Here is a 71,328-nt window from a genome sequence, read left to right as displayed (position 1 = left end):
ATTCCAATATGCTTCTACACGCTTTTTTTGGGTAGCTCCTGCCTGTATAGAATTATAGACACATGTGACAGGGTCAGGCCAGATGGCTACAAAAGCGTGCTAGAAGGTAGATATATTAGCCCCAGGTAAAGTAGGTCCCTTTTCCCTGGGTAAGGTAACAGGGAAGGTTCCAGAACAATCAGGAACTTTCTGGAAAGAATTAAGGCAGACGGGCTGATTAGAACACCTACAGTCAATCAAGAAGCTGCCAGAATCAATTAAGACAGGCAGGCTAATCGGGGCACCTGGGTTTTTAAAAAAGGCGCTCACTTCACTGTGTGGTGTGCGTGCAAGGAGCTGTGAGCAAGAGGCGCAGGAAGCTGAGAGTGAGAAGGCGTACTGCTGGAAGACTGAGAAGTACAAGCATTATCAGACATCAGGAGGAAGGTTCTGTGGTAAGAATAAAGAAGGTGTTGGGAGGAGGCCATGGGGAAGTAGGAGTTGTAGCTGTCGCACAGCTGTTACAGGAGCCACTGTAGACAGCTGCAGTCCACAGGGCCCTGGGCTGGGACCCGGAGTAGAGGGTGGGCCCGGGTTCCCCCCACCCTACCCAACTCCCTACTTGATACCGGAGGAGTTGACCTGGACTGTGGGTTCCACCAGAGGGGAAGGTCTCTGGCCTGTTCCCCCATCCAGTAGGTGGATCAGCAGAGACTGCGGGGATTGTTCTTCTTCCTTTTCCCCATGCTGGCCAGTGATGAGGCTAACTGAGTGAATGGCACATTTGAGCCACGAAAGTGGCCAAACTGAGGGCTGCTGTGAACCTCTGAGGTGAGCAAATCCACCAATAAGCGCAGGACCCACCAAGGCAGAGGAGGAACTTTGTCACACACAGAATAGATAAATATAGATATAGCATAGAAGAGTCCCATAGAATTTAATGGAGACTGTCACCTTTCTACAGTCTTCCTGTCGACCACCCTGCCGAATTCTACAGCAAGGATAAAATTTTCTAGCAAACTTTATAAGGAGTTCCTGATGAACGCCCTTACATTTCTACAGAATCTTCTTGGTGGTGCTGTTATGAGATTCTACAAGGCTTTTCCATAAGACTTCACGGTACTTCACCCAAACAGTTTATGGGCAAGGGCGGACCCCCTCGCAGCAGACTTCAACTCCAGCTGCCAGCTCAGATCCTGAACAGGGAGGGTGGCTCAGATTTGGTGTTCTGCGTTGGGCCTATTGAAGTGACATGCAGTTCTACAGGAGATGGTAATATCTACTGCTCTAGATTCGGGTCCATCTCCGTCATGAGTCAGGCAAGGGAGACGTAATGATCACAGGAGCTGAGTGGGTGGAGAATTTTTGAACAAGGTTTTTCTTTTAGCAAACGCTGATTCTTCAAAATGGAAACTTTTCACAGAAGCATCTTGGCTTCAACAAAACATTCTCAGGTCCAGGCTAGAATTTCTCAGGTGAGGGGGAAAGGCAGGGACAGAGTAGCCAAGAGCTCAGTGGTTAGGGAACTCCCCTAGTTGGAATCAGGCACAGTACAGATTTGCACCTGAATCTCCCACATCCCAAGTGAGGGCAGCAGAGTGAAAGCAACTGTCAACCCCCCTCATTTTTCACAAAATGGAATTCTTGCTTTCCAGACAGCCCTACGCAGGCGTGACTCTGTTAAATCACACCAGCTCCATGAGCGTAAAATTGTGTGATCAGAGGAACAAGCTGATGGCTCTGGCTCTAAAAGATTTTGCCCGTTTCCTGGGCTCACCATCCGTCTCCGATAGACGGCAATCACAATAGCTAACCTCACCCTGAAACTCTCGACCAACTCTCGGTACAAGGTACAGCTAGTCGGAGAAGTAGCAAGGTCCCATGAATGGGGCATAGGACTAAGAGACATGGGTGCTGTTCCCACATCTGCCACTGACTTTGTGTGAAACCCCTGGGCACGTTGCTTCTTTAGTCAGTACCTCAGTTTCCCTAGCTGTAAAATGGCAACCTGCCTTTGTGAAGCCCCTGATAGGGCTGTTCTTCCAATAGAAAACTGGCATTTCAATGCACAGACTGTTTCCCACGGACGGTGTTGGCTTTGGGTAGAAAATGTTGACTTTTCATTAAAAAAAAAAAACAGGTTTTAGCCTGAAAATTTCAGTTTTTCAATGAAAAGGGCAAAATTTTCCATGGGGGGGGGAAAAACCCATTTTCTGATTAGCTGCTCTCCTTGACATTTTGCAAGACATGTTTGGAGCTGTGCCATGGTTTTTTCCTCCACCGTCATGGGATTCTGCTGCTTCTGCGTTAGTCACCTACAGATTCTTTTGCTGGAAAGGAGAGGGGAAAAAAACAAAGCAATAAAAATCGAATTGCTTCATTCAACTCTTAATTTATATTCTAATTAGCACCGGTGTCCTTAGTCACAAAAATGCAAGATCCTCATCTATCCCCCTGGAACAAAACCCACACCTTGCCTCAACCCCAGGCTGTGCCTGAACCGAGACAAGGAAGCCAGAGTTTGTGCTGTGCACTCTGTCACATTGTCATTTCTTGTAAGGCTTGTGGGTAACCTTTTAGTGAACCAATTCTTCAAATCCCACTTGTTTCACTTCAGCTCTTTCTGCATACATACAGTTCCACCATACATAGAGTTTAGTAAATAAACCGATGAAGGGGACCGTGGGGGATGGGGGAATCGCCCCAGGAGGCCATACATTTGGAGGAAAGACATTCCCTGCACTGCAAATGCAGCCTTAAGGCCATAGCATCTTCTACCTGAGGGGACTGACCAATGACTTTGCACAGCAGGTGAAATTCCCGCTGTGCAGAAGGATAGAACTTGTACTATGTGCCACTAGTTTGAAAGGCCTTTTCCTGGCTCTCGGCACAGGACTGAATTTCACCTGCTATACATAACCCTCTGTCCAGCCCCAGGAATCCTTCCCCGTGCCAGAACTCCTGGATACCCCACATCCCTAGCTTGCCCGGTGCGAAAAGCTTCTTTGCATGGCTTCTCCGCATCCTTCCCCTAGGGTGTGCATAAAAATGAATATGTAAGGGACTGAACTCAGCTCTTCACTGATGGAAGGGAGGTGGAGTCTGTCTCTCTCCCCTCTTGTGCAATTGACAAGTCTGCTAGAAAACTGACTGAGCCTGTTGGAGTCTACTTGGCCATTCCAGGGAGAGTGCTACCGGGAGTTTCCAGGGTAGCTACTTTACTTTATGTCCTCCACTTTTACAGTAGATATGTGCTCAGAGCTTTCAGATCCCTTTTTATGGTGTCCCATGTCCACCCCCAAAAATTATTGCTAGCCGCTTTTGAGAATATAGGCCAGGACTTCTTGCTTAAGGAGCCATTTAAAACAAAGGGAATTTTGCCATTGACGTCTATGGGTTGCAGTGTTTATAAGATATATAAAAGGGGATAGCACAATGTGCCATAATAATGACAGGTAGGTGCAAATATGTTCCAGGAGGCAAGCAGTCATAATTCAAGGACAGTTGGCAACAGCTGTAAAGCCGATCCCTGGAAATGCTTCTTTGGCTTCTCCCACTCTTTGCAATGTTGTGTTAATTTCAATGGAATACGTGGGCCAATGGAACGAACAGAGTAAACATACTCCTGCCATTGCGCAAGGTTTGGGATTTACAGTACAGAGACTGCAGGCTGCTTAGTGCCAAGGCAAACACGCTAGAAAATCCATGCCAACGTTTGGAAATGCATTGATGAGGATACATGGAAGAAAATGAATCCAAAACGAAATCTAAAGCCTTTTCAAAAGGAAACGGAGTGGCTATGGAAAACCATCTTAATGAAAACCTATTCAAGCTCCATTTCTCAGAGAGAGAGAGAGAGAGAGAGAGAGAGAGGATATTTGACTACGGCCTCTTGTTCTGACAAGCAGTCCTTTCTAACTGGGATGAAAGGGCTAGTTCTGTGGTTGAATTCTGACCTAGCCTTTGACAAAAACAAACCAACACCAGGAGGAAAAGAAACAGGATAGGGAAGCTGGGGGGAGCATGGGTTTTTGTAGATGTTTTCTGGACATAAGGTGACTGGTCAGGCACAGATGGATGTTCTCTACCTGTCCCCTTGATTTTCCTCCTCTGTTTTTATTTTCTCCTTCCTCCAATTGCCTCCTCCTTCTCACCTCTCTTTTGACACCTCCATATTTTCCCTCTTGGATCTCCAATTAGTTCCCCGGCAGCTTTGTTATGCCCAATCCCTGAATATACATAGATCATTTTCCCTGGCTGGAAAAAGACACCATCATGATGATAAAAAGGGGAGTGCTACTGGAAGAGATCCAAGACCCCAGAACTTTGTCTGAAGTAGCCCAGATTTCATTACTTCCCAGGCACGCTGCAAAAAGACACCTGTTTATGGAAGGGGTTGGGGTATGCTTCCTAGATGAAGGAGGTAGGTGGTTGGCTGGCTGACTTTCTGTTGAACTGCTGATTTTAATGTTGCTGAGGTTTAATTTGCATCAAACCCATTATATAATTAATTATGTTAAGGTGCCTAGAGCCTGGGCTAAGCCTCTCTCTCATTTTAAAATTAAATAAATGAGTGGCACACTTGGGCATGTGTATGAGGTGTATTCAAAACAGGATACATCCCAGAGCTAGTTTTGATCTAGCTACCTCAGAAATCCATACCAGCGTGGGCTGCACACGCTCACATGGGACCCTGGGTACTTGCTCAGATGACTTCCCCTTGCTGAAATCGGTGCTGCTGGAGACTCACTACTAGTGTTATCTGAGCTCCCTAGGGTGTATCTACACCTCAGATTGCCATGTAGACAGAGCCTTTGTCTTCTTGGCTAGATGCACATCGCAACCCGTACAGATAACCCTCTTTGGAGCAACATCTTGAGACCTTTTTGCCTCCATATTACTCTCTCTCTCTCTCTCTCTCTGTGCCGCCTTCTGTCACTCAGTGCTAGGCAACATCACCAACCAGATGCAGGACAAAACGACCACCCATCCCCAAAGGAGCCCAGGGGCACCACAATCAACAGGCCCCAAAAACCTCTGGCGGGATTGTCAGGCCAGACCCACTTGCAAAAGAGATCTCATGCCAAGGATTCATGGGGTGGGAACATGCCACCACTAGCTGAGCAGAGCTGCCCTTTGAAATCAACGGGACGTAGCGTTGAAAAACTGGACAGACCAACATGGCCCCAGATTAAATTGCCTGCAAACTCATTCCACCTATCTAATCTCTCATGCCTGTCTCATTGCAGGCTGGAGTGAGGGTTCAAGTTACAACACCTCCTCTCTATTATAATCAGTGATTATTGTTATTATATTAAAATTGCAGCAGCACCCAGAAGGTGCAAGGTACTTTGCAAGCACCAAGTGACGCATAAAGTCCCTGGCTTGAAGATCCCGCAGTGGCAGGCAGGAATTCCTTCCCATACTAAAAGCCAACCCACGACCCACGCAAGGCTTAAGTCCAATTTAAGGCTTTAGAAGCAGATCCTTAGCCACAGTAAAGAGATGGAGCTGTGACAATTTATGCCACCTGAGGTTCTGCCCTTTAGGGATTCATTGGGATTTTGGTGGTTTATGGGTCTTATGCTGCACAGGTGTGAATTTCCAGAGAAGCACTTACCTGCAAGTTTAATTTAAAGCAGGTGAGTAACCACATGCTTTACATTAAGCGCACACTGAAGTGCTTTGCTAGAGCAGGGCCTAAATGAGTTAAGTGAAGTGGGGGAAAAAAAAATCAGACATTCCCAGAAAGAGAGAAATAGCAGATTGAATGCAAAGTGTTTTTAAATGCAGCTCTTTGTAGCCGACACGACTTCTGCTTTCTGTAGGACGGCATTACTTTTAATTCGTTTCTAGGAGGCTTGCTTGGGGCTTTGGATCAGGCCCTTACAAGTCAAAGTATTCTAGCAGAGTCGGTCGCCTCGCAGCTCCTTGGAATGTTAACGTTTGGTGCTGCTCCTGTTTCAAGCTGGACCCGATCCCCCAAGGTGGCAAAGACTAGATTGTTAAAGGGATTTAGACACCTCAAGGAGCTGCTAGAGGACTCGTGGGATTTTCAGAAGAGCCTGGGCACCTCACTCCTGAGCGCCTTCACTCAGGTTTCTACTCAGGCCAAACTATCCCTGGGGTTCCAGTGGAGAGGTGGGTAGAGCCGGTTGGGAACATTTTGACGGGTTGAAAAATTCCTGACAAGCGCAAACAATTCCTAACCCGAACAGCAAACCTTTCTGACTTTTCTCTCCCACTGCGGCATTACAGACCAAGGGGCTTCTGCTGGTTTGGTTCACGCTATGCTTGATGCAGATCTGCAGTGCAAGGACTCCAGGCTGTTGCAGGTAATCTCATGAGAATGAAGTGATTATTAACCTGCCCTACTTGAATGCATGTTGCACAGCTCCCATTCCAATAGGCTTGTGCCTTGCTGTTGGGCATCTCTCCGATTGTACCAGAACACCGGGCATGTAATCACCTGTTACACCCAAAACCTCTCCCAAGCCGCTCTTCTGCCATTGCAATTGGAAATGAGATTACTGAACAGATACATCTGACTCCGTGCACTTGGAAGATACCACAGCGTGGGTTTCAGAGTAGCAGCCGCGTTAGTCTGTATTCGCAAAAAGAACAGGAGGACTTGGGGCACCTTAGAGACTAACCCATTTATTTGAGCATGAGCTTTCGTGAACTACATTAACATTCTTGTTAAACCCTGGATTTGTGCTGGAAATGGCCCACCTTGACTATCATACACATTGTAAGGAGAATGATCCCTTTAGATAAGCTATTACCAGCAGGACAGTGGGGTGGGAGGAGGTATTGTTCTATGATCTCTGTGTGTATATAAAGTCTGCTGCAGTTTCCACGGCATGCATCCGATGAAGTGAGCTGTAGCTCACGAAAGCTCATGCTCAAATAAATTGGTTAGTCTCTAAGGTGCCACAAGTCCTCCTTTTCTTCTCATAGCGTGGGTGCTGTTTGGAGTACCACAGAGACCTGATTCTCCCCTCCACTCACGTGCAGGTGTGTAGATCAGGAATAACTCCACAACGCAGGTAGAATTATACTTGGGTGAATCAGGAGTAACCCCATGCAATCAAGCCAGTGTAAAACTGGTGTAAATGAGAGGGGAATCAGGTCCTAAAATAAGAGAGAAGAAGATGGCCATTCTCTCTATCTCCCTTGCCATATTCTGGGAGCAAAGGAGCTTTGGACGTAACCAAGACCCCTCTCCTTTAGACTCCTTGAACCTGCCACCTCTGGCTTTATTTCAGTGAGACACATCCTTGACTGTCCCATGCACACTTGTGTCTTGGCTCCATATACGTTCCACCAGGAAGATGCCTTAGTAGGAGGTACAGTACAGCCAGGTCCTCTGGCAACAAAATAGCTTTGAAGAGTTACCACTGAAAACCTTCTGACAGAAGAAGCGAGCAGGTAAGAAAGGGGGGCTCTGGTAGACCTTCGGGGCCTGATTCTGATCTGATACACATGGGTGTAAATCTGCAGCGACTCCAGTTAAACCGATGGTCTGACACTACAGGAAATCTAGTGTAAGAGAGATCAGAATTGGGGGACTTCCCGCCCAGAATCAGAATACTTCTCACCCAGCTTTACCCAGCATGCCCTAGTCGTAAGCTAGGGGAAGTATATAGAGCTGCCCTCCTCCATCCCATCCTTCCTGTAACTAGTCTGGGACTCTGATGCATCTTCCCTTTGCTGTAGATTGATTCAGCACCCTCGCCTCTCGCTCATTCGCATTCCACACCTGTTGGCAAGTACCATAGGCAGCAAGGTTCTCACACTACAAAGTACATCTGTGAAAGACAACAGAGCACTCCGCTGACTCACCGGGCTCCGCCTGGCTCAGCCCTGCAGAGATTTTGTTGACGGGTTGTCATCAGATGTGTAGTCAGGGACATAGCAGTTCTCTAGCACGTAGGGAAGGGAAAATAAGAACGGCCATACTGGGTCAGACCAAAGGTCCATCTAGCCCAGAATCCTGTCTTCTGACAGTGGCCAATGGCAGGTGCCCCAGAGGGAATGAACAGAGCAGGGACTCATCACGTGATCCACCCCCTGTTGCCCATTCCCAGCTTCTGGCAAAAGAGATGGAGCTAGTCACAGAAACAGGAGGTTTTTCCCTCTGTGGAAAATTTAAATGGGAAAAAAACAAAAACACATTTCAGTTTCTTTGAAATTTCCAATGGAAAAAACTTTTGCATCATGCCTACTGCACCCCTTCTGTGCATATAAAGGTTTTACTAACACAGAAAGCGTCACTGGGTTCAGTGGTATTTACGCACCAGCACATAGATTACTCATGAGTACTGGGCTGCAGGATTCAACCCGTCGAGCCTGAATCTCCACTGCCCTGTGACTTGTGTTGCCCTTTACAGCAGTGTAACATAAGTGTAAAACACTTCACGGTTGAAGCGAGAGCATGCTGCGCTGGTGTAAATGACTGCCCAGGGGAGCAGGAATCAAGCCCTTTCGGACAGATCCTTGGTGTCAAATCAGCACACCTCCGCTGATTTCAGTGGAACCTTGCCCATTTACAGCCGCTGAGGATCCAGGCCTCTCTCTTAAGTGGAGCAGGGTCTTGAAGCAAGATCTCCTATATCCCAGGTGAGTGCCCGAAGCGCTGGGGGCCAAAGACTATTGGGTTATTCCTACAAAGGGGAACAGCATCAGTGGGAGAAATAGGGAGAGACCCAGGCCACAACATCCCATCATACAGTGGTTAGGGCACTCTCCTGAGATGTGGATTCCAGTCTCTGGTCCACAACTGGCAGAGGGCAGACGTGAACCTAAGTCACCCACATCTTGGCTGAGTGCCCTAACCTCCAGGCTAGAGATTGAGGAGGAGGTGGCCCGCATTTTGGAGGTGGGGTAGGAGAGAGAGGGCTTAGATATCTAATTTCAGGAGAGGATTCACAACTGTGAATCACAAGGGGAGTTAGGCTTCTCCCTCCAACCCAGATTTAGGCACCTAACTCCCTTTGGCATTTAGGCTCCACCTCTTGCCCCAACGTTTCCTATTGGCTAGTTGAGGCAGCCCTCCCCACCCACCCCCCTTTGGTGAATCCTATTCTTGGGCACCTAACTCTCCCCATGCATCCCACAGGGAGCCTGGACCTCTAACTCAGGGTTGCGAATTCCATTGGGCTGCAGTATCACAGTGCCTAAGTCCTCTTTGTGGATCTAGCTCTCCATCTCAAGGTGGACTCTCTGCAGGAGTTAGAGAGGACTATCAGACTTCTATGGGGACTGAACTTCTCAGTGATGCTCCTCAGTATCCCCTTGGTAGCTACATAATAGGCCTGTTTCAACACTGGACTGTAAATTAGCCCAATAGAAATTATTCTTCCTCCATGGGCAGAAGAATCCAGAAAGTCCTAGGATACCATGGTGATGGGCACGATCTAAAAACCTAGAAAGAGTCGGACAGAGGACCCACTTGGGCTGAATTTAGAACCCATTTGAAAAGGGTGGATTCTAGATTTGGGACAGAGTTTAAGATGAGATCTTTAGAAAGCCATTATGTTTCAAAGCATACTCCCAGAGAAGTTAGGTACAAACATAAATACTCTTGCTGGAAAGTTGCAACATAACACTCCTTTATTACTTAGAATTCAGACCACCATCGCAAGAACCCAGAAACAGGGAGAGACAAAGCAGGCTGCTCCCAAAAGCAGAGCGGTACAACTCACCACACCTTGCTCTAGACTGGCTAACAGCAGACTGACTGCTGGTAGGCCCAGATTGCATGCTTCCCTATAGAGTCCCCTGGCCTGCAAGCAGGACCAGGAAAAAACCCTGTAATTTAAAGTGGCAGCTTACAATTTTAAAAACACTTTTCAATACACCACAAAAGCATGTTTTAATAGCTATCATGTTTTAACTCCCAACACCGAGTCTTTTAAGCACAGGAAGGACATGGCTGTGGTGAAGGCTCAGACTTGAGAGTCAAGGTTTTTGTAAAGGGAAATCATGTCTCACCAATCTATTAGAATTCTTTGAAGGGGTCAACAAGCATGTGGACAAGGGTGGTGATCCAGTGGAGATAGTTTTCTGATATAGATTTTCAGAAAGCCTTTGACAAGTTCACTCACCAAAGGCTCTTAAACAAAGTAAACTGTTATGGGATTAGAGGAAGGATCCTCTGATGGATCAGTAACTGGTTAAAACAGTGGTGGGCAACCTGCGGCCCGCATGCAGCCCATCAGGGTAATCTGATTTCAGGCCGCGAGACATTTTACTGACGTTGACCATTTGCAAGCACGGCCCCCCAACAGCTCCCAGTGGCCGTAGTTCACCATTCCCGGCCAATGGGAGCTGCGGGAAGCAGCAACCAGCACGTCCGGGTCACCGCTTCCCGCAGCTCCCATTGGCTGGGAACAGCGAACTGCAGCAGCTGGGAACAGCGAACTGCAGCCACTGGGAGCTGCGGGGGGCTGTGCTTGCGGATGGTCAACATCAGCAAAATGTCTTGCGGTCCGCAATTAGATTAGCCTGATGGGCCGCCTGCAGTCTGCAGGCCGCTGGTTGCCCACCACTGGATTAAAAGATAGGAAACAAAGGGTAGGAATAAATGGTCAGTTTTCAGAATGGAGAGAAGTAAATAGCGGTGTCCCCCAGGGGTCTGTACTGGGACCAGTCCTATTCAACATATTCATAAATGATCTGGAAAAAGGGGTAAACAGCAAGGTGGCAAAATTTGCAGATGATACAAAACTACCCAAGATAGTTAAGTCCAAAGCAGACTGCAAAAAGTTACAAAGGGATCTCACAAATCTGGGTAACTGGGCAACAAAATGGCAGATGAAATTCAGTGCTGATAATGCAAAGTAATGCACATTGGAAAACATAATCCCATCTATACATATGAAATGATGGGGTCTAAATTAGCTGTTACCACTCAAGAAAGAGATCTTGGAGTCATTGTGGATAGTTCTCTGAAAACATCCACTCAATGTGCAGCGGCAGTCAAAAAAGCGAACAGAATGTTGGGAATCATTAAGAAAGGGATAGATAATAAGACAGAGAATATCCTGTTGCCTCTATATACATCCATCTTGAATACTGCATGCAGATGTGGTCACTCCATCTCAAAAAAGATTTACTGGAATTGGAAAAGGTTCAGAAAAAGGGAAACAAAAATTATTAGGGGCATGGAACAGCTTCCATATTGGGAAAGATTAAATACACTTGGCCTTTTCAGCTTGGAAAAGAGGCTACTAAGGGGGGGATATGATAGAGGTCTATAAAATCATGACTGGTGTGGAGAAAGAGAACAGCAAAGTGTTATTTACTCCTTCTCATAACACAAGAGCTAGGGGTCACCAAATGAAATTAATAGGCAGCAGGTTTAAAACAAATAAAAGGATGTATTTTTTCACACAGTCAACCTGTGGAACTCCTTGCCAAAGAATGTTGTGAAGGCCAGAAGACTGTAACAGGGTTCAAAAAAGAACTAGATATATTCATGGAGGGTAGGTCCATCAATGGCTATTAGCCAGGATGGGCAGGGATGTTGTCCCTAGCCTCTGTCTGCCAGAAGCTGGGAATGGGTGCCAGGGGATGGATCACTTGATGATGACCTGTTCTGTTCATTCCCTCTGGGGCACCTGGCATAGGCCATTGTCAGAAGACAGTATACTGGGCTAGATGGACCTTTGGCCTAACCCAATAGGGTCATTCTTATATTCTGAGAGATCTGGGTTTTGTCTACCGTCCCCTGTGAGATTTTGGGCAAGTCCCATCACTGCTTAGTGCCTCAGTTCCCCCATCTGTAAAATGAAGCTAGGCACTGTGCAAACACAGAATAAAAAGATGGTCCTTGCCCCAAAGGCCAACAAATCTAAGCCTCTTGGCAAGTGGGGAGCATCATCGTGACAATTAGCATTGGGCTTTTCAAAGAATTTAGGCACCTGAATCCCAGAGTTACTGTAGTTAGGCTCCTCTGAAAAGCCCTGCCTAAATTATGAACATTTGGGGGATGCTCAGAGACTAGTGTAATACCACCACAATAAAATGGGTCAGAGCAAGCCCGGGCTGCCCAGTTGACTAATGAAAATACTGCAAGGCTATAGTCACAAAGAGGAGAAACCAAGAAGCTATTTTCGAAGAAAATAGAACACTGTCCCATCAGGACAGGAGCCACGAAGTTGCAATTTACTACGTTGGCAAATTGCAGGGTTGGAACAAGAGTTAACAACCATGAGGCAGAAATATGAAGGTGGAGCCTAAGCAGCAATGAAAGAAGACTATTAAAGAAAATTGCAGGCACACCTAGGCCAGTCATTGTTACAGCTTCCAGAGAACAAAGGAACTCCTGGGCTTGCAATGAAGGTTTTTCTTAATGAACTAAACTACTTCGTTAACATGTAGCTTACAGGCAACACCTTCCCTGTGGGAACTGGTGTCACTCGTGGCCCTCTATAAATACTTAATAAATAATCATAAAAGATTATACACCTTTGCCTGATTGTGCATTAGCATTAACCTCCCTACGTGTCTAGTATTTTCCGACTACAGGAAATCAGCATCTCTAGTCCTCTAGAAGATTTAAGGCCTGTTTCTCATCTGCTTTGCATTTTGCAGCATCGTTTAGTCATAGCTTTGAAAGCCAGAAGTGACCGCTCCCATCTAGGGCTCGTCCACGAAGAGCAGTAACGCATGCGATGGGGGATGCGATTTGCTGTGCATTGATTGGTCCACGTAGACCCTCCTGCAGCCTATGCTGTTTGAAACTGTACTACATTAAAGTGCTTTAGGGAACTTTTGGGGCACATCAGGAAGGTCTACAGGGACCAATTAATGCACAACACGTAGGTGCCCTTTGGAAATCACACCCCTGGTAGTGTGCATTACTGCTCCGCATAGACAAGCCCTTTCTCTGATCTGCGGCACATCGAAACGTCATACTGCTCTGTCCAATCAGAATGGCAGCATTTTACACTCTTTCACAGCTGGACAGGAACCAGATTTTCCATTTCATGGGAAATGCCGCAGTTTTTACATTTTTTCCACTGTGAAATAGAACAAACGTAAAGAGTTTTGAAACAGCCTGCAAACCAAAATTCACTTCGGCTCGATCAAAACATCACATTTCAAGCAAATCAAAACATTTTGTTCCGATTTTAACCTCTTACAAAACTTTTTAATGTAGATAATAAAACTACATCAGTGAGTTTTATTCTGCAGTGCCATTGCAAAATAAAAAAAAAAGTCTGTTCCAAAAGTGTCAAAACAGGACATTTTGCCATTAGCAAAATGTTTCTTTTGGGTGCCCTCCCAGTGCAAGTTAGTCTTAATTGACATTTTGATTTTTATGAAAGTGGCATTTTTTGCCAAAAAATCTTTTAGATGAAAAGAATTCTAACCAGCTCTGCATTCTTTGCAGAAGCATCAGTGACAACTCAAGATGCGAGGGAATGGTGGAATCAAGCCACTAACCTAGAAAGGAGGCTAAGCTGAAAAACTATAGATCTAAGTTTAGTTGGGGATTTCAAACTCCAGTAACCAAAATTAAAGAGATAGTGGCTGTATAAATTTGGGTCCTGGTTCAACACATTCTAGAGCCAGGGCCAAATTCTGCTCTGATAGCTTGTGTAAATCCAGAATAACTCCACTGAAATCATTGGCGCGCCTCCATATTTACACTGGCGTAACTGAACAGAAGTTGCCCCATTGCAAAAGATTAAACTCATTGCGGTACCAGTGGGCTCCAGACCACTCAGGTCTGGCTTCAGCCCCACGTGAAGGGCCTGGGGTGAATTTCATCCAAAATTCACATTTGTTTCCAGCCTCAGCTTCTGAAACTCAGCCTCCCTTCTGAAAATCTGGGTGGCTCAGATTTGTGATCCAATTGAGGCCTGTCTCAAATTTCTACCAAGACGTTAACATGGGATCATCTGGAACTGCAGCAAACCTGAGAATCATAGAATACCAGGGTTGAAAGGGACCTCAGGAGGTCATCTAGTCCAAACCCCTGCTCAAATCAGGGCCAATCCCCAATTTTTGCCCCAGATCCCTAAATGGCCCCCTCAAGGATTGAATTCACAACCCTGGGTTTAGCAGGCTAATGCTCAAACCACTGAGCTATCCCTCCGCCCCAGTTACACCAGGGCCCAAAAGATTGGTTTCACTTTTTTGTTGCTGTTTAATTGGTCTCTCTCTCTCCCTCTCTGCACATTCCAATTTCCATCTCATGCTGGAGATACCACAGCACTAAAGGCTACAAGTGAACATGTTTCTGGAATGGCCAAACCAGCAAATGCTGGAGAACTTGCAAGATTGTCCAAACTTGAGTTATTTCCAGGCCAAAAGCCAGATAAGCATGGCATGCACATTTAGTAGGCCTGTCCCAAGGTTCATAATATTCCATGTTTGCCTTAAAGCCCCAGCACCTGGAGTCATGTGACTAGGTGAGACTCTGTTTTCATTTGTGTTTAAAAAACTCAAAGAAAGAGAACCCAAAGTGGTTTGGTTTTTTGTTTGTTTTTCAGTCTCATGATTTGGAGGGGAGAGGGCTGATTTATGATTTTTGAACAGCTGGGGGTGACCGTAAAGCTGTGCACACATGACTGTTGCTGGTACCATGACTTAGACAAAGTTAGAGCCAAATCCCCATCCTAGCTCCACTAGTGTCAATCAGGAGTAACCTCCGGGGTTCTGGTTTTTGCCCTGGAGTCTCGAAGCCGGCCCCAGGCCTAGCTGCATTTGTGCGTCATCCTGATGGGAAAAGAAGACGGAGAGTGAAAGTGGGGAGAGGGGGCTGGTTGCAAAGCAAGAAGCTGTTCCAGCTTGAAGGGAGCTCCTCGTTTGCCAGCAATGCCACCTACAGGCTGCTGCTGTTTTCCTATTGGGCCGGCCAAAGCAAAGCAGGCAGCTGGCTGGGAACCACTGATGCAGCCTGGAGATTAGAGGTTTTCCCTGAGTAAGCATCCCAGGGGCCCAGGCCAGCAGCCTGCTCTCCATTTCCTAGTGGGGAAAGAAGGGATCCTCTTTAGGGGAGGACAGATGTCCCAATACACAGAACAATAATGGAGCAAAATAATTAAGCAATCAATTTGCAGGCACCTAGAAGATAATAAGGTGATAACTAATAGTCCACATGGATTTGTAAGAACAAATCATGTCAAACCAACCTACTAGCTTTCTTTGACAGGGTAACAAGCCTTGTGGATGGGGGGTGGGGGGAAGTGGTAGATGTTATAGATCGTAACTTTAGTAAGGCTTTTGATACTGTCTCACGTGACCTTCTCATAAACAAACTAGGGAAATACAACCTAGATGGAGCTACTATGAGGTGGATGCATAATTATTCTCTGGGAACGGTATTCCAACCAGTTATCAGTCGTTCACAATCATGCTGGAAGGGCACAATGAGTGGGGTCCCACAGGGATCAGTTCTGAGTCCAATTCTGTTCAATATCTTCATCAGTGATTCAGATAGTGGCATAGAGTACACACTTATAAAGTTTGCAGATGATACAAAACTGGGAGGGGTTGCAATTGCTCTGGCGGATAAGATTAAAATTCAAAATGATCGGGACAAACTGGAGAAATGCTCTGAAGTCAATAGGATGAAATTCAATAAGGATAAATGCAAAGTACTCCACTTAGGAAGGAACCATCAGTTGCACACCTACAAAATGGGAAGTTCCTCCCTAGAAAGGAGTACTACAGAAAGAGACCTGGGGGGTCATAGTGTATCACAAGCAAAATATGAAATCAACAGCGTAACACTGTTGCAAAAAAAGTGAACATCATTGTGGGATGTATTAGCAGGAGTGCTGCAAGCAAGGCACCAGAAGTAATTCTTCCGCTCTACTCCACGCTGATTAGGGCTCAGCGGGAGTATTGTGCCCAGTTCTGGGTGACACATTTCAGGAAAGACGTGGACAAATTGGAGAAAGTCCAGAGAAGAGCAACAAAAATGATTCAAGGCCTAGAAAACACGACCTATGAAGGAAGATTGAAAAACTGGGTTTGTTTAGTCGGGGGAAGAGATGATTGAGGGAGAACATGATAACAGTTTTCAAGTACATAACAGATTGTCACAAGGAGGAGGGAGAAAAATTGTTCTTAACCTCTGAGGAGAGGACAAGAAGCGATGGGCTTAAATTGCAGCAAGGGGGATTTAGGTTGGACATTAGGAAAAACTTCCTGTCAAGGTGGCTAAGCACTGGAATAAATTGCCTCGGGAGGCTGTGGAATCTCCCTCACTGGGGATTTTTAAGAGCAGGAGAGAGAACACCTGTCAGGGGTGGTCTATAATATTGAGTCCTGCCATGAGTGCAGGGGACTGGACTAGATGACATCTCGAGGTCCCTTCCAGTCTTAGGATTCTATGTCGGCAGAGAAATGTGCTGCATGGAGCTAGTGATCGCAGCATCTGATTCCTACCCCTGCCATAGAGCAACAGGAGAGGGAAGTAGCCGGCTCCCCCGCTGCCCCGCAAGGCTGCATTCAGCCCTGTATCCCTGCAATCCCCGATGCTCCTTCTCTTGTTGCAGTGCCATGCATTTGACGCTGATGCATGCTCCTTTTCTTTAAGCTCCTGCTCGGAGCACTAATATCCAAGCTCATTTGGGATCCTCGCTGCTGCTACCGAGCCTGCCGGCGCAGGTCAAACGGATTGCCCAAGGCCAAGAACTCAGCCTGTTCCTCTGGCACTTGCTGCAGCCGTTCCTCGCCAGTTTTGCATGAAAAACTACTGGCAGGGGCAGCACCATTTGGTCAGACTCGCGCTGGGGCTGATGCAAAGCCAGCAGGACCTGTGCCCAAGGGGCGTGAGAGCAGAATTTTGCCCCGGGTGTTTTAAGCAAGGGCTGGATTGGCCCCAGGCCAGCCAGCCCAAGCAAGAGGCAGCATGCAGAAAAGCAGGGTATAGACAGACTCACACATTCAGTTCTTGCTTCCCTCTTGCTCCGGAAGGGAAGGAATCTGCAGCCCGTTGGCTCAGCTCAGCCAGCCCAGCCTGCCCACACAAGTGTCTGCGTACTCAGCAGCCTTCCCCGCTTGCACACACCTGTATGGGAAGGGGCGTAGCAGCCCGATCTCAGTTGCTCCCTGTTTGGTGATGCAGGTAAACGCAGGGGAGCATGGGGATTCCTTTCAACTTCACCCACGGGGCCATTCAGCAGAGCTCACAGCTGAGCCCTAGGAGATCTTTTGCCCAGGTGCACGGCGGGAGCGTAGGGCAAGGACCCCGGTGGAATTCAGCCTGATTTACAGTGGGGTGAAGTGAGAGGAAAATCAGGCCTTCAAGTGTTTGCACTGAGCTTGTTCCAAGAGCTTTCCCAAGACACTTTGCTCAGCATCAGAGTGTCTGGCACACGGCACTGGGCCTTCTTTGTTCTCTAGCTTCAGTCTGTACTATTTGGCACGTGGAGGAAAGTCCGAGCCGAATCCTGGCTCCAGGGGAGTTACTCCTGGATGCGAGCAAGAGCAGAATCCTGATAACCAAAAAACACTTACTACCAGGCATAGCCCATATTAACCTCATTAGTTCTACTGGAGTCAGCCAATGAGGTTACTCAGGGTACAAAGCCGTATTCTCAGCTTAACGTGCTTGTAGAATTGGGCACAAAGTCATTAATAAAATAATAATAAATTGTTATTTATTATTACCACCTAGCTTGAATCTAGCACCTGTCATCAGTAAGTCTCAACCCGCTTCATTATCCCCATTTTATAGATGGGGAAACTGAGGCATGGGGCAGCGACATGACTACATTAGCCCTACAGTTCGCCTTCTCTGTATACATATCCTTAGTGATCTAAGATGTAGGCCGGGTCTATGCTAGAAAAGGTTTGCCAATATAGCTATCCCAGTATACACAGCTTATATGGGGTGGGAGAGTGCTGTTTCCGGTCCAATTTATACTGGTTCCCCAAGCAAACGCACTTGTATTGAGCTGGTCAAAATTCTTCTGAAATGTCAGAGAATTTCAAAGTGTCAAAACTATTTGAAATTTCTAACAGGAGAGGGAAGAAGGGAGGGGAATTTCAAAATAAATTCCGCTTCCCTTTCCCACTCAACCAGTCCTAATCTAGAAACTAGAGCATAAGACTGGGGGCCCAGAACTCCTGGGTTCTCATCTTGGCTCTATCAAGGATTTTTCTTGTGGGCTTGGGTGGGCAGGACAGATCAGGACACAACCTGGTGCTTCAGTTTCCCCGTCTGTAAAATGTGCACACAGTAATGCTGTCCTGTCACAGCAAGATCTTCTGTATTATATTCACATACAACTTTACCGAACCCATTGCCATCAATGGACAGACTCCCATTCACTTTAATGGAGCTGGATCAAACCCAGAATCCTACTTGCAAACAGCATGTCGTTCTCTTGCTCAGAGCAAGGCCCAGATGCTAACTTTAGACTGGAATATTCTATTCTCTAGAGGAGCAGTCCCGAAACTTTTTCTGTGGCATCCCCACATTACCCCATAATGGAACCTGTCTGCGCCCCGCCCTCCGCTTGCTACAGTCTGGAGCCAGGGCCGGGCCAGAGCCAGGGTCAGGAGCTGGGGCTGGGAGCAAAGGCGCGGCTGGAGCCCGAGCTGCAGTCCGGAGCCAGGACCATGGTCGTGGGCAGGGGCTGGAGCTGGGAGTGGAGCCATAGCTGCAACCCGGGCCTGGGCCCAGGCCTCAGGATTGGGAGCCCGGATCCAGGAGCCAGGGTCGGGGCCAGAACGCAGCCGGGAGCAGGGTTGCAGCCACAGCCAGGAGCCGGGCCAGGAGGCGCTCCCTCCCCACCCCCTATGGGGGCTGCCCCGGGCCCCACAGTGCCCCCCAAACATTCCTCTGCAGTCCCCAGTTTGGAAACCACGGCTCTATAGGTTCCTAACCACATTCATCACCACATTATCTGAGCCGCTTCCCGTCATGCATTAAGCAATGTGACCAACATCTGTCATGTTCGTTCTCTCCTTAGCTGTAAAGTCATCATGCCTTCCTCTAAAACTGGCTGCAACTCCCCCTTAGGTTGCTGACTCCCCAGTTAAAAACCTCTGTGCCACTTAATTGCTAGTTTATCATCAGTCTCGAAACCCAAGAAGAAAGCAGAGGATATGATCCGCGTTCTCTGCTGCAAACATCTGTGTCTGTATTTCCAGTGTCCCCCCTGCAGGAACCTCTTTAAAAATCTGCCACCTGGCCCCCACTGCTACAACAGTAACAAAGCTGCATAGAAAAGTAGGGCCGGAAAGGACCTCGAGAAGTCAACTAGTCCACAGTCCCATGCTGAGGCAGAACCTCGTACACCAGACCATCCCTGACAGGAGGATGCCTAACCCATTCTTAAGACCCTCCAGCGATGGGGACTTCACAGCTTCCATTGGTAGCTTATTCCAATGCGTAACTACCCTTTGAGTTTGAAGGTTTTTCCATCATAAATCCACGCAAATGCCACCACTGAGAATTCACGGCGCCGTAGCTTTTTCTTGTTCCCCGGGTGCATTTCATTTCTTTGAACACACGTCCCAGTGTCTGAACAATTATCATGTCGTTTTGAGCAACGTGTAATCTCCTTGGCAGCTAGACAGCTCCCTCATAAATAAAAATTGGTCTATGGAAGAATAAAGACGGGTTACACAAAATTCACACTCAGAGGCATGGATTTTCCATTCGCACGGCTGCCAGCAAGCTCCCTGGAGCTTTAAATAAAGACCGCCCTCCCCAATCCAGATCTCAACAGCGCTCCAGTGTTGACCAAATGACCATGGAAGACAATGAGGCAGCTGCGGCTTCTGCTGGCGGGCCCACGGAAGTACAGGCAATATAGTGAGAAACTTCATTCGATTGGCAACACGGGGGATGGAGAAAAGCGCTTGTAGAACCAGGAGTGAGGGAGAAAGCTGATTGATAGCCCATCCTGCCAATCAGAGAGAGCGGGGTGGGACTTCCCCTCCCCACAAAGGGTTCTGGGTGGAGAAGCTCTCTATAAAAGACAGTGGCTTCCAGACAGGAGTCAAGAGTTGCAGGACAAAAGGGCTATTAGGACGGGCTTGGGCCTGTGAGAGTTATGGAGGTTATTCCTTGTGGCTGTTTTCCCCCCCCTCTTTTTTAAAAAATAAATCTTGATTTATTTTTTAAACCCCCCCGAACAGGGACTTTCCACCTTATCGGACAGCCAGGCTGCTACATTCTGCCAGGACGTGCATGCAGATCTTCGTCAAAGGAATTTGCTACTGTATATATTGTAGTGTAAGCCACTGGTAAGTATGTGTTCCAAGTCTTCCTTGTCTTCTCTTGGTCCTTCTGGAGGTCCCCTGTTCAGTCCTTCATGTGCCGGCCAAGAGGATGAGTAGTAACAGCAGCATGAGACTCCAAATGAAGGAGATGAGACTATATCCTTCAGTTCTTTAATGCTGCCAGAACCATCAGAGTGGCACCTGCCTCCTCTGTGGACGGCATTACCGCCAAGACCATTTTTTTTAACTTTCCTCTAATGCCTCAAGGAGGCAGGATAGCCTAGCGAGCAGAGCTAAGGGCTGGCGCTCCAGAGAACTGGGTTCTAGTTTTTCTTCAATGATCTTGGGCAAGTTCTTTAATCTATTTTGTGCCTCAAGTCACCCATCTGTAAAATGGAGCTAGTCTGTCGGGGTAGGGGAGTTGTGCATCTAGAGTCTATCAGGTGCTCAGATCTAACTGGGATGAAGGCTAGAGAGAAATCACACCAGCCAGTGGAAGTGGGGACACACATGGCGAGATATATCAGAGGGATACCCCAATGACTTTCTGGGCAACGTCCTGGTAAAGTTGCATGGAAGATATTTCAGTAGATTCAAGAATAGGTTAAAACAAGCATTTCCCCCTGTAAGGAGCTGATTAAATTGCCACAGGAGCTGGTTAAAATGTCTGTGTCTGCTCTGAAATTGTTTAATATCAAGAACCCCCAAAGGCTTCAGCTCTGTGATCCCCAGCTCAAGAAGTGTAATCCTCTGAAACAGCCTTGCAACTACAGCACCCAGTTCTCACCTGGTCTACACCAAACTAGCTCCATTGTCTACAATGACGTTAGATCAATTTGCACCAGCTGAGGATATGGCCCATGTTCCCTGGAGGGTCTGTTCAGGGAGTGCAAGGTGCGTTTTTGTCCGTAGGGATTTCCTTAGCATCCAAATTCTCCTCTCCCTTAAACTCTGCACCGAGCCCACTGGGCTGGGGAACACGTGAGGTTAAAATCTGGCCCAGGGGGTTGACTGAAAGGTTCTGAAACCTTGGATAGCACAGGCCTGGAGAGAGAACTACTACCAGTAAGTGCAAACACAACAGCCGACACTCCAGGCTTGAACTGGTGACTGGAGCAGACACAAAAATTCCCATCCCACAAAAATTGGAGTGAAATTTTTTTCCTGTAATGGATCAGGACAAAGTTTTCACAAACCAAACATTAAAAACAAACAGTTGGTGTATGTCAATGTATGATTCAATTTTGACCATTAAATTATTTATTTTTCGGTCTACAACTAGCTTATATTTCAAAAGAGAAAGTCACTTTGAAGTAGAAAACTGGATTTGTGTTTAAATGGTGAAACCAAAAATGTTAAAAAATAAAAAAAAATAAAAAATTCAAACATTCATCCAAGCCGATCCTTTCCCTGGAAAAGTTTGTTTCTACAAATCAACATTTTCTGCTTTGTTAAAGAATTCCCAGCCAGCTGTACTGGCAACCTTCAGAGAGCTAAAAGCATGAGCTGCTGTAGCTTGAGAGAAGGCTCTTTAGCTGAAGCTCCAACAGACTCCTATCATCTGCTGATCAGGCACGGATGGGAACCTGCAACATGCATTCCCTAGTGGTTAGGCAAGTGCATCTAGAATAGCAAGCCAGATGCTCACATGGTTTCAGGGTTGGATTGAGAAGCACAGCCCCATGGACCCACATCTGCTTCTGGCAATTCTGCTTCCACTGAGATCAGCATGGGAAATTGCAGTGGATCAGTGGAATAGAGTGTAGCATGTACATTTTATTTAGCATGTGCATAGTCGTCTAGCCAAGCGATGGCATCTTCAGTGGCATGATGCAGTTCTCCTAGGCCACCGCTGGACCTAGTCAAACTAGGTCCGGCAGGTGGATGAAGAGAGAGAAAGAGAGAGGGAGACTCTACCATATTTAAGATTCTTTTTCTCTTTGTTTATAGAGAGCTGTTCTTTGGCATCATGGACAGTCATATGTTATAGCAAGATATCTATTGTAAAGACAGTCTACTGGACAATGAGCAAGGGAGTGGAAGAAGAAATGCTTGTTCTAGTCACTTGTCTGAGCCTTGCTGCAATTTTACTTGCACATGTCAGAAACACACTTCGGTACATGGTAGGCTTGTGAGCAGTAGCTATTCAGCGCCAACGGTCAGCTGCTATCTTCACTGATGCCTCAGGGCTTGAACCAGGGCCTTCCAGAGCCATGCTAAAGACCCAAGGCTACCTACTGCTGAAAGAGACTTGCATTCTCTGGGGAGTAGACACAGAGAAGGATATGCATGCATATGCTGTTTTGGCCTGGAGTTTGCATCTTGTTAGGTCCCTGACCCTAGCCAACAGCTGCTTCAGGAAAACACTCCAAGGGAGGATCAAGAGATATGGGGAAACTGCAAGTGAAGAGCCTTCTGGTAGAGAGGAGACGGTGGATCAAAGGTCTCACGGATTGTCAGCACATGGTCCCGCACCTGTTCCCAGTGGCGAGACATCATTACCTACAGCCACATTTTTACCCTGTAATTCTCATGGAGATCTAGACACCCTAATGTGCTTTCCACATTGCTATGCTATATATACACTCATATTTGCCACAACATCGCCACCTGTCCAGGTTTTCCCGGGATCTTCCCTACTTTGAGGTAGCTGGGAAATCCATAGGGGCACTCAATGCACGCTGCCAGCTGTCCAGTTTTATGGGCTCCGGACCATCCCAGAGCTCCTGGGGTTTTGGACCTCGAAGGTGACAAGCCTCATGGAATGTCCCCTTCAGACTAGACCCTAGAGGCAGGGCATCTACCTATCAATTTGGGGTCTGGATTCCGAGCAGAACCAAACCTTTCCCAAAGTTCCGGGGGGGCTCAGTTTTCAGCCAGCTCTACTGCCTAAATATTGTGCTGTTGTTGTTGGGGGGGGGGGGGAGGTTTAACCCAGAAAAGTGGTTTTTCCTGCAAAATAAACATTTGCAGGGGGAAATCTCCCTTTTCATTGAATTTTTTCATGCTTTCTTTGAAAATGTTGGTTTGCAGAAAGCAGAAATCAAAAATTCAGGGGGTATTTTTTTCCATTTGGTTTGGGTGGGTTAAACTACAAAAACCCAGAAACAAATTGCATCACAGCCCATGGGAGATGTGCCACCAGCAGAGAATAGGAGGGAACAAGTGCCACCAAGGCCCATACAATGGCAGGGAATGATTAAGTGAGATATGCTCAGATAATCCCAAAAAGTGACCCGCACTTCATGCTGCAGAGGAAGGAGAAAAAACCACCAAGATCACTGGCAATCCGACCTGGGGAAGATTCCCTCCCGACCCCACATATGGACATCAGTTAGACCCTGAGCATGAACCAGCCAGCCACACACCTGAGAGAGAGAATGCTTGGTGCCACCTCAGAGCATTCATCAACCTACCATGTGTCCCGTTCCAGCCATGGCCAGTCCTAATGCTTCAGAGGAGGGAGGCTGAAAAACCCCAGCAATACATATGGCTTTGTTGTGTGACAGCAGAAACTCTGGAGTCATAACCCTGCCTTTGCCACGGATTCACTTTGTGGCCTTGGGCAAAGGGCTTAATTCCTCTGTGCCTCAGTTTTTCCTGAGGAAGTCTGTAAAATGGGGCTGATGAATCTGGGACCTGGCTCATAGGGTTTTAATTATCCGATGCTCACAGTGTCCATGGTTTGCTGCTACAATAAACCATGTGAAACACTGCAATAAAAAGGATATTGTAACAACACTTACAAACCCGACATGTTTCCCCTACTGATCTCTTGATACGCAACAAATTCCAGGTAACATTCAGCTCTGGCATTTCTCCCAGGGTTTTGGCTTGTCTTTGAGCAGCCAAGCTAGCCCGGACCTGGAAAGGCCCTGTCAAAAATCTGCAGGCTGAAACCAACAGAAGACATCTGGCTAAACGCAGGTTTTAAACATCAATAGGCCATTTTGTCCTGCGGCTCTGATGTCCGTAATCAACGCTCTGCCGCCGTTAGCCAGGGAGGGATGTCCTGTCACAGCGGCATCATGAATGAGACATTTCTGCCCGGGCTGATATTTTAGTTCACGAGCCAGATTTGCAAGAGCACTCAACCCCCAGCCAGCCGTTCTCCACTGGGGGCCGGGGGGGGATTTCTCAAGAGGAGAGGCTGGGTGCTAAATGCTTTTGAAAAATCTGGCTGCTTCACTACTTAAGAGCCTAAATGGAAACTGAGCTCTTTGGAAAAGCTGGAGCTAAACTGTGTAAAAATATGGTGGGTTAGTTAGAGGACGGGGAGAGGGGACCAAAATAGGGAAGCGTTGGAAAAAAACCAACGTTTTTTCCCCCCACACACACTAATCAATTGTTAAACTCCAGGATCTGGATCCAATTCTGACCTCACTTACACCTCTGCTAACCTGGAGTCACTCAACTAAAGCCTAAGGGGATGATCCCCGATTTAAACTCGTGTAAATGAGATCAGAATCCAGAGCTCTACTTCGAAACCCAAGGTCCTGATTCTGATCTCAGATTCAGTTACTCCATGGGCATCACTGGAGTGAAAATGGTTCAAAACCAGCATGAGGTTGGAATCTAGCCTGACCGGCGGGCCAGACAATAAACTGGCATAATTCAACATAGCTCCATTGACTTGAAGGGAGCTACCATCATTTACACCAACCCAGGATCTGGTTTCAGTTACCACCGTAGGATCTAGAGTAGCTCGGCCACGTTCAATGAGCTAAATAACTTCCTTTACCCATGAACTCTCTGAATACCTTCATAATTATACTTTGCATTAACACACACTAGCGTCTTACCTCGGAGTGCTTTATAGAAAGCAATTCTCACAGCCATCCTCTGAGCAGGTAACTTACGATCGGTGGCGAAACCAAGGCAAGGGAGGTGAAGTGACTTGTCTAAAGTAATTAGTGGGAGAACTAGGACGGGAACTACTAGACCACAGTGATGCTGTTACATCTTCGGTAATGAGGTGCATAATAGTTAGGAGCCTCTAGGCTTTAGCAACCAATACAAAAGATGCAAAGGAATTGGATCATTGTTCCTATATTCTCTCTCTCACACACACGGACACACACAGAATCCAAGGCAGTCTCCTTTGCCTTCTTACATTTAGGCCTTCCTCAGTAACTGCATGTTCTCACTCCCCCCAAAATTCACCCCTAGGATCAGCTGGGGAAGGGACTTTCATAGAATCATAGAATCATAGAATATCAGGGTTGGAAGGGACCTCAGGAGGTCATCTAGTCCAACCCCCTGCTCAAAAGCAGGACCAATCCCCAATTAAATCATCCCAGCCAGGGCTTTGTCAAGCCTGACCTTAAAAACTTCCAGGGAAGGAGATTCCACCACCTCCCTAGGCAACGCATTCCAGTGTTTCACCACCCTCCTAGTGAAAAAGTTTTTCCTAATATCCAACCTACACCTCCCCCACTGCAGCTTGAGACCATTACTCCTTGTCCTGTCCTCTTCTACCACTGAGAATAGTTTAGAACCATCCTCTCTGGAACCACCTCTCAGGTAGTTGAAAGCAGCTATCAAATCCCCCCTCATTCTTCTCTTCTGCAGACTAAACAATCCCAGTTCCCTCAGCCTCTCCTCATAAGTCATGTGTTCCAGACCCCTAATCATTTTTGTTGCCCTTCGCTGGACTCTTTCCAATTTATCCACATCCTTCTTGTAGTGTGGGGCCCAAAACTGGACACAGTACTCCAGATGAGGCCTCACCAATGTCGAATAGAGGGGGAGTATTTCCTCTTCAGAGTAGCTGCTCGGATTTAGCCAATCCATGTCAGCAAAGAGCTGTGTGATACAGCCTGGCAACAGGAAGAAACTGATCAGAACATCCAGGCTAGAAAGTGAATGGGAAATGTTCTGTACCTGGACAGAAACTATCTTTGCCCTGGGGTGGTGAAGCTAGGCAGCACTCCCTGGCTTAAAGGGGTTTCCAGTTTTGTTGAATGGCTTTCCACACCCCACTATAAAAATTGTTCCAACGCCTCTGCCTTTGTCGGTTTCACATTTGGAGATAGGGGAGGCCCTCCAGGGGAAACGGAGTGACTGCTCCCATCTAAATCCCCTAGGATTGTGTGGCAATTTTAGACCCCGGAGCGAAGACGCCTCTGGTTACTTTCAGAGAGGGGAGGAAATACGACCGCTGAACAAGCTCGCCCTGCTGCATTATAACACAAAACACAAACACAATCTCCGGACTCAACTGAAACTCCTGAAAGGTTTCCACCAGCAAACCCTGCTTCTCTTTTTTTTTTTTTTGGACTTAAATAGCCTTTTTATTGTAATAGCAGCAGCTTCGCGGGTGCACTGAGTTCACCAGGGACAGGGTAGGGATGGAGCCAGGCCCAGGCCTCAGTCTTCATAGTGGCTGAGCCGGGCGGGCTGGTGCCAGGTCTCCACCCCCTCCAGGAGGCACCAGATGTCACTGGAGGCTCCCAGCAGCAGCTGCCCCATTCCCTGCATCACAGCCGAGGCCACCCGCAGCACCTCCCTCAGCACCTTCTTGGGGCCCAGGCACTTGAAGTCGCAGCTCATGGAGTAGAGCCCGTCGAACGTGGCCTTCACGTGGAGGCTCCCGAAGAGGTCGCGGGGGCCCAGCTTGTAGACGTCGAAGGTGATGCGGGCGAGGTCCTGGCCCTGGAGCTGCCGCCCCTAGGCCCGGGCCCCTCCCCGCAGGGGGGCTCCAGCTCTGCCCGGGGCCCAGCAGCATCAGGGCCGTGTCGGGGGGCAACGCCTGGAAAAAGGCCTCGCTGTCCCGTCCTCCTCCAGCACCAGCCCTACCAGCCCGCCACCAGCAGAGCCTCCACAGCCTTGGCCAGCAGCTCCTGCAGGGTCCCAGCCATCAGCTCCGTGCGGCCCCCACGCTGGAGGTCGCAGACACGGAAAGGGCGCTGGGGGGGGAGCCACGGGGGGCCCAGACCCGACGGGTCAGCTCCGAGCCGGCGCCGGACCACCGACTGCAGCAGGGAGGAGGGGGCCAGGGCGCTGACGTAGTCCATGGCGTCAGAGGGGTGCGGGTGGGGTCCTTGTCCTGGGGCGTCAGGGCATCTGTGTGGTGTTACGCTCCCCCGTTCACAACCAGATTTTTCCTTTTCAGCTTCATGTCCATGGTTCTGCCTTCACACACATGCTAACAAACACCGCTGGCCTCGCAAACTCAGCCATTCAAACATCAATGTGCTGCAAGGATTGTAGTGTGTCCAACATATAGTCATGAGACAGTCTCCAGTGAACAAGGGGTTAACTTCAGCGCATCTTCTCCCTCCCCCTACACGGGGGCTCAGGGGATGGGCTATAAGAATATCTACCTGGAAGCAGAGAAGACAGACTGCCTCTGGAAAGGGAAGTTTCCACTGGGGGCGGTCATTAGGTTCGGTTTCTCACCGTTAGGCTCTTTGGTTCCCCCCCCCCCCCCAAAATATTGTCCTCTAAATCTCAGGAATAAATCTGGTCTGATCTTGATTCCACGGGCGTCGATCAGGAGCGACTCCCTCCAAGTCAACAGCTGTACACGGGAGGAAGCGTGATCAGAATCCAGACCTGGGGTTCTGCTCCTGAATCAATCCATCACCTCACACCCTTTTTAAAGGGGTTACGTAAGGGACCAACCCAAAATAGCCTTTACCATAGGCATGTGCTTCAAACCCCGAACACCTCTGAATGGCAAGGTGGGGGAAGGGGGTGGAAATATGAACCCTGCTCCGGATCCAAATTGCAACCCCCCCCCCCCCCAGAGCGTAACCAGGCCCAGCCAACTCCCTAGGCGCCCAAGAACCCAAAAATGTAATCATTCAAGAGTCTTGCCGTTTTGCATCTTGAGCCCATGCCTATGTTAAAACAAACTGCAGCTAGAATCGGACGGAGGGAACAGACTGGACTGTACGCTCCATGTCCCCCGGTGGCCAGGTGGCCCCATGAATCAGGTGACAGAGGAGCTGCCCTCTTCTCCATCCACCCCAAGCACCAGGGCAGGATTGATTGCCCCCTGCAGCACATTCTCCAAAGCTCTGTCCAATCTAGTCTGAACAGCCCTGCACCAGCGCGCCACTTCAAAAGAAGTAGGTAAGTGTGACCTCTAGAGGGCACAGACATTATTGCAGGATGATGCTTCCCGCGAAGCACAGTTAAGTCCCCAATGCAGCTTTCTCCGATATCATTTTCATTCCAGGTTTTATAAGCCAAGAATTTTAAAGCTTCCCTTTGGATGCTGTACTACACCGTCATGTCACGTCCTGGGTAATATTATCCCAGAAAGCAATGACCCCTCTGAGATATGCTACAAGTTTTATCGCCTTTTTGGCTGAAGTCATGAGATGCCAGAAGGGGGAGAATAGAAATCTACCTCTAATCTAAAAGCAAAACCTTGGTATTGGCTTGAAAAAGGCAAAAATCCAGCATTTGTTCTTGTTACTGTTTTGCACAAAGAGCCCCTGTCTGCAGTCGGTTTGAGGACAGGAAGGAATCAAAGGGTGTGCGTGTGAAAATGTGAAGAGACAAGCTTTGGGTGGGGCCTGCATAAGATATAATTTTCAACTGGAAAAACTCCAAGGCAAGCCAAATCTTGCTTTTCAAGGGACGGCCAAACCACACCCCTTTACCTGACAGCCAACAAACCGTATGGAGGAACGCATAGCCTGAAATGCATGAAAAAAAATAATCCAAATATAATAATAATACACAGACCACATAAAAATCAGTACCGTCCCCCCTCGATTTTGAAAGAAAACAGATGGATCAACTAGACGGACAATGCTTAGATATTTCTTTGCTGGAGAGGTGTCTGCTAGGTGGATCAAGGATCACAGGGACCAAGGGTGGAGAGAGAGAGAGAGGAAGATGGGTAGAAAAATCTTTCAGAGAGCAAAGTACAAAGCTCTGATATGGGCTACAGATGCACAGTGAAAAGCCAAAGAACAGAGAAGAAACCGGTTTGCGGGGCTACGCTCCAATTACTGATGAGCTCCAAAGAAACTCCAGCAAGACTGGACCCAGGTTTCTGATCTCTCTACCAGGGCCTGATCCAGTGGCCATCAAAGTCAACGGAGAGGTTCTCATTGACCTCCGTAGCCTTTGGACCAGTCCCTGCAAGATTATTCAGTCTGCAGCAAGGAGAGAGAGAGGGGGGACGCTGGGCTAAATTCTCCCCCAGTGAAATCAACGAGATTGCGCGGGCGGGACTCCTTAGAGGTTTTTAAGGCCTGGCTTGACAAAGCCCTGGCTGGGATGATGTAGTTGGTGTTGGTCCTGCTTTGAGCAGGGGGTTGGACTAGATGACCTTCCGAGGTCTATTCCAATCCTAATCTTCTATGATTCTATGACTGAGAGGAGAATTCGGCCACCTGTTAAGCGGTGAATAGCTAAAATGCGAAGGGTGCACAGTTGGAGGGGTGGGGGGACAGCAAGCCAGCCTCCCATGAGTGCAACAAGGGGGATAGACATTGCATGGGGCTGCGGCTAGATCCACGATGAGGAGCTGGACTATCGCACACCGCGGAGATTGCTTAAGGTCTGCATGGAAGACTCTTGACCCAGACAGCCACACGGCCTCCAATCCCGCCTCCTTTTGGGCAAGTCTGCTGGAGGAGACAGAAAAGGGGAAAACTTCTGGTAGTGACCATCCTGACCTGGGGAAGAGCACAGCTGGGTGCAAGGGCCGGTTGCTTCTGATAGTCGAATGGCAACAGCAACAAGCGACCCAACCCTCCGATGTGTTTGAGCTGGGTTAGACCTAACTCAGTGCTGGAAAGGGACCAGCTGGCCTAGACAAAGCAGCCTAATGGTTAGTGCACAAGCATGGGAATCAGGAAACCTGTGTTCTACAGTTTGGGCAAGTCACTTCATTGCTCTGCCTCAGTTTCCCCATTTACCGGTCGTCTCTGCCTCAGTTTCCCCATTTACCTATCCTCTCTCTCTCTAGCTCATTGGGCGGCAGGAACTGTGTCTCTTGACAGCCCACAGTGGAGGCCCCGACTTCGGTCAGGGATGGTTACACAGTGATGCTACGACTACCCTTTCCGCTGCGGCATTAGCAACAGAAGAGTGGGCAGTTTTTGTAGGCTATCCCAAGGCTAAAGAAGTTGACCGGGCGAAACAAGGAACACCCTGGTCCCTGGGGGCTGCAGACAGCCCAGCTCCCAGGAAGCGACCTGGATTTCTTACACACTGTTTTGTTTACGGCTGGGCGCGTCTCCTCCTCATGGGCTGAGTGGGAGGCAGGGTGCTGGGTTCTCACCACACCCCGACGCCGCTCTCAGAACCGGGCATGATGCTTGGCAGCCGGCCCCGCCACTCCCTAGCGCAGCTGCTGACTGCCATCGAAAGAAAGCAATCGGAGCGGGAGGGGGACAGGTTGAGGGCTCTTTGGCTTTGGGGTACTTCCCCCCCTCTCCCTTCCAGCCACCCGCTCTTTGCTGCATTAGTGGAATTCCTGTAAACATTCCAAGCAAATCACTAACATGCAGGGCTAGGAACAAAAAACTTGCCTGCAAGTGAGACCATCCATCTCAGTAGTGACACAGCCCTCATCCCTGCAGTGTCTGAGCACCTCACACCAGCTCTTCCCGAGATCAGTAGATCTCAACGGAGGTCAGGATCATTATCCCCATTTTTACAGATGGGGAAACAGAGGCACGGGAGGGGATGACCTGCCCATAGTCACCCAGCAGGCCAGTGGCAAAGCTGGGAACAGAACCCAGCTCTCCCGACTCCCAGGCCAGTCAGCCTCACAGCATCCCTGGGAGATAAGGCAGTATTAGCCCCCACATCTTACAGATGGAGAAACTGAGGCACAAGGTAGCTCAAGTGACTTGCCCAAGGTTAAGCACAGGATTGGAAAGCTGTGTCTGTAGACAGGAAGGAAGTCCCGACCTAGTGCAGAAAGTCACTCAGAGGACGGCAGCCAGACCAGGCCACTTTGCATATGAAAATTCCACCCTCCCAGAACAACAAGTTTTGTTTCTTTTGTAGGAAATCTTTGTTTTTCCTCCTCCTCCCACCCCAATCGCGCTGCCCCTTCCACCTTGCGTGGGGGTGAAATTCACCCTGCCACATGAACAGCGCCCCCATCAGGCCTAGGCACCACCTCTCCCTGCAGACAGAGCCGCAGCCAAGCCCTCCACACAGGGCTGAATTCTAACTTCGGGAAAAAGTGGAGCAGCAGCCTAAGGGGGAGACGGCCTATCTCCAGCCAGGCAGGCTCTGAAATCACTGGTAGAGGGAAGACCGAGCATGCACAGGGACAGGGCTGGGCCTTGAATCGCAGAGTCCTGTGACCCCCAGTCCCCTGCACTACCCACTAGGCCCCACTCCCTCCCAGACCTGGGAAGAGAACCCCGGACTGCTGACCCCCAGTCCCCTGCTCTATCCACAAGGCCCCACGCCCTCCCAGAGCTGGGCGAAGAACCCAGGAGTCCTGAGTGCCAGTCCCCTGCTCTGCCCACAAGGCCCCACGCCCTCCCAGAGCTGGGAGAAGAACCCAGGAGTCCTGAGTGCCAGTCCCCTGCTCTGCCCACTAGGCCCCACGCCCTCCCAGAGCTGGGAGAAGAACCCAGGAGTTCTGACTGCCTATACTCCGCAAGACAAGGCAACCAGCAGTCGAGCAAACCCCCTAAAGCTCAATCTGTGGCAGGGCATGGCAAAGCCCTTCACCCAGGTGCTAGCGGGCAGGGACGCCCCAGGCCTGGGGACTCAGACTGAAGCACATTGGGGGTACGTTGCTGGAGGAAGCCCCCCATGTGACAGAGCCAGGCCCAGTGCAAACACAGGTCAGCCAGGGCGCAGCATAGGCCTGGCGTGTGAAACACGTCTCCGACCGAGGAGCCACTTGGCACCAGCCGATTGGGTGATGGGGCATCAGCAAAGGACTCCGCCACTCCCCCGTGGATTAGCACCCAGCGCTGTCCTTGGCTAGCACGCCCTGCCCCAGCGGGCATTGTACGGAATCCCTCAATGACTCAGGAGACCTGGCCGCTTGCCACCGCTCTCCTCTCCCGGCCCGCCCAGCCGCGCCAGGACAAGCTGAGTCAGGAACTTCTGGCTTCTCTCAGACTCTGGGAGCCTCCCTCTGCTGTCCCCCCACCCACCCTCCCCGTGCAGCCAGAACAAACCGGCTCCATTGTACTGTGTCAGTGGGGAGCGAATGCGCTTTGCAAAGCCGTGCAAAAGACGAGCCCAAATGCCTGTGGGAGACGCCCAGAGGGATGGAGGAGCCCGAGGGGATTTGCTCTCGGAGTCGCAGCTGGGTCAAAAGCTGCTTGGGAGAGAAATTCGCAGCTACCCATGGTGCGTAGCACTGGCAAAAGGGGCGGTTTGCTCTGGGCCCCCTGTTTGAGAGGGACCCCGCACCAGCTAGCATGGCACGGGGATCTGGAGGGGCGGACGGGCCAAACCTGAGCGACACAGCAGCCCCGGGCACCAGGTCGCAAAGCTCGGGGAGAGCCAGGCTCAGCTCCGCACAACAAGAGCAGCCCCCGCAAGTGAGCCCGTCACACGTCAACCCAGTGGGCACCGGGTGGGGCACAGACTCAGTGAGCGAGGCCACGGGCCAGCGGCGATGGCTCCGCAGGGACCGGGAGTGGCACCTGGGACTCCCTGGTGCATGTCGTACATATGCATCCCATGTGGGGAAAGTGTGGGGAAAGCCCTGGAATGCTCAAGATACCCAAGAGGATCCACAAGCCAGCAGCTCCTGTTGTTCTCAATGGGAAGTGGCCAAGGTCTGGGGAGGGGGGCGGATCTCCATCGTTCCCCACCGGAGCTGCCAGCTTGCGAGTGTTTTTTGGATATCTGGCCACTTCCCCGAGCTACCCAGGGCTCAATTCCGAAGAGTGCCGAATGCTCTGGCCCCAATCCAGCAACGCACTTTAGCATGTGCTTTGCATCCGGCATGTGGGTCAGCCCTTCAGTGCCCCCAACACACGTTCTTAACGCTCTGCCAATCCGAGAGGTGGCGTCGTCAGCACTTGGCAAGATCAGCCCCTTGAATGGTAGCTGGGACCGGGGTATCGTAAGCAGCGAGTCCAAGAACTAGGGTTTCAACACACAGCCATGGTGGTTCTGAGGGTTCTTTTCTTCGCAGGGAAACCGCGGGTGTTTTGGTTGGGTTTGTTTCCATTTGAACTGGCTTCACATCCAAACAGAGGTTGCCATGTGCAAAAGCTGGCCAGCTGTCAAGAGTGAAAGGGACTAGAAATCAGAGTGAAACTGACTGACTGGCTCTCACTGTCCTAGCTGCCCCAAATGCCAAAAAGGAAACAGAGCAAATCAAGCCCTTTGCACAGTCCTGAACCAGACCTTCAGCCAGCGTAAATCGGCCTAGCCCTATAATCCAGTATTAGGTCTATTGCCTGAACTGCTCCATTTAGCTGCCTAAAAGAGCCACTCTCTGCCAATATTGCCAATCCCAAGCCTTCCAGAGCATGCGTCAGGCCTCAAAGCTTGAAATTTGCTTTAAAATCATGGGGTTTTTATATGGTGTTCCATATTCTTTGGTTTAGGAGCCTTCAGGTTGTGTTTTTAAGCCACAACCACAAGGGTGGAAACTTTTTTTTTAGCTGACATTCTCATCTCACCTGACTCCAGGAGCTGGGGCTTTAAGGAAAGCTCCAAAGTGCACAAGACTCATGATGGAGTCATAAGAGTTGGCAACACTACAAATCAGGAGACCAATGGGAGATTTAGCAGGAGCAAGAGGCGATTGAGGCCTTGTGTTTGTGAGAACTCTGGACAGGGCAAAGCGGGGACTGCCAGTATAAACAAGGGGAACCCCCTGCTGCAAAGGAGAGGGAGACTGGAACAGCCAGCTGCTCTGCAGAAGACCCGGACCGATGAGAAGACCCCTAACAATGATGGGTTTGTGCAGCAGAAGCCAGTGCACCGTTACAGCGCAGGGAGAGCCAGATCTGAACTTGCCTCCTCACTGCAGTTCATTTAAAGTTGCTCCTGGCCTTGCTTTCCTCCTTTCTCTCTGCAACCCTGCAGCCCCCTACACTGAAGTTGTGTTCGCCAGCCCTGCAGGGCAGCGGCATGCCAACCTCTTATCTCTTGCAAGGCCTCCGCGCTGCACTCCCAGCACCACGCCTCTGACAAAGCCCTTTCCTTGTTCCAAAACCCATAATCGCTCTTATGCAGCCAGTGCATTCCCAGCCCTCTGCCCGGGCCTGTCCAGGCGGGGCCGCCCCGCCCGCAACCCAGCTGCCTGGAGCCCCGCCAGGAACCACAAGCCCAGCGTTTAGAAAGCTCAGCAAAAATAGCAGCTCCCAAGGCTTTCGTCAGTGCAACCAGGCTGGGGGGGTGGGGGGGAGGAGGAGCCAGCTGTACTGCTGTGGGCTCCAGATCCCCCCAGCAAGGCAGGGAGATGCAGGGCGGAGAACTGGACCCTCCCCTGCCATTAACTGGCTTTTCAAATTGCAGCTTTGGAAAAGGCCTTGATCCAAAGGGTCATCAGTGATCAGAATAAGGCCTCTGAGATGGGCCAAAGCCGGCTCATTTATCTGAAAACACACACACAAACACACACAAACCATGAGAGGCTCAGGTCCTAGGGGGATCAGAAGACAAACGACCCCAGCTTTGGATTTTTGCAATATCCAAACCCAGCCAACTCAATCGCTGCCATCTCAATTCAACCCCCCCAGCCCCAAGGTCTGGCCTTTCAGCATATCTAACGCCCCCTTTCATCTGCAGGGCGCCAAGTGGTTTGCAGAGCCTCATTCGTTAAAGCACACAAACTCTCTGAACCACAGGTAGGTACGGCGGCATGGCCGAGTGGCTCAGACCTAGGAGCCACAACCCAAGGGTTCTATTCCCAGCCCGGCCATGGAGCTGCTGCATCACTACCCTGCTCTGTGCCTCGGTTTCCCCAGATGTAAAAGAGGGGACAATGATACCAACCGATCTGCAGGCAGCATATTGAGAGCTATGCATTAAACTCACTAGGTGAGTGCTGAGAGCTACTCACACCTGGAGAAACTGAGGCAGAGAGAGAAGTGACTTGTCCAATGTCGGTGCCAGAACTAGAGAATCTGGGCATCTGGCCTTCTAGATCCCCCTGCTCCAGCCTCTAGACTCAGTGAGGGCATATGCAGTGGGTAGGAGCAGCATGTGCTTCTCTCTATACTCCCCAGCTCCAAGAGGGAGCTTTCCCAGCTATCCAGGAGAGCCAGAACTTGGAGGGGTCTGACCACACAAGTGGTCTGACCCTGGGGAAATAGCTGCCAAGCTCCTATCTCCTAGCATGAATTAGAAGCAAGACAAATACACACACACCCCTCTGCCTCTGCCTCGCTGCAGGATTTAATGGGAGGGCACCAGGATATTTAATCAACCCTTTAATTAAAATAAATTACAAGCTTCAGCCCAACGTGGGCGCTTGGGACAGGTACAGAACATTCAGCTCCAGCTTGCCAGAAGCTGGGGGATTTTCTCTGCTAGCCTGAAGACAGCTGCCTGGCCCCTGGTGCAGAGACAGGCTCCCCAGCAATTCAGTCTCCCTGCTTCATAGAATCATAGAATATCAGGGTAGGAAGGGACCTCAGGAGGTCATCTAGTCCAACCCCCTGCTCAAAGCAGGACCGATCCCCGACTCAATCATCCCAGCCAGGGCTTTGTCAAGCCTGACCTTAAAAACTTATAGGGAAGGAGATTCCACCACCTCCCGAGGTAACGCATTCCAGTGTTTCACCACCCTCGTAGTAAAAAAGTTTTTCCTAATATCCAACCTAAATCTCCTCCACTGCAACTTGAGACCGTTACTCCTTGTTCTGTCAATCCCTTCGCTGCCACCCTAAACTCAGTAGCAGTCAGTCCCCCATTTAAACAAAGTTGAGGATCCCATCCAGGGTTTAAGGGGGAGATTGCATCATCCAGCAACTACAGCCAATGTTAGGGGTCCTGGGTGCTCCAAGATTGCAGACAAGCCGCTTCCCCGCTCTGTGCCTCAGTTTCCCCATTGTTAAATTGGAGGGGTACAGTGATCCTGCCCAACCAGGCATGGGGAGGATTAAGGAGTGAGATCAAAAGTGGCTGCTAATTTCTTGAGACCTTTATAGAGGCCAGACTTTCAGTTCACGTCTAGCCCCCCCATAACCCCCATCTTAAGTCAGTGGGGTACCAAAAAAAAAAAACAGGCACCCGAAGAGTAGCACCCCTCAAAATGAATGTCCAGGGAAAAGATACGCTTTATTGCTTGCTGCCTTGGCAGCACAACTGACCACAGAAAGCCCGGTCAGTACTGGGAGTCCTGCACAGGGACAGCCAGGCCGATCAGCAAAGGGCTGTGTCTTCTTCCTGGATTTTAAGGCATGCACTGGCTTGGCACCAGCTGGAAGAACGAAGCCAAGAACTGCAGGGTCCAGCAGGGCTCCCTGGCTGAGCTCCTCCCCTTAGCTTTTCCGGTGGGGGCACCGTGGCTCAGACGTAACCCTGGGGTAGCGTCAGCTAGCAAGGTGCAGCAGGGCCCTTGCCTGAGATGGGACAGACAGGCTGCTGGGGAAGGGGGGAGCTGTGCTGCATAGATGGGGTGAAGCTGAGACCAGGGCTGCAGTCTCCCTCCTATCACAGCTCCCGGGAGAGCCTGCAAATCAGTGCAAGGCGGGCATGGGGGGGGGGAGTCTCTTTCCCTGCCCCCCTCAGCAGCCCCACTGCAAGGAACAATGATCAGCAAGCACCAGGGGCAGAGCGGTCCCAAGAGGCAGAAAGCTGTTGGCTCTGTCCTCTGCAGGAGCTCTGGCCCGAGGCAGCCCATGGGACAAATGAAGCGATGCTCCCCACCACCACCCTGATATCTGCAGCACCATGCAGGTAGCAGCAAACAATGCCCGTGCAGGATAGGTAGGGGGAGCCTGCGAGCCCAGCCAGCTTCGGGTCTTCCCTGGGCAGAATCTGGGGGCGGGGGGACAATATGCACGCGGTTTCCCAGCAGCCGGCTGAGCGTGAGCCCCTGCTGATATATCCTGGCAAGGCCCCAGTCTCCCGTAGCCTGGGCAAGGGCTGCATTCACAAGCGGTGCAAAGCATCCTGGCAGCGTGCGGTCCTTCCTCAGGCTGTGATCTCTTCCTGACTTGAAAGATCAGCCCTTGGGAGGGAGGCAACCCGGGGGAATTGAGCCACAAGAAGTGGCGGTGGGGGAGCTGGCCGTGAACCAGGGCCCCAGGGCATGGCGGCGGGGGGCAATGAGCTGGAAAAATGGCCTTTTGTGCCTACCCCACAACTCACCCCCACACACACACACAGTTTCAGGGGGATACACGGCTAGGGCCGGGCCACCGGACGCCTGGGTTCTATTCCTGGCTGTGCTCCTGACTCAGTGTGTGCCCTGCATGAATCACTTAACCTTCCCACATCTGGGGAATGGAGAGACTTATCCACATCTCATGCCCATGGCTGAAGATACACCGTAAGGAGCAATTTTGCCTGGGATGAGCTAAGAGGCTTTTCTCTGTGAGTCACAGGGGTCACTTAACTAATTAGTGCTTGCTAAGGGCTTTGAGGTCCTTAGGGGAAAGACTTTGGTGAGTAATAGCATGGAACGCCTGCAGCCCTCCAGCCCAGAGAAAGCTGCTTTTTAGAGCAGATCCCTGCCTATTTGCTTAGGGATCAAGGCACCATAACTTAAGATAGTGTCATTATAACTTTTTCACTCCTGAATCATTCCACTCTAGCCTGATGCATCAGCTCCAGCACCCTGTGCGAGCTAGGCCAGACCTTAGTCCAGGCCTTACCCTGAAAAGATTTGCCAGCATATCTATGAAAGACACCACTAGTGGGCATAGCAGTGCCAGCAAAATCCCCACAGTTACACCAGCCAAAAGCTACATTGGTAAGAGGAAAATGCCGCCTCTCAGAGCATTTGCTGGCCTAGCTTGACTGGCGCACCCTTCCTAATGCAGGCAAGGCCCAGATATCTGAGCCCCCTTCCAACCCTACTGCAGAGAAGCACCATCCGTGCCACTGGACAGATGCAATTGAGTCACAGCGTAACTAAGTGACTTGCCCAAGATCACACAGGAAGCCTGTAGCAGAGCAGGGAAATAAACCCAGTCGTCCTGAGCGCCATGTTAATGCCCGAGACTGTGGCCCGTTCAGCCTCTGCTGGAACGATGCGTTGAAATGCGGGGACATTGTGCACCGATTTTTTTTTTTTTTTTTAAGATTGCACACCCTGGTTAAACATCAGCTGAAGGAAGAGTTGCTAATTCGGATTTTCAGGACCACCGAACACCCAGGGGAAGTTCATGAGACCTGATGGCACCGGATTCCTCTGGAAACTAGCAGTGCCCCATCAAATGTTATTATTAAGCTGCTTGCCATCCCTCCATCAAGGCACTAAGTATCACCATTTTACGGAGATCATGCCTACACTCACACAAAGTCAGGGTCAGAGCTGGGGATAGAAGGCCCTGATTCCTTCTCTCCTGGGTTCTGCCCCTGTTCTAATCACTTCTCAGACCTGGGAGGAGAACCCAAAAGCCCCAGTCCACACTTCCCTGCTCTTAACACTGAGACCGCAAACTCCCAGAGACAGAAATAGAACCCAGGAGTCCTGCTCCCAGCCTGTTGGTGGCTTTAAAAAAGTTGGCAAGAGTCCTTGGTCCTGCAGATGCAACTGGCCTTATAACAGTTTCCAGGGCCAGCTCGCCAGCAGTTCTGGCAGCCGGCGTCTACTCCGCATGAGGAAAGTACCCACAGGAGTGTCACAGATTAACCTGCCAGCCAGAAAAATCCTACTCTGGGCTGGAAAACACCCGTTTCATTTCTGTTCCTTTGCTGCCCTCCAGTGGCTGGTGCCAGTTCTTGTCGCTGCTGCTCATCCCAGCCTCTCCATAGTGTCTCACAGACCCCACATCCCATCACTGACCCACGGGGGGCAGAACCAAGAGGAATCAAAAGAATCCAAGTCAGAGATGTGGGCAAGGCCTATTAGGTCCCCTAGTCCATCCAAGTGTCTTGGACAGGGTAGAATTGTTCCCTACATCACATTCCCCTGTGATTTGGTAGGGGGCTCCCTGTCCAGGGGCCAATTCCCCAGGCTCATGTGTTTCCAGGTCAGGGAGACCTTCCTGGTAGTTAAGCAAAGATTCCCCCCCGCCTTTATTTTAATCTATTGTCCCTAGTTAATTTCACCCACAAGCTCCCTGGCTAATGTCAGCCGCAAGCTCTTAGTTATTCACCCTGCAGACCCTAGATAATTTTCACCTTATAGACCTGGCATGGCCAAACCACAGCTCGTGAGCTGCATGGGGCTCTTTTGCAGTTAAAGTCCGGCTCATGGAGCACCCCTCCCCCCACTTCCCCCCATTCCAGACTGGGCGGCGGGGAGTTTGGGGCTTCTGCCCTGCAGCAGGGTGGTGAGACCATGGGGCTTCTGCCCTGCGGGGAAGGAGGGTCTCAGGGCTTTAGTCTTGTGCCCCAGCAGGCAACGCCAGGTTGTGTGTGTCTTGCAGCTCTCAAACTTCTGAAGATCATCATATGTGGCTCAGACCACCCTTGTTTTAGACTCTAGATAATTGATCTCATTGCCCCTTGCGCTGGAGCTGAAAAACCGCACAAGACCACAGAGAGAGTCAGAACCCAATACAGGATTAGAGCCAGGAGCTCCTGGCTCGCTCTATGTCCTGTGCTCAAACTGCCATGGCCACCTGTCTAGCTCTCCAAAACAGGCTGCTAGAAAGATGCTGACCATTGCATACAGCCGATAGGGACTCTCACCTCAATATGGAGAAGACTAAAGTTCTCTATCAACCTGCTTCTGGCCTTGGACATGACCCACCAGAAATCACCATCGAGGGTCAGACTTTGGAGACAGTCGAGCACTTTTGCTACCTCAGTAGCCAACTGTCTCAAAACGCAAACATTGACTGTGAGATCCAGCCCCGGATCCCATGCTCAAGTGTTTCCTTTGGGAAATTGCTCTGACGTGTTTTCACAGACTGTGACCCAGGACACGAAGATCCAGGTCTAGAAGACAACTGTTGTTCCTATGCTCCTCTATGAAGCCAAAACCTGGGTGACCTATCGACAGCACCTCAAGAGTCTGGAGAGGTCCCACCAACAATCCTTCATGTCAAGAGGCAAGATCACCACACTAACGCCAGCATCCTCGCTGAAGCCAATGTCACCAGCATTGAAGCAATGATCCTCCTGCACCAACTTCGCTTGGCATCCGCACACAATGTCCAGCCTGACTCTCGCCTCCCAAAACAAGTCCTCTACTCTCAGCTCACCCATGATCAGAGATCTTGTGGTGTTTAAAGTAAACGCTACAAAGAAACACAAAGCGTATCTTCAGAAAACTGATGTGGACATCACCAGCTGGAAGGAACAAGCCACCAACTGACCCCAATGGCGCCATATCCTCCATCCGGCAGTGGCCAACTTCGAGGAGAAGCACCTTGCCCTCGAAGCTGAAGAGAGAAGAAAACTTTCTACTGCGGGCGGAGACTCCTGAATCATCTCAGAACCCATATGTAAATCCGTGGCAGAGATCATCCTCGAATCAAGGGACCGCCTTTCAGTCAGTCGTGTGGTTTATGGTCCTTTTAGACAGTCTAGATTTAAAAGTTGCCAGCGAGGAAGAATCCACCCCTGCCCCCGGTAAGTTGTTCCAATGGTTTGTTCCCCCCCTCACTGTTAAAAATTTACACCTGATTTCCTCTTCATAGGAGGAGTTATGGACACGGTAGGAAGGAACCTCTCAGGATTTACGTGTTCAGGGTGAATACTTTCTCTGCCCAAATAAATTTGTTCATCTCTGAGGTGCCACAAAGACTCCTCATTGTTTTTGCTGATACAGACTAATATGGCTACTGGTCTGAATACTTCCTGTGTGTGTCCCCCTCAGTTTGTGACTCTGACACACATTGCATCCCAACTTTGAGAGTTTTGTCAGACACATGAGGATGGTGGGGCCTGGTGTGTGCCCTGTCTAATGTGCTGTTGGCTGGCACAGCTGCCTAGCTGTACTTCTGTAACTTAAAAAAAAGATAAAGTTCTGAGGCTCCGTTGTTGAGCTCTCCCTTAGCCCCAGCCTGGAGGGCTCGTGGTCCACACTTTGGACTCTACCCTGCTCGATGCTCCTAGCCAGAGTTAAAGGTCCCACCAGCATGCCATAGTCATTGCAACACACAAGCCTCCCTTCTCCACCAACGTGAAGTCCCTCAGATTGTGGAAAATCCAGAGGTCTGAAGGTGGGCATGTGGCAGCCCTCAGGGTGGGTGGGTCTGTCAGGATTGACCCCGGGACCAAAAAGCATAACTATTATCCAGCCAGTTCCATGATTCCAAGAAGTGGATGCAGGAGTGAAATCAGGAAGGCCAAACCACACCTGGAGTTGCAGCTAGCAAGAGATGTTAAGAGTAACAAGAAGGGTTTCTTCAGGTATGTTGGCAACAAGAAGAAAGTCAAGGAAAGTGTGGGCCCCTTACTGAATGAGGGAGGCAACCTAGTGACAGAGGATGTGGAAAAAGATAATGTACTCAATGCTTTTTTTGCCTCTGTCTTCACGAACAAGGTCAGCTCCCAGACTACTGCACTGGGCAGCACAGCATGGGGAGGAGGTGACCAGCCCTCTGTGGAGAAAGAAGTGGTTCAGGACTATTTAGAAAAGCTGGACGAGCACAAGTCCATAGGGCCGGATGCGCTGCATCCGTGAGTGCTAAAGGAGTTGGCGGATGTGATTGCAGAGCCATTGGCCATTATCTTTGAAAACTCATGGCAATTGGGGGAAGTCCCGGACGACTGGAAAAAGGCTAATGTTGTGCCCATCTTTAATAAAGGGAAGAAGGAGGATCCTGAGAACTACAGGCCAGTCAACCTCACCTCAGTCCCCGGAAAAATCATGGAGCAGGTCCTCAAGGAATCAATTCTGAAGCACTTAGAGGAGAGGAAAGTGATCAGGAACAGTCAGCATGGATTCACCAAGGGCAAGTCATGCCTGACTAATCTAATTGCCTTCTATGACGAGATAACTGGCCCTGTGGATGAGGGGAAAGCAGTGGAAGTGTAGTTCCTTGACTTTAGCAAAACTTTTGACACGGTCTCCCACAGTATTCTTGCCAGCAAGTTAAAGAAGTATGGGCTGGATGAATGGACTATAAGGTGGATAGAAAGTTGGCTACACTGTCGGGCTCAATGGGTAGTGATCAATGGCTCCATGTCTAGTTGGCAGCCGGTATCAAGTGGAGTGCCCCAAGGGTCGGTCCTCGGGCCAGTTTTGTTCAATATCTTCATAAATGATCTGGAGGATGGTGTGGATTGCACCCTCAGCGAGTTTGCAGATGACACTAAACTGGGAGGAGAGGTAGATACGCTGGAGGGTAGGGATAGGATACAGAGGGCCCTACACAAATTAGAGGATTGGGCCAAAAGAAATCTGATGAGGTTCAACAAGGACAAGTGCAGAGTCCTGCACTTAGGATGGAAGAACCCCATGCACCGCTACAGACTAGGGACCGAAAGGCTCGGCAGCAGTTCTGCAGAAAAGGACCTAGGAGTTACAGTGGACGAGAAGCTGGATATGAGTCAACAGTGCGCCCTTGTTGCCAAGAAGGCCAATGGCATTTTGGGATGTATACATGGGGCATTGCCAGCAGATTGAGGGACGTGATCATTCCCCTCTATTCGACTTTGGTGAGGCCTCATCTGGAGTAGTGTGTCCAATTTTGGGCCCCACACTACAAGAAGGATGTGGAAAAATTGGAAAACATCCAGCGGAGGGCAACAAAAATGATTAGGGGACTGGAACACATGACTTATGAGGAGAGGCTGAGGGAACTGGGATTGTTTAGTCTGCGGAAGAGAAGAATGAGAGGGGATTTGATAGCTGCTTTCAACTATCTGAAAGGGGGTTCCAAAGAGGATGGATCTAGATTGTTCTCAGTGGTAGCTGATGACAGAACAAGGAGTAATGGTCTCAAGTTGCAGTGGGGGAGGTTTAGGTTGGATATGAGGAAAAACTTTTCACTAGGAGGGTGGTGAAACACTGGAATGCGTTACCTTGGGAGGTGGTGGAATCTCCTTCCTTAGATATTTTTAAGGTCAGGCTTGACAAAGCCCTGGCTGGGATGATTTAGTTGGGGATTGGTCCTGCTTTGAGCAGGAGGTGGGACTAGATGACCTCCTGAGGTCCCTTCTAACCCTGATATTCTATGATTCTGTGATTCACTGGAAGAGCTCATGGAAAAGTGGGTACTATTCACAAGTATCCAGGCAAGACTCGCCTACCTGTCCAGAGCCTCCATCGGCAGGGCTGGATGGAACTCAGCCCACCCTCCTGAGTGCAGGAGACTCCGATACCAGAGGACTCTGCAAGGAGATAGAGAAGTGCAGCATCAGACCTTGTCGTAGGAGCCTTCCAGATGGAAAGTGTTGCATTAATGCAGCTAATTTCCTGCTGTCCCCAGTAAAACCCACTGTGTGGCTCTCTGGCTCCCTCTCGTGGCATGACCATGCAGGCCTCTGCTACTGCATCGGAGTTCACAGATAGGGCCCTACTAAACTCACTGTCCATTTCTTGGTCATAGGATTTTTTAAATCCTAAATTTCATGATTTCAACTATTTTAATCTGAAATTTCACGGTGGTGTAATTGTGGGATCCTGACCCAAAAAGGAGTGGGGGGGGCACAAGATTATTGTGGGGGGGTTGCGATACTGCTACCCTTCCTTCTGCACGGCTGCTGGCGGCGGCGCTGCCTTCAGGGCGGGGCACCTGGAGAGTGGCGGCTGCTGGCCGGGAGCCCAGCTCTGACGGCAGAGTCGTCGCCAGCAGCAGCACAGAAGGAAGGGTGGCCTGGGATGGCATGGCCACCCTAACGTCTGCACCGCTGCTGGCAGGGTGCCGCCTTCAGAGCTGGGTGCCCGGCCAGCAGCCGCCGCTCTCCGGCCACCCAGCTCAGAAGTGAGGGTGGCAATACCACGACCCCCCTAAAATAACCTTGCAACCCCCCCACAACTCCCTTTTGAGTCAGGACCCCCAATTTGAGAAATGCTGGTCTCCCCACAAAATAGGGTAAAAGCACACAAAAGACCAGATTTCATGGGAGGAGACCAGATTTCACAGTCTGTGACGCATTTTTCATGGCCGTGAATTTAATAGGGCCCTATTCATGAACCTGGTTTTATTGCTATGGCAAAGGAAGCCAATACTTTTGGGTCCAGGCAGGGTTCAGTCCCTGCAGATGACCTAGCCAGGGGTGGCTTTGCAGCAGAATCCCTGCAACAGGGGACCTCACGCAAGAAGCAGACAATTAGTCAGCCCCGGAGATATCACAAATAATGTATTGCAGCCTGTCAAAGTGTTTTGCCCACCAGAGGTCTCCCTTACATTGTACTAGAACAAGTCACTCTCCTTAAGCAACATTTTTGTTCCTGATCTTACAGTAGGTGCTCGAAAGCTGGTCTCTTTCGCCAACAGAGGCTGATCCAATAAAAGACATTATCTCACCCGCCTTGTCAGTGCTAACAGCCGCCCACGAGAGGGGTTGATTCCCCAAAGATCTGGCTGCATTACCCTATCACCAGCCTCTTATGCATCAGGAAATACAACAGTTTGAGCTCATCCTCTTCTTAGCATAGCACCAGGTAAAGGGCTGGTTTGATTTCTCCTGGAGATGGTTTTTGTATCCTGGTCCAGATTTAGGCTACTGTTTGGGTTAGAGGCTGAATCAAGACTCAGGCCCAGTCTGCTGCTCCACCAAGGTTCTGTCCTCAAAATAGCTGATAACTTGCCAGTCTTCCACTTCTTGACTAATGGAGACCTCCCCGGCTCAGCTGATCTGGAACCAAAACCAGCACCTGCCAGACGTTGTTCTGATTCAAAAGCAAGACTGTAGGATTCATGAACCACTGACACTGGAAGGGGATGGCGGTTAGATACAAGGCTCGGACTTGGGCTGTCTCCAATATCAGCTTCACGTTCTTTTTCCAACCTTCCTAGGAATACCGAGCGCTTTTCATCCATAGATCTCCAAATGCTTTACAAAGGAGTATCACCATCCCCACTTTACTGCTGGGGAAATGGACACCCACAGAGGGAAAGTGCTTTACCTAAATTCAGCCAGCAATCCAGCAGCAAAGCCAGGAATGGAACCCAGGAATGAACCTAGCAGGCCACAATGCTGTAGAGTTTAAGGCCAGCAGGGACTCGATCATCTACTCTGACCTCCTGGATATCCCAGGCCACCAACACCAACCAGCACCCACACACTAAACTCAAGTATTTCAGCTCTCTGGACACTAGACTGCCATGCCACAGGCAGAGAATAGGGGAGACTGAGTTGCACCAGTGCCCAATGGCAGGGAAAGGATTGAGATACACCCCCATAATCCCAGCAAGGAACCCGCACCCACGTGCTGCAGAGGAAGGCAAAAAAAAAAAAAAAAAGACCCCTCCCCAAGGTCACTGCCAATCCGTGAGGTAAATTCCCACACTTGGCCATCAGCTGGACCCTGTCCAGGTGAGCAAGAACCAGCCAGTCAAGCACTTGAAAGAGATTGCTCAGTGACACCTCAGAGCCCTGGCCCATCCCCATCCCATCTCCAACCATGGCCATGCCTGATGATGCTCCAGAGGAAGGAGATAACCTCCCAGAATACATTGGGAGGCACTGCCTGCCTTTGTAGAGGTGCTGAGATCCTACCATAACAGGGACCACATGGAGGGACACCCAGGCTAAAAGAGAAGGAGGAAGAGGACAAGAAACACCCATTGCCCTTCCAGCCGCACTACCCCAAGAAGCAAAGCAAGGCTCTGACCCGACAAAGACATGGACTGGGGTTTCCATGTTCTAACAAACGAAACGCAATGGGAGAGGAATTGGGTGGATCCCAGCAGCGTCCCTGGGAGGGGCATCCATAATTTACAAACCATCAGGGTAATGTGGAAAAACGAAGACACCATATGGCAAGCGAACCTGTCCCGCTGCAGCCTAAGGCAGGTGTCATAAATATAAAGGGAAGGGTAAACCCCTTTAAAATCCCTCCTGGCCAGAGGAAAAATCCTCTCACCTATAAAGGGTTAAGAAGCTAAAGGTAACCTCGCTGGCACCTGACCAAAATGACCAATGAGGAGACAAGATACTTTCAAAAGCTGGGAGGAAGGAGAAAAACAGAGCGTCTGTGTCTGTCTATGCTGCTTTTGCCGGGGATAGACCAGGAATGGAGTCTTAGAACTTTAGTAAGTAATCTAGCTAGGTATGTGTTAGATTATGATTTCTTTAAATGGCTGAGAAAAGAACTGTGCTGAATAGAATGACTATTCTTGTCTGTGTGTCTTTTTTGTAACTTAAGGTTTTGCCTAGAGGGATTCTCTATGTTTTGAATCTAATTACCCTGTAAGGTGTCTACCATCCTGATTTTACAGAGGTGATTTCTTTACTTCTATTAAAAGTCTTCTTGTAAGAAAACTGAATGCTTTTTCATTGTTCTCCGATCCAAGGATTTGGGTCTGTGGTCACCTATGCAAATTGGTGAGGATTTTTACCAAACCTTCGCCAGGAAGTGGGGCGCAAGGGTTGGGAGGATTTGGGGGGGAAAGACGTGTCCAAACTACGTTTCCCAGTAAACCCAGTTAGAGTTTGGTGGTGGCAGTGGAGATCCAGGGACAAAGGATAAAATTAATTTGTACCTTGGGGAAGTTTTAACCTAAGCTGGTGAAAGTAAGCTTAGGAGGTTTTCATGCAGGTCCCCACATCTGTACCCGAGAATTCAGAGTGGGGGAGGAACCTTGACAGCAGGTCATTTGCACTCATCCCACAGGGTCCCAGTGTTCCACTGAGCTCCTAAAACAACATCTGTGGCTGGAGCCCACACAGAAACAGACTCTGGATCCCAGGCAAAGTCCCGTTGAAGTCGATGGGGCTCCGCGTGGGCATCAGGATCTGCCCACAAGGATCAGCTTGCAGGATTGGGGCCCTCATGAATAAACAGGGGCATTCACTCTATTGTTAGTTGTGGGCTTGGGCTTCTGACATCTGCTGGGTAAGTTCTTTGGGCAGGGACGAGTCTTTTGGTTCTGCTTGGACAGTGCCTAGCACAGTGGGGTCCTGGTCCATGACAGGCATGTAGGTGCTACCATAATGCACCTAATAAATAATGTACAGCATCTAGCACACTGACTGCTGACTGGACATCTCCCCAGCAGGGCTCAAAACACAGGCCACTCAAATGCAAAGAGCAGAACTTTACCACTTGAGCAGAAGTAGTAACTCTGATGGCTGCCAGCAGTAGTAGGCGCTTATCCTCTACGCAGATCCCAGATAATACAGCATGTCACACTTGCTCTTCATTTTTTGTCCTTCAGTCACCATTTTAAAAGTTCCAGTCATCCACTCAAGGAGCAAGAGCCATCCCATATGACTAGGGTAACCAATCAACTCATGACCAGTAGTAAACTGGCAAAGTGAAAAGTCTGTGAGCTGCCTAGAGGCTGAAGTTTGTTCCCTTCAGCTATCTGGCAATAGAAATCGGTGCCAGGCCACCGAGATGCTAACCAAGGAGCCTCAACCAGAAATGTTTCCCCTACAGCCTGAGCCCAGACCCCAGTGCCTCAGCCTGCTTTGGCTGCAGCGAGGAAGGAACTAGATGCTTGATATGTCCTCTATAGGGTCTCATCCCTGTAGGATCTGAGCACCTTCCAGTCATGCACTAAGTGACGCGACTAACATCTGTCATGCGTGCCTCAGGCTCTGTCCCCGGAGCGGGAGTTGTGCATGGCGTGGTTCAGCAGCCTTTTGTTTTTAAAGGCCCACACGGCTGCGCGTCCCTAGCCGAGAAGGCAGGTTAGAGCTGCCGGCGCGGGAGGCCTGTTGGATGCAGTCCAGCCGCTCTCCGAAAAACAAAGACATTTCTTATCCCTCAAGAGCAGCAGCCAGGAGAATCGAGCCAGTTTTCCCCTTGAAGCAATTCCCCCATGCTCCAGCAGGGGGCACAGGGCCACCTAGCAGAGAAACTTGCATGCAGTGCCCTTGAGAGGAAAACCTGGATGGGTTGGAGCACCCAGGACCCCATCCTCAATTTGCCTTGCACCTTGCATTAGTCATTTACACCTGTTCCTAAGGATGGGGGACTAGCCTGGGCCTTAGGCAACACAGGTCCAATTCCCAGCTCAGCCACAGGCTTCTCATTTAACCTGGAACAAGGCACTTAGCCGCTCTGTGCCTCAGTTTCCCCACTTGCATAATGGGAGTAATAGCCCTGCTTCACAGACGGGTTATGAGGCTAAACACTCAAGGACTGTGAGGTGCTCCCATGCTATGGTAAAGGGCCGTATCAGGGCCTCAAGTGGACGTACAATATTGGTGTAGAATGCTACCAGGTCCAAATGCTTCAGGATTGGCGATAATGCCTCATTAAGCCATAGGGGGCAGTTAGTCCATACTAGAAAGAGTTCACCAGTGTAGACACAGCTTACAGCAGCTAGAGTGCTTATAGCAGATACCAGCTCACCCAACGAGCTAAGCTATGCTGGCACCTTGCTGCCAATACGACTGCGTCTACACTAGAGCTTTGCCGCAATATCGCACCCCTTAGCAATATTACTGCACCAGCAAAAGGGCCTGGGGTCGATCTCATCAACAAGCAGGACATGGGTGGCCACGCCTAGTGTTGGGAGCAGAAGTCAATCAGCAGAAATAAAAGACCAGAATCACAGACCAGCTACCAGGGGTCAGCACCAAGTTCCCTGGAGTAAGGCCAGGCTGGATCCAAACAGGTATAACCTGCTGCTGAGCTTAAGAGCTGCTCTGCTTATCCTTCCCACCGATCAGGCTGTCTAGCCAATCAGGCAGCCAACTCCAGAGCTGCGCTTGTTAGGTTGGCAAGAGATGGCTCTACCAAGCCCTGCTTCCTGACAGACCTGACTTGAAGATACATCTACAGTGCAATCAAAGGTGTGATTGCAGCATACATGGCATCCCCAAGCTGGCATCCCCCTTGCCACCGCCTTCGCTGCGGCAGCTTTGCAACGTTCAAGCTATTTCCATTTCCCCGGGGTTTTTTACTTGAATTAGTTGCACTTTTTTGGTTTTTTTAAATTGAAACAGGGTTTTCCACCAACATTTTTGGTTCTGCCCAACATCGGAGCTGGGTGGACAGCACGGGCTGTTCTTTGTGTCAGCGGCGGGGCTCCGAATTTTGAGGCATTTCTCGCGTTCGCTCGCGTTCACTTTCCCCCCCATGCAAAGTGCCAAAAGTGAGAAGAGGCCAGCTTCCCTTGATCAACCAGGTAGGGGCACCAGCTCCACTCACAACAGCTGGCACAGGCTCTGGAGTGAGACCCAGTGTCCTTGCAGAGCAGGAGGAGAGGGGATATTTCGAGGGAAGACGGGGAATCTCTGACCCATTTGGAGAACAGGAGGGTAAACCTTTACTCAGCTTCTGTGCCCCAATATATCAACTGCCAAAGCTTCACAGAGATATGATCTGCTCTGCACTCCCCAGCTCCTGTCCCAGCTGGCAGGGGAGAGAAATTTAAATCTTCATGGCAAGCAAACACTTCCATGTTCTCCTGCCCTGTGTGCTCATTTCTCTTCTTCATTCCCTTCCTCATTCCTCCTCTTACACCGGTTTTTTTGCTATGTCTCCCCCCCTTTCCGGTTTCCCCAGATCCAGCTTATTCCCTTCCTGACCCCATCCTGGACTCTTCTCTGCTCCTATGATGCCTTGCTCATAAAAGCCCTTTCCCTGCCCTCAAATCCTCTGCCACGCCCATCCCAGACGCTCGTCCCTGCCCAGTTTGAGCCGGTTGGAATACTTAGGTCAAACTAGTTTGCTGTCAGAAAATGCCGTTTCGCCAAATCGGAATTTTTTTGCAAAATTGTCTCCATTTCTATGAAATTTCCTTTAGAAAAAAAATTGGGGGGGAAACGGTTTTGATTTTTTTGTTTCGGGACAACTTTTTGGTTTGAAATTTTCTTTACTTTATATTTTAAAAAATTAAGAATAAAAAAGGGTCAACGTGGAAAGGGATTGTTCCGATTGGCCTGAAAATATCATGGAATCATAAAATATCAGGGTTGGAAGGGACTTCAGGAGGTCATCTAGTTCCACCCCCTGCTCAAAGCAGGACCAATCCCCAACTAAATCATCCCAGCCAGGGCTTTGTCAAGCCTGACCTTAAAAATATCTAAGGAAGGAGATTCCACCACCTCCCGAGGTAACGCATTCCAGTGTTTCACCACCCTCCTAGTGAAAAAGTTTTTCCTACTATCTGTGCCCAAAACTGGACACAGTACTCCAGATGAGGCCTCACCAAAGTCGAATAGAGGGGAACGATCACGTCCCTCGATCTGCTGGCAATGCCCCTATGTATACATCCCAAAATGCCATTGGCCTTCTTGGCAACAAGGGCACACTGTTGACTCATATCCAGCTTCTCATCCACTATAACCCCTAGGTCCTTTTCTGCAGAACTGCTGCCGAGCCATTCGGTCCCTAGTCTGTAGCGGTGCATGGGAGTCTTCCCTCCTAAGTGCAGGACTCTGCACTTGTCCTTGTTGAACCTCATCAGATTTCTTTTGGCCCAATCCTTTAATTTGTCTAGGGCCCTCTGTATCCTATCCCTACCCTCCAGCGTATCTACCGCTCCTCCCAGTTTAGTGTCATCTGCAGACTTGCTGAGGGTGCAATCCACACCATCCTCCAGATCATTAATGAAGATATTGAACAAAACCGGCCCCAGGACCGACCGTTGGGGCATTCCGCTTGATACCAGCTACCAACTAGAATTTTCTTGGAATTTCGTTATGCAAAAAACTTCAAAGCGTTGGCTTTTTACCCCAGTTCAGGATGAATTTTTTTTCACAATCCCCAAATTTTTCATGGGCCAGCATGACCAGCCCTATTCCCAATGCACCCCACTCATCCAGCTCTGCTCAGTAACATCAAGTGGGTCTTTGATCCCAAAACAATCACAGACCAGCTCCTCTGCTCAGTTCCTGACTCCAGCTCTGACTTCTGGTTCGAGCTCTGACCCTTGGCTCCGTCACCTGGTTCCTGACTACAGCTCTGACCTCAGAACTATGCCTGGCCTCCATCTCCAGCTCTGACCACTAGGCTTGACCACCATTGCTCGGACAACTAGGCCTGACCGCCCACACCTCGGTCCTGACAACTGGGTCTTTTAGCATAGGCAATAGAGAAGCAACCTCTGTGGATCAGGGACCTGTAATACACGCTCACTAGTGGGTTCCACTTGTCTTGTAAAGAGAACAGAGATGTCGTTATCGGAGGTAAGAAGTTCATTGAGTGAACAATGACCCCCTCTGGGCAGGGGAAAGAGGAAAAACATAACAGAGCTTTGCTCCGCAGCCACTGAGAAGGAATAAAGCATTGACTGATAGGGACCAAACGCTGATGTCAGGGGACACTGGCAAACCATTTACCCCACTGTTGCCTACGCTCACCCCATCACCCAACTCCTCTATTATCATGAACAGAATTTGCAACCGCTGCTAGATTTGGGGCGGGAGGGGGGTCCTCAGATTTCTGCCCCTGTCCCAGTCTCCCCCAGAGACCTACTGGCTTAGCTGATCAATGAAGGCCCATCTGTTAAGGCACTAAAGTAACAGAGGCTCATCTGAGAGGACGTCGGACACCAATTTTCCATCCCTGGTTTTATTTTTCTCAGTCAAGCTTTCCGGGGGGAGGAATTGGGGGGGCAGCACCAACGCTTACGAGCTGCCAAATTTGCCAGCAAATCTTGTGCTCAGCCCACCTGGAAGAGAAGAGGGAGATGGACGCATTAGCTCACGGGCTTCCAACCCTGCATCCCAGAAGCAACTGATCAGGGCAGCGCAACGGAGGGGAAGAATCAAGCATGCTCAAGGACAGCACCAGTAGGAGACAGACCCACCATCCCAGATCACAGTCCGGGACAGTGACCATGCAAGGTCAGAGGGATGGGCCATAATGTGGTCTATATGCATTACCCACCACGTACTGGTTACATCAGCAGCCACTACCAGGTGACAGTCTGCTCCCTGCTACAGGCTCCACTCTGCTTCTGTAACCCACACACCTTCTAGGTGTGGTGTTCTGGCCTATCTAGTGGTACTGAGACCACTTAGAGAGAGAGCTAAAATGTGTCTGCTCTACAGCCTTAGCTAATAGGAAGTTGGCTTTTAGCTCATGCTGTAGAAGCTCACACGCTAAGCTCCAGAGGCCCCAGGTTCGATCCCGCCCACCGACAATTGTTAGCGTTACACTTAGACTTGCGCGGGATGAAACACACTCATTCTTTTTTGTGGGAAATCTTTTCTTTTTATGATTTTTTTTTCAGACCTTCCCATGGAACATTTTGAGGCTTTTCCAAAGAATCATAGAAGATCACGGTTGGAAGGGACCGCAGGAGGTCACCTAGTCCAACCCCCTGCTCAAAGCAGGACTAATCCCCAACTAAATCAATTTAAAAATCAATTTTAAATTTAAAAGAAAAAACAAAAAACCAACTCAAACCACAGAAATGTTTGATTTTTTTTCCAAAGCCACAAACGTTCAGTTTTCTAAACAAACCAAACAAAATGTACGGAAAACTGAACCCAAAAAAAAATGATTTTTTTTTTTTTTTTTTACAAAACTCCAAAACCTTGACCCAAATTTTTCAGTTTCTTTAAACCAGAAAATTTCAGCCAGAATGGAAATTTTCCATGGAAAATGTACACATTGGTCAAAAACAGTGTTTTGCCCGGAAAAAAAAGGAGGGCATGAAATTTCAGCCACCGGGAAGCTTCCCAGCTCTGTGAATATGTGGACGACACCTCAGACCCATTCTAGTGAAGCAGAGAACAAGGAGCAGCCACCAGCCAGGCTGGGCCTTTGTCTACATCCTGCCATCTCAGCCAATGCGATGGCATGGGTGAAACTGAAGGCAGTAGATGGCCCTTTATTGTCATTAACCGGATTGCCCCGGGAATGAGAGTTTAAGCGAACACGAGGCCAGAAAAGGTCAGAATCTAGCCGACGGTCCTGGCACCGGACAATGGTGCTGGAACGCTTTAATAGTGAGGGTGCTGAAAGCCAGCCCCCTTGCCCCCGGGCATGGGGCCAGCAGCCAGGACCCTGGGTGCGGGGCCAGCATGGAGCCCCCAGCGCAGGGACGGCAACCGGGACCTTGGCCACGGGGCAGCAGCTGGGACCCTGGACACGGGGTGGCAGCCAGGATCACAGGCACGGAGCAGCAGCCGGGATGCTGGGCGCAGGGAGGCAGCCAGGACCCTGGACATGGGGTAGCAGCTGGGACCCTGGATGCGGGGCAGCAGCTGGGACCCCGAGTGCAGTGGCAGCAGCCGGGACCACAGGCACAAAACCTGCGCAAAACCTGGGGGTGCTGCAGCCCCCCTGCTCCCATAGTTCCCACGCCTATGGCACTGGATGTGATTGTCGACAGTGGGGTATGTTCTGCAGCTTACAGGATCAGGACCTTAGTGACTCACAAGGGGCAAATTTCTCCTCTCTGACCCATGTGACAGAAGCCGTCTCTCATATTCAGCTCTCCCTACACGTGCCAAACTCCCACTGGCTAGTGAAGTCCAGCACTGCTATGGGAGTGGGATTTTGTCCTGGTTCTATGGTCTGCCCTGCTGCCCACCTCCTCCCCAGTGCCCCCGATGAAATATATTTACTTGAATAGCCGGTTGTCTTAGTCTGAATGCTCCGGTTTTGCATACTGGATTCCAGCCTGCCAAGCAGAAGAGAGCGACAAAACTTAGTGCAGATGGGATGCAGAGAAGGACACAATGAGTGCTGTGCGTGCAAGCCACCGTCAACACAGACTCAGAACAATTCGTCTGTGTGTCACGAGCCCCATACTGCTCGCAACTAACAGAGATTCTCCTTTGGCTCAGTCAATAAGGGCCTGTATTGTGAAGCAGAAGGATCGGGGCTCTACCCAAGAAGATCTGAGCGGAAAATTAGCATGCTATAGCAACCACAGTGAAGCCGGAGGTAGAAATATTTCTTATGGGATCGTTATCCTTATGGTACTAATGAGAGGTTAAATGACCTCCCCTAAGCCCACAGTAAGCCAGCAGCAAATCTGGGACTAGAACACAGGAGATCCCAGATGCTTTACTCCATTTCCTCCACTGCATGAGGCTGGCTTGTCTAGGATATAGATTGCTAGGAACCGAGTTAAAGCCCAGCCATTCAACACCTTGTTGACTCCATGACTCACCCCCCCGAAAGGCATTTCACCCCTGCCTCAGCACAGCCGCAGACAGAGGCTGCCTGCCTGACATACCAGCGTAAGGCAAAGCGTGGAGAAGTGGTGAATCAAGCTCAGAGGCTGTGCTCAGCTGGGAAGCGGCTGGCCCACTTCTGCATGAACAATGATTTCCATAGAAAGCTGTCTGGTTGTAATCACACACATCGGAACACTCTTGTGCACCCGCAGTTAAAGGACCAGCAACCCGGGTTAAGAGATAATTAAGGGTCAAGTACAGTTTATTGGGGGAAGTCACCCTGAAACAGAAGCAGAATATCTACAGGCCGACCAAGTGGCTCCTCCAAAGATACTCCACACACACAGCATCCAGTTTGTCCCGCACAGCTACATTAATTTCCAGTCTGCTTGTTCTTAATCTGTACTGCTCAGTCGCAAACCTGTCTCCTCCGATGATGTGGCAACCTTGGTCACAATGAACCTAGCACTGGACTGGCCTTTGGGGCCAGTGCATCAGCGCTGGGCTCATCTGGTTTCTCTGACTAGCCCTCCCACCAGCAGGAGGCATCCAATCACATCATGTGCCACCCGACCCCCTTCCAAACCCACCTGAGCTTCTTTCCCAGAGAGAGGTCAGCAATCAAAGGGTTAATCCATCTAGCTCAGAGACAGATAGGTGCACCATGTCAGGAGCCAACTTTCTAGCACTGGGGGCTGGCCTATGGTACTCAGCTCTCTCATTGGTTCTCCCATTGCTGGGTGTGGTGGAGAGCCATCCAATCATGACTCATGCCATCCCCATCCCAAAGCCCACCTGCTCTCCTCTCCTTCCAGCAGCTTCCTGAAGGTGGCGATCTCAATATCCAGCGTCAGTTTGAGGCTCATCAGCGCCTGATACTCCTGCAGCTGGAGCGCCATGTCCTGCTTGGCTTTCTGCAGGGCATGTTCCATCTTCTGCAGCTTCTCTGTAGCATCTGCCACAGCGATCTTGCCTTGCTCCTCAGCCTGGACAATGTCCACCTCCAGCTTGGAGTTCTGCAAAACAGACGTTTGACAGATTTCCACTGAGACCCAGTCTTTCTTTGGAGCCATCTATGGAGGAAAGGGTTCAGCTGACAGCAGAAATCAGATAGGACATTCTAAGGCCAACTCTCCAAACACGTGGGCAACTCCAAAGAGAGCTAGTTACTGCGTAAGTGGAAATTTCCCAGCAAGAAAAGAAGTAAGCAAGGGAAGAGAGGTAGGGCCCTTATAATTAATGACAACACACATTTTGGAAGGGGTATTAAGGCTTACGTATCAGGACTTAATCCAGTCTCTAGTCTTAGAGATCAGGAGGAGATGAGAGGCAGGTGACCCTTTTTCATCCAAAACTTATTTTTCACTGCAAAATGCAAATTCACATTGGCTGAAATATTTTGGAATCCATTCACTGAATTGCTTCAGACGAAAACCAATAAAGCAACAACAGAAAAAGCCCAAATGTTTGGTTTTGACATTTACAATGCGGGAGAGCCAGGAATTTACATCAGATCTCCTGAATCCCGGTCCAGCACCGTAACCAAGTTTGTAAGGTGCTGAGATACATCGGCAATGAGAGTGGGGAAAGTTGCTACGTGGAGAAAGAGACTGGAGAGAGAGAGCGAGGCTGGCTAGAGTGTGGAACTACAGGTCAGAGAGAGACAGAAAGAGACAGATATTCAAAAGCCAGAGGGGACCATTTTGATCAGCTAGTCCAGTGGTCCCCAACCTTTCTTGTGGGATTAGCATATTGCCCCGCCGCCGAAATGCCTCTGAGAAACGGCAACGCTTCTCGGCGGCACTTTGGCTGGCGATTCTCCAGCGGCCGCGCTCAGTGGCATCATTTCGGCAGCAGGGTGTCCTACGGACACACAAAAATGCCCCGGTGGGCGCCATGGTGGCCACAGGCACTGCGTTGAGGGCCACTGAGCTAGTCTGATGCCCTCTTGTATAACATGCCCAGTAGAACTCCCCCAGAATAATTCCTGTTTGAACGAGAGCAGATGTTTTAGAAAAACATCCGATCCTGATTTTAAAGTGTCCAGTGATGGAGAATCCACCACAAATGGTTCCAATAGTTAAGTGCTCTCACTGTTAAAAATCTGCCCCTTATTTTCCAGTCTGAATTTGTCTAGCTTCAACTTTCAGCATTTGGATATGGTTAGCTTTTACCAGCTAGACTGAGGAGCCCGTTATCAAATCTTTGTTCCCCATGTAGATACTTATCGACTGTAATCAAGTCACCCCTGAAGAGATAGATAGGACAGTGACTGAATTCCTAACCAATGCATACACTGGTCATGGCTTTAGCAAGGGTTCAGGACACAATTAACATCCTACCCGCACTACAGAATAGAATCACATTGTGACTGGTCCCCGAGCCCAACTGTCATTAGAGAGAAAGTTGGACACATGGCAAGAAGCTTAAAGGGAAGTCCCTTCCCCTGGTCACATGGCCTCAAGGAAGGGGTGGCACAAGCACCCTAAAGTGGGGGGAGCAACAGATGCCCAAACCGTGGCCCTCCCCCCAAAACACTGCACCGCTCCGAGTCCCTGCCCTTCCACCACCTCTTCCCCCAAGAACCCAACACCCACTTGCTCCTCTCTGCCCCCTCCCCCCATTGTTCGCCCTTATGGCCGGTAAAAAGTGGGAGGGCCATGGCCCCCTGGCCTCCACCCCGTTCGGACGCTCCTGCCTCAAGGTCTCTCTGAAAAAATGGATGGAGAAAATGACAAGGAGGTGCTGATTTTCAAGTGCTGGGTTTTCAAAAGAGCCCAGGAATCCAGCATGGACAAGAAGTAATTGGCTTGATCAGCAGCAAGGGAGAGTTAGGTTAGAGATGAGGGAAAGCTTTCTACGTGTAAGGATAGTTAAGCATTAGAACAGGTTGCCAAGGGAGGTAACAGGTTTAGACAAACACCTATTGGGGTGCTCTAGGTATACTTGGTCTTGTCTCAGCATGGGGCTGGACGAGATGACCTCAAAAGGTCCTTTCCAGGCCAACTTTTCTATGATTCTGTGCACTGAGCTTTTGGAAAATCTGGCCCTGTGGGCACCGAATTACTTCAGCAGAGCTCCCCCCCCCCAGGGCTGGATGTGGCCCCCTCCATCCACATGTGAATCCCCAGCTGTTTCCTCGCTGACCTGTTCTTTCAGAGCCGCAATCTCCGCCCGGATCAATGGGATCATCCGGTTGAGCTCGTTGAGCTCGGCCTTGGCGGCACGGAGCTCTTCCCCGTGCCTGTCTGCTTTCTCCTGGATCTGCTCGTACTGCATAGGGGAGAAAGGGAAAGAGAGAAGGAGATGCTGAGTCCAGATCAGGATCTAGAGAAACACGAGTCTGGGAGCCAGTGAGATATACCGCCTCAGTGAAGAGCCTCATGCTAGCCATGTAATGTCACCTCACTGCCAGCAAGGGTGTAGAGGTCGGCACGTACAAATTAGGGTTCCCCTCAGAATTGTCATCTATGCAGCCACTGTCCTGGGTGGGGAGAAAACAGCTCCATCTTCCAGCACTGCTTCTTGGTCGGCCAAGGAAGGTGGGGGAACAGTTTCTCCCATCCCCCTGGATCAGGGGGCCCAATGGAGTGAGACCAAGTTCCCACCCTTTGTGGCAGGCCCCTAAATCCTCTGCGCGCTCAGAGGGTTCAGACGGGTGTCTGAGGGGAACCCCACACACAAGACCTTCAGCTGGGGTGGCAGGAAAGGCTCTTTGGTTGGGGTAGCGTAGGGGGTTATGTGGCAGGAAGGCCCCTCCACCACGGTGATGGCCTTGCACACAAAGCCCAGGATAGACCCCTACCTGCTTGATGGCTGTAAGTCAGGGATGAGGAAGGCCACAGCACATCTGACTAGGAGTGGCGGAAAGAAGTGGGCCTTAGGTGGTGGACCCCTGCTGTCAACACCACCCCAAGCAAAGGATGAAGCCACCTGGCAAAGGAACCAGGAAGCTGTCTAGGGCCCTGGCTCACCCTGTTCCATATTGTCACTTCTCTCTCACATGGACCAGGCCTCACACACTGCCCTGCCCTTCTAAACAGCAGCCACTCAGGGCCGAGACGGGCCTCGCTCACCGTGATCCGATACTTGCTCTCAGCTTCCTCTCGGCTGTTCTCAGCCATCTCCTTGTACTGCACTCTGGCCTCCGCAATGATGCTGTCCACGTCTAGCTTGGGACTGCTGTCCACGGCTGTGACCATGGGGGTGTTGGACACCTCTACCTGGGTGTGCTGTTCACGCAGCTCCTACATGAGAAAGAAAACCCTCATTCGTTACAGGAAGGACAATGAACTGAACTGCATCCCATAAGCCCTGCAGCCGGCTCCCATGGAAGCTCCCTCCCCAGGCTGATATAAATCAATGCTTCAGCCTCTTCTGGATTCTGCATGCAGCACTGGTCACCCCACCTCCAAAAAGGATATTGCAGAACTAGAGGGGTTCAAGGAAGGGTGACAAGTATGATTAAGGGGCTGGAGAAACTCTCTTATGAAGAGAGATTGACAAAATTGGGATGGTTTCTCTTCAAGAGGAGACAACTAAAAGGGGACACAATAACAGTATATACAATGACGAACATCTAGAGAAGGGAGATCGGTGTCTCCTTACACAAGAACGAGTGTACGTTCCATGAAGTTAAAGGGTGGCAAATTCAAAATAGAGACAAGAAAATACTTTTTCCATACAGCACGTCATTCGCCTGTAGAACTCACTGCCACAGGAAGTCAGTGAGGCCAAGAAAGTCTCAAGATTCCAAAAGGGATGGGATGAGAAGAATACCCAAAGTTATAACAGTTAACGCTGACAAATTTAGGGAGGGGTTTAACACCTCCTCGTTCAGGTGGGAAGCCTATCTCTGTCTGTCAGAGGTCAGGATGGGCCCGAAGAGGAAGGTAGATCATTCCACCTCTGCTAATTCTGTTTTTCTTACACTGAAGCAGCTGGTGCTGACTACTCTTAGAAACAGGATAGTGGAATATGGAAGTCCCTATATGCTTAGTGTCTTAGGGTATGTCTACACTGCAAAAAAAAAAAGACCTGTGGCAGCAAGTGTCAGAGCCTGGGGCTATAGACTGTAGCTACAGCGCTATAAAATAGCCGTATTGACATTCCCACTCCGGCTAGAGCTCAGGGTCTGAGACACAAACCCCTCGCCGGCTTTCAGAACCTGCACTCCAGCCTTGATGGGAATGCCGAAAAGGCTATTTTTAGCACCATAGGTGAACTCTGTGAGCCCGAGTCTGCAGATCCGGACTTGGACACTTGATGTGGCAGGGTTTTTTTTGCAGTGTAAACAACCCCTTAAGAGGCTGAGTGGAGGAGCTCCTGAGTTCTGATCCCATCTCCGCCACTTACATGCCAAGTGGCCTTGGATGAGTCATTCTGTCTCAGTTCTCCTGTCTGTAGAATGGGAGTCATAACACTTACAACAGAGGAGTTTTGTAAGAATCAACTGGTGACTATTTATCCCAGTTGTGGGCCCCAAACAAACCCCAAACAGCTCCTGACCATTGTGGGGCTTGAAATCTGGCCTGGAATTTTGCAGCTAGTTAGAAAGTGAACTGTGGAGGCAGGTCTGCCCCTTTAAAAAAAAGACGATTTCTCTGGCTCTCTAGACTGGCAGGATCTTTCATTACAGAAACTCTGTTACTCAATGGAATTCACCAGGAAATTTAGAACTGTAGTCGTAATCTAAGGCTACGTCTACACTTACAGTCACTGCACACACCCCTAGCATGGGTATAAACAGCAGTGTAGATGGTGAGGCACTGCTTAGGCAGGTAAAGACACCCCAGAATCATAAGCGCCGACTTTCCCTCTTTCCCGTGGGTGCTCGACTCCCGCCTCTGCCCCGGCCCCGCCCCCACTCCACCCTTTCCATGAGGCCCCACCCCTGCCCCGCCTCTTCCCACCCCTTCCCCAGCCCCATTCCAACCCCTTCCCCCAAAGTCCCCATCCCAAATCCCCCCCCTTGCAAATATTCCAACTCCTTCCCCAAATCCCTGCCCTGACCCCGCCTCTCCCCCCCGCCCACCCTGAGCGCATCATATACCCACTCCTCCACCCCCTCCCGGAGTGTGCTAACACGGCCAAACATCTGTTTGGCGGCGGCCAGGAAAAGCTTGGAGGTAGGCGGAGGAGCGGGGTCGCGGTGCGCTCGGGGGGAGGAAGAGGAGGAGGAGGGGCGGGGTGGGGTGGGGGATGAGGGGAGCTTGACTGCGAGGGGGGGCAGAGCACCCACTAATTTTTCTCCATGGGTGCTCCAACCCCGGAGCACCCACGGAGTCAGCACCTATGCCCAGAACCTTGGGGCATGTACCCTGCCCAGCTCTCTACGCGTCCAACCAGTGCCTTCCCCGTCTACACTGCTAGAATGAGCCGTGTAGTGTCCCACTGCCTCCACCTGCTAGAGCCTTTCACTGCCGCATCTAGCCACGCACCCCAGTGTGGACGCAGCCCGCACCTCATGTGCTGCCACAAAGTGTAGACAAGGGAGAGAAAAGCCACTTACCCTGGCATAAAGCTCTATCAGGAAGTTGATTTCGTCGGTCAGATTTTGCAACTTGACCTCCATTTCCTCCTTTTTGATGTAAGCCTCGTCCACCTCCTGAGAAAAGAGTCCAGGCACCTGTGAGTCAGACTCCAACCCTGTTTACTAAGATTGGAAGTTCTTCGGAGGTAGGAGGCCATCTTTTTGTTCCATGTTTGTACAGCGCCTAGCACAATAGCATCCTCATCCATGACTGGGCCTCCCAGGCACCCCCACAATACCCATAATAAATAAATAATCATGCCCGATGCCTAGCGCTAAACCCAGTTGGAAGAAGCATGGACTCACCTTCTTAAGCAGGACAAATTCGTTTTCCCTCCTAGTCCGGTTGTTGGTTTCTTCTTCGTACCTGTGAGCAGGTGGGAGGGAATCAGTTCATTGCAGGGTGCGTCTGAGTGGCTGGGAGTTAATTCTCTTACGGAAGCTACAAAGATGTGGGGACCATCAGAGGATGTTCTGAAGAGCACCCAAAACCCCAGCTGAAGTCAGTGGGAGCTATGGGTGTTCCCCTCCCGACACGGGAAGGGAACACCCACAGCTCCCACTGACTTCAGCTGGGGTTTTGGGTGCGGGAGGGGAACACCCACAGCTCCCACTGACTTCAGCTGGGGTTTTGGGTGCTGTTGCATCAGGCCCTTGCTGTTGCAACTGTGGCTGGGCACTTTGGGACTTTGCAAAAGAGAGAGGTGGTGTGGCCTAGTGGTTCTATTCTTGTCTTCGCCACTGCCCTGCTGTGTGATCATGGATGAGTCATTTCCCCTCCCGCCTTTTCTCTGTTTACACCATGAGCCTTTCAGGGCAGGGACTGCATCTTACAATGCGACTGCACTGCCCCCAGCATAATAGGGCCATGATCAGAGTTGGAGCCTGTAAGCGCAATGGGGATATAAATCTGGCCTGGCTTTGAGATATTGGGCCTGATTTAAACCCACCAAGGGCGTGATGGAGTTAGTCTGGATATGCAGAGGTGTAGCATAGGTGCCGACCCCATGGGTGCTCCGGGGCTGGAGCACCCATAGGGGGAAAAATGGTGGGTACTGAGCACCCAACGGCAGCCCCCACCCGATCAGCTCCTCCTTCTCCCCCCAGTGCCTCCCACCCACCGGAAGCCCCACTGATCAGCGCCTCCCACCCTTCCCAGTGCCTCCCCTTCCTCCAAGCACCATAATCAGCTGTCCCATGCAGTTCCGAGCGTACACAAGGCACTGGGGCGGAGAGGGAAAAGTGAGGGTGGGGTGTGCTTGGAGGAGGGGGAAGAAGGGGGCGGGAAGAGGTGGGGTGGGGTGGGATGGAGTGCAGTGGGGGCGAGGTGGGGCAGGAAGAGGCAGGGCAGGGGTGGGGCCATGGGGGAAGGATTAGACTGGGGACGGGGCCTGGGGCAGAGCAGGGGTTCAGCACCCCCAGCTCATTAGAAAGTTGGCACCTTTGTCTGAGAGAGACGATAGAGGTGAGAATTAGAGCTGTGCAAATTATACATTTTTCAGTTCACTAACAGTGCCGAAAAATCGGGGGGGGGTCATTTCAGGGACACAGAAAAGGGAAATTTTCAGAATTTCTGGAGAATCTAATAGTACAAATTAAAATAAGATCATTTTGGGTCCAATGAAACGTTCCATTGGACCCAAAACGAAACCTTTCGCTTCGACTGGGCTTTTATTTACGTGTTGGCATTGTGTTTCAAGGAAACTTCAATGAAGCCAACACAAATTCACAGCACAGTTAGTTGTTGCCAAAGCTGCCTTTTCTCCAAATCACATTTCAAACAAAAATATTCTCCCAGGTCTATTGGCACAGACTTGAGGTGACTAGGAGCAAAAGATCCCCTACCCCACTGAGCCTGGAGACACCAACCGCACTGCAATGTTGCCCATTGATATAATGGACCAAGTTCTTCTGAAAAGTCATGTTTTGACCACCCCCTCCTGAGACCCCCCCGCCCCTAATTGCCCCCCCAGGATCCCACCCCCATCCAACCCCCCCTGCTTCCTGTCCCCTGATTGCCCCAACCCCTATCCACACCCCCGCCCCCTGACAGTCCCCCCCGCAACTCCCATGCCTATCCAACGCTGCCTGTTCCCTGACCGCCCCCCCCGAACCTCCGCCCCATCCAACCGCCCCCTGCTCCCTGTCCCCTGACTGCCCCCCGGGAACCCTGCCCCTTATCCAACCCCCCCACTCCTCTCCCCCTTACCATGCCACTCAGAGCAGCAGGACTGGCCGCCACGGCGCCCGGCTGGAGCCAGCTACGCCACCGCACTGCCCAGCAGGAGCTCGCAGCCCCACCGTCCAGAGCACTGGCGACACGGTGAGCTGAGGCGGCGGGGAAAGGGGGACAGCAGGGGAGGGGCTGGGGGCGAGCCTCCCCGGCCGGGAGCTTAAGGGCCAGGCAGGATGGTCCCACAGGCCAGATGTGGCCCACGGGCCATACTTTGCCCACCTCTGCTTTAGGACCACCTTCTTCCATAGCTAATGGATATAGGCCTGGATGTGCAAAGCACCCTAGCCTGGAATCTTTACCCAATCCTGGTGAGAAAGTCCCCATTGGCTGCGTCATAGTTTGGACTCACTTTCGCTCGAACTCTTCCAGAAGGTCCTGCGTGTTGCCCTGCTCGGATTCCAGCCTAACCCTCTGGTGCCCCAGGTCCTCCAGCTGCTTCTGCAAGTTGTTGATAAATGCCTTGAACATGTTTTCCATGTTAATGGGCCCAGTTTTCTGGCCCTGCAGCATGCTCCACTTGATCTTCAACACCTGGTTCTGCTGCTCCAGTGTGCGAACCTGGGGAGATAAGGAGTTTGCGTCCTCAGACTGGTGTGACTATGCACATGGGAGACCTTAGGCCAGACTTTTCAGCTGCACTAAAGCCCCTTTGCTTCACTTCAGCAGTGGGAAAAAGCATCATTAAAATGAGTGTAAATATAACTGGCGATTTACAAGAGCCAGTGTGCTCCAGTAGATTGAGCAACTGGTTTAGGACTGTGGACAGCTGGCACCTGGGTAAACTTGGGCAAGTCACTTCCCCTCTCTGTGTCTCCTCCCGACCTGTGTCTGTCTCATTATTTAGATTGTAAGCTCAGTGGGGTGGGCATTATCTCTTGCTGTGTGTCTGAACTAGAACTGGGCAAATTACGATTTTTTTTTTTTGGTTCATTACCAATTTCAAAGGGTCGAAAAAAATTAATTTGGGGTCAGATGGAAATTTTTGGCTAATCGAAAAGTCGGAAAAAAAAGTTCATTCTGGATTGAACAAGAAGTCTAATTTCTACAAAATTAAAATGTTTTTGACCATTTGTAAACATTAAAAAAAATTTAAATAAAACTAAAGGACGTTTTGCAACTAAATGTCATTTCAAACAGAAACTTCAAATCGCTTGGTACCAATTTTTGTAATTGTTTTGTTCTGTTTTTAAACAAACCATTCAGTGAAATCAACATGAATTAACAAAACGTTCTGGCATCACTGAACTTGCCTCTTTTTGCTAAAAAATTTCTCTCCGCTCTAGTGTGTACAGCACCTGACACGCTAGGGCCCTGATCTTGAAAGTTTTATTGTAATGTAAATAAGAGCGTTCAACCAACTCCAGCCACAGGTACATTTTCCTTGTGCCACAAGATTTCCAGTTTTATCCAAGCTATGCCAACTATTCTTCACTTTCACCGTTTCACTTTCCCAGTTTCGGACGCATGCCCCAACAGAATTGTTTGTGCTCTCTGAGCAGCTGTGTCCATGGTCAAGGGAATCTGCACGCAGGCTGAGAAAAGTGCTTTCCACCATTAAACCATAGGCGCTGACTTCGTGGGTGCTCCGTGGCTGGAGCACCCACCGGGAAAAATTAGTGGCTGCTCAGCACCCATTGGAAGCCCCGTGGGTCAGCGCCTCCCCCCTGCCCCGTAGCGCCTCCTGTCTGTCCTCCCCACCAATTTGCTCCCCCCCCTCCCTCCCAGCACCTCCCGCGATCAGCTGTTCCGTGGCGTGCAGGAGGTGCTGGGGGGAGGGGGGAGAGGAGCGAGGGTGGGGTGCACTTGAGGGAGGGGGCGGAATGGGGTGGGAAGAGGCAGAGCGGGGCTGGGGCCTTGGGGAAGAGGTGGAGTGGGGGCAGGGCCTGGGGTGGAGCATCCCCCCGGCACATTTGAAAATCGGCGTCTCTGCATTAAACTGTGCTGAAACAGACACTGCCTTTCAAAACAAATTAAGAGCAAAAATAGCCCTCTTGACAGTCTCATTAACCGATCATAGGAGACTTTTGATCAGAACATTGGTCTGACTTCTGGCCTTAAAGTCTATGACTCTGACACTAGAGAACTGGGCCCATCTCCTTATTTGTTAGCCACAAAGGATAATTTATCTCCTCTATGCTAACCCATAACTCCCTGGGAGGAGAACCTGTTCCTACGTATACCCTATGTACTAATCTTTCTCCGCTTCAGGAAGTATTATTGTGGATTGGTCCGACTTTGAGCAGGGGGTTGGACTAGAAGACCTCCTGAGGTCCCTTCCAATCCTGATATTCTATGATTCTATGAACAGGACAAATCTCACTCACTTCCACAGATGGCTACAGGACACATCCACTTGGACAAAACACTTGGTCCTCATGGAAAACTGAGCATTTTTCCAGGATAAGACTATCCCCACAGTTAGGAACATAAGAATTCCCAGACTGGATTAGACCTACAGCCATGCAGTCCAGTATCCCATCTCTAATAGTGGCCAGTATCAGATACTTCAGAGGAAGGTGCAAGAAACTCCACAATGAGCAGATGTGGAATAATCTGCCCCTAAGGGATCTTCTAAGACAAGGGTGGCCAACCTGTGGCTCCGGAGCCACATGCGGCTTTTCAGAAGTTAATAATGGTAGAACGACAAATGGGAATGAGGATATGGAGGTAGATATTACCACATCCGAGGTAGAAGCCAAACTCGAACAGCTTAATGGGACTAAATCGGGCGGCCCGGATAATCTTCATCCAAGAATATTAAAGGAACATGAAATTGCAAGCCCATTAGCAAGAATTTTTAATGAATCTGTAAACTCAGAGGTTGTACTGTATGCCTGGAGAATTGCTAACATCGTTCCTATTTTTAAAAAAGGTAAAAAAAGCAATCCGGGTAACACAGGCCCGTTAGTTTGACATCTTTAGTATGCAAGGTCTTGGAAAAAATTTTGAAGGAGAAAGTAGTTAAGGACATTGAAGTCAATGGTAATTGGGACAAAATACAACATGGCATTACAAAAGGTAGATCATGTCAGACCAACTTGATCTCCTTCTTTGAGAAGGTAACAGATTTTTTAGACAAAGGGAATGCAGTAGATCTAATTTACCTCAATTTCAGTAAGGCATTTGATAAGGTTCTACATGGAGAATTATTAGCTAAATTGGAAAAGATGGGGGTCAATATGAAAATTGAAAGGGGGATAAGGAACTGGTTAAAGGGGAGACTACAGCGGGTCACACTGAAAGGTGAACTGTCAGACTGGAAGGAGGTTACTAGTGGAGTTCCTCAGGGATCGGTTTTGGGACCAATCTTATTTAATCTTTTTATTACTGACCTTGGCACAAAAAGCAGGAGTGTGCTAATAAAGTTTGCGGATGACACAGAGCTGGGAGGTATTGCCAATATAGAGAAGAACCGGGATATCCTACAGGAGGGTCTGGATGACCTTGTAAACTGGAATAATAGTAATAGGACGAAATTTAATAGTGAAAAGTGCAAGGTCATGCATTTTGGGATTAATAACAAGAATTTCTGTTATAAACTGGGAACGCATTACTTGGAAGTAACAGAGGAGGAGAAGGACCTCAGAGTACTGGTCGATCACAAGATGACTATGAGCCGCCAATGTGATATGGCCGTGAAAAAAGCTAATGCGGTCTTGGGATGCATCAGGCGAAGTATTTCCAGTAGAGATAAGGAGGTTTTAGTACCATTATTCAAGGCACTGGTGAGACCTCATCTGGAATATTGTGTGCAGTTCTGGTCTCCCATGTTTAAGAAGGATGAATTCAAACTGGAACAGGTACAGAGAAGAGCTACTAGGATGATCTGAGGAATGGAAAACCTGTCTTATGAAAGGAGACTCAATGAGCTTGGCTTGTTTAGCCTAACCAAAAGAAGGTTGTGGGGAGATATGATTGCTCTCTATAAATATATCAGAGGGATAAATACCATGGAGGGAGAAGAATTATTTAAGCTCAGTACCAATGTGGACACAAGAACAAATGGATAGAAACTGGCCATCAGGAAGTTTAGACTTGAAATTAGACAAAGGTTTCTAACCATCAGAGGAGTGAAGTTCTGGAACAGCCTTCCAAGGGAAGCAGTGGGTGCGAACGACATATCTGGCTTCAAGACAAAGCTTGATAAGTTTATGGAGGAGATAATATGATGAGATAGCCTAATTTTGGCAATTAATTGATCTTCAACTACTAGCAGTAGATATGCCCAATGGCCTGTGATGGTATGTTAGAAGGGGTGGGATTTGAGTTACTACAGAAAATTCTTTCTTGGGTGTCTGGCTGGTGAGTCTTGCCCACATGCTCAGGGTTTAGCTGATCGCCATATTTGGGGTCGGGAAGGAATTTTCCCCCAGGGCAGATTGGCAGAGGCCCTGGGGAGTTTTCACCTTCCTCTGCAGCATGGAGCACGGGTCACTTTCTGGAGGATTCTCTGCACCTTGAAGTCTTTAAACCACGATTTGAGGACTTCGACAGCTCAGACATAAGTTAGGGGTTCGTTACAGGAATTGGTGGGTGAGATTCCGTGGCCTGCGTTGTGCAGGAGGTCAGACTAGATGATCATAATGGTCCCTTCTGACCTTAAAGTCTATGATTCCATGTGGCTCCTTGTCTAGGCACTGACTTTCCAATGTGCCAGGGGGTGCTCACTGCTCAACCCCTGGCTCTGCCACAGGCCCTGCCCCCACTCCACCCCTTCCCACGCCCTCCCCTGAGCCTGCCGTGCCCTCGCTCCTCCCCCTCTGAGCCTCCTGCACGCCACGAAGCTGATCAGGAGGTGCGGAAGAGAGGGGGAGGCTCTGATCGGTGGGGCTGCCGGTGGGTGGGAGGCTCCGGGGTGGGAGAGCTGATGGGGGGCTGCTGACATATTACCGTGGCTCTTTGCCAATGTACATTGGTAAATTCTGGCTCCTTCTCAGAGTCAAGTTGCCCACCCCATTCTAAGCCCTTAAGAGAGAAAAAATTTAGAAAACCAAAGGCCAATACAGCCACTGGGCTGTGGGAGCAATAAGAAAGAAGCATTAAAGAGGGTTGGCCTTTACTGTAGGTTGCTCATTGATTACTCCAAGCATGAACCAAAATACATATTGACGAGTTTGGGGAAGCCTCTTTTGTTTCCCAAGTTAAGTCCTATAAAGTCTTGATCCTGCCCAATCTGTTTAGAAGACCTAAGCCTGAATAGTGATTTTGGATGCCCAACTTAAGACCCCTTAAAGGGGGTTGATTTTATCCAAAATCACCAAGCGCCCACCTCTGGAACTCAAGTCTTTTTGAGGCATTTCAAGCTGAGCACCCCAAAACTGACTGGTCTCATTGCTTTTGAAAATATAGACAGCAATTGTGATACTGCGTGGGTCTGCTTGAAAGCGTCCCATTTAGTGTAACCTTTGGAGCATCAGATAAGGCCTAGCTAGCTTCTGGTGTTGGTTGTGAGAGCCGTTCAGGCTGATTATCCTTTGTACCATATCGATTTCTTAAAGGTTGCACAATGACTAAACCCTCTTTATTGCCTTTACTTATTACACTGACAACAGCTACCATGACATTAGCAACTTGCCACCACTGCCTTTTGGGCTGTTTCATCACAGTTTTCGCTGGTCTCTCCAATTCTTAGAAGAGTTAAAACGTAATAGGAAAGGAGGACAACAGAGTTCTTCACAACACAGATCCATCTGCCAAGGAGAGAATGCTCAGTATTAGAAGACCCAAGGCTTACCTTGTCAATAAAGTGGGCAAATTTATTGTTCAGAGTCTTGATCTGCTCCTTCTCCTGAGCTTTCACGAGCTGGATCTCTGGGTCGAGCCCAGTCTTGATGGGACTCATCAGGCTCCGGTTGAAGTTCACTGCTACAAGACTACCCTTGATGCCGGCCCCACCACTCATCCCCAGCCCCAGGGGGGTCCTGGCTCCTCTGAATTTGCTGCCACCTGGGCTGGAGATGGCATAAGTCAGGGGGCTCATTCTGGAGTAGCCAGTGGAGGCATAGGACTGGCTGCTGAAGTTGCGGGGGGAACTCCTGTACTTCTTACTGACGGAGATGACAGACATTTTGACGACACCGGTGGAGAATGAGGAAGTGCTTGGTAGGCACTGGAGGAAGGTCTGTAAAGGCTGAGAATTGTATGAGGTCAGTGCTGATTTAAATCCAGGGTGGCCGTGGGGCAGGGATACACCTGAGTGGCTGTGGAGCGGTGGAGGGGCAGAGCTTCAGTGCACCCAGTTCATCATCTGCTTCATCAACATGGGCCCAACCTAGTTAACTTCTTCAGAGCCAGCAAAGAGAAAACTATACACCAGTTTAAAAGTATTTTTTAGTTTGTTGTTTAGTAAAAATGTTCATGGTTTGGTACAATTTCTCTTTTTTCTTTTAATTAAGTAACCAATTTTGGTTCTTTATTTTTGAATAGCAATAATTTTTAGCCTAAACTGAAAACAGCTTTGGGTTTTCAACAAAAAAGGGAACATTTTTGAGAGAATTTTCTTTAAAAAGTTAATTTATTTTCTAAATTTCCCATGAAAAATAATTAGCATTTTTCAAACAACTCTATGACAATATAATTTGCATAGTCAACGATATATATAGATATCACTATATCAAATTTTGTACTTAATTTTTATCTGCTGCCTCCCTAAGTGTCCTCTTTCCCAATTTTTTTCTCAGGGGTCACCTTGGTTGATAGAAGATCTGTGGTGGATGTAGCAAGAAGACAGCAGGAGTGAGGATATGGGGAACAGTGCTGAATTGTTTCATTGGTTGACAGTGATAGAAGATAACCAAGTGTCAATCCTGGTTTTGATAATACGATCCTGTTGGCTTCCTTTACCCGCAGATCTTGCAAGGAGCTTCTCTGAAGTGGCTTTGTTCTTATCTCTTGGACAGACACTGGAAGGGAATGTTGAGCATTCTACAGAAGGACACTCCAGTCCCATGTGATGTTCTGCCAGGTCCACTCTGTCACTTATTCAGCATGTGTTTGAAGCCATGAGGAGGGAGAGGGAGGAAGCATGGGGTGCAGAGTCTTGAGAACTCTGAGAAGTCTTGAGAAGTTTATAGCTCTCCAAACCAGATCACTCAGTCAGGTGTTTTTCCTGGATTCTGGTTTAGACTGTGACATGGATGAAGGCAAGCTGGTTGAGGCTCCACCAAGATAAAGCAGAGGTGATGCTGGCTAGATTGATAGGTTTGAAGGCCATAAGGGGCCATTAAATCATCTAGTCTGACCTCCTGCATTACACAGGCCTTAGAATTTCACCAAGTGATTCCTGAATCAAGTCTTTAAAGTGTAATTGACCCAAAACATGTCATTTAGAAAGACACCCAGGCTTGATTTAAAGACTTCAAATGATGAAGAATCCATCACCTTTCTAGGTTTCTTGTTCCAATGGCTAATTATCCTCCCTATTATATCTTTGCCCTTTGTTTCCAGTTGCTGGATCTTAGTATGCTTTTGTCTGCTAAAATAAAGAGCCCTCTGCTATCAGAAATTTTCTCCCTATATGGTGCCTTAGAGACTTACCTGATGGAGAAAGCAATCTGTGTTAGGTTAAGGAGAGTAATCAGAATATATGGTGAAAATAATATCTGTCCCTTCCAGAGAATGTGAATCTCTGCTTCAAAGTTCCCTGTTTCAGAATCAGTTTTTAGTACCACTCCACACTGTCAGATGCCTTTTATCCCATTAAGGAAATGCTGCAACAGATACATCCATGTAGTTGCTTTTATTAACACTATTTTAAAAGCATTTTGTGGCATCTGCAATTGTATCTTTAAAAACTGATTGGGATGAACCAAGATACCACAGCGATTGGCACAGCACAGGAACCTGCATGGAGAAGAATAGCAGAATGAATCAACTCTCTAGGGGCTGATCCAAAGCCCAATGAATTCAACAGAAATAATCCATGGTTTTCTATAAACTTTGGATCAGATCCTAAAGGCATTGTCAGAATTTTCACCAGTATCTTACAATCATGTTTGATCAGCTGGGCTTTGTAATTTGTGTCACATATAAAAGAAATCTTCTGAACTAACACTGAGTTCATGTTCTTCAGATCTGTTTACCTTTTAAGGGACTAATTCAGTGCTCAGTGGAAAATCTTTCATTGACTTCAAGGGCTTTTGATTAGCCCACAAATGTGCTTAAATAACAGCTAATCAGGAAATGGGTTTTG

At 49.6% G+C, this 71,328-nt stretch overlaps 1 protein-coding gene and 1 pseudogene across 1 annotated transcript; both read right to left on the bottom strand.

The window, feature by feature from the left end:
* Nucleotides 1–26,523: 26,523 nt before the first annotated feature.
* LOC140900934 (lipid transferase CIDEB pseudogene) lies at nucleotides 26,524–27,197 on the bottom strand (annotated as a pseudogene).
* A 24,664-nt stretch (nucleotides 27,198–51,861) lies between these two features.
* Nucleotides 51,862–69,204, bottom strand: LOC140901039 (keratin, type II cytoskeletal 8). The gene is made up of 9 exons (XM_073319207.1): nucleotides 68,872–69,204; nucleotides 63,487–63,695; nucleotides 61,208–61,268; nucleotides 60,881–60,976; nucleotides 58,446–58,616; nucleotides 57,517–57,642; nucleotides 55,165–55,385; nucleotides 53,689–53,867; nucleotides 51,862–51,905 (listed from the first exon to the last, which is right to left on the bottom strand). The coding sequence occupies exons 1-9, from the start codon at nucleotides 69,202–69,204 to the stop codon at nucleotides 51,862–51,864; spliced, it is 1,440 nt and encodes a 479-aa protein (XP_073175308.1).
* Nucleotides 69,205–71,328: the final 2,124 nt, after the last annotated feature.

The sequence above is a fragment of the Lepidochelys kempii genome, chromosome 20 (genome assembly GCF_965140285.1).
Source record: "Lepidochelys kempii isolate rLepKem1 chromosome 20, rLepKem1.hap1, whole genome shotgun sequence".
Lineage (NCBI taxonomy): Eukaryota > Metazoa > Chordata > Testudines > Cheloniidae > Lepidochelys > Lepidochelys kempii.
Note: the sequence above shows the minus strand (reverse complement) of the source record. Positions and strands in the feature narration are given on the sequence as shown.

Bases quoted from the DNA above. Each gene is read 5' to 3' on its own strand.
- LOC140901039 (XM_073319207.1), bottom strand. From the start codon at position 69,204: ATGTCTGTCATCTCCGTCAGTAAGAAGTACAGGAGTTCCCCCCGCAAC. The intron at 63,696-68,871 runs GTAAGCCTTGGG...TTATCTCCCCAG, and splicing joins TTGCCCACTTTATTGACAAG to GTTCGCACACTGGAGCAGCA. The intron at 53,868-55,164 runs GTGGGCTTTGGG...TCTGCTTGGCAG, and splicing joins CTGGAAGGAGAGGAGAGCAG to GCTGGAATCCAGTATGCAAA.